This window comes from Phaseolus vulgaris, chromosome 10 (genome assembly GCF_000499845.2).
Source record: "Phaseolus vulgaris cultivar G19833 chromosome 10, P. vulgaris v2.0, whole genome shotgun sequence".
Taxonomy (NCBI): Eukaryota; Viridiplantae; Streptophyta; class Magnoliopsida; order Fabales; family Fabaceae; genus Phaseolus; species Phaseolus vulgaris.
Window position 1 is genome coordinate 31547808 of NC_023750.2, and position 72089 is coordinate 31619896.

Sequence of the window (72089 nt, forward strand, 5' to 3'; positions counted from 1 at the left end):
GCATATATAACTTCATAAAATTCAGCAACCAAAGCAGTTTTAACGTTAAGAAACACAAAGAAAGCTCAAATAAACTCCCCCATACTCACAAGAAAAATACATCCACAAGAGGCAAGACCTGAATAACCCCTAGTAGCCCCATTAGTGTTAATTTTAACCCAGCCTGGTGAAGGAAACTCCCATATAACAGGAAGAGGACGAAGAACTTTACCAGTACGAGTATTAATACCAATAAACTTAATCACACTGAAATCCATCACATCATTCTTCATTGAAGCTTTAGACGACTTTCCCACTAGACAAGTTAAATCTTTAATAACTGAAATAACCCTAGAAACCTCAATTTTATCCTGAAAACGAGCATAATTCCCCATATGTTGTACTGGCCAGACCTCGGACATCGGCATCGGAGAGGTTGACATCAGGCGATGATATCAAACCTAGATGGTTTGATGTATTAATGGGACACATAAGTTGGGCCCCAGAAATAATACAAGTTCACACCCAGATATCAGAAGGACCTAAGTCACGAGAGGATTCATGCATGTGGTGTGTATAGCACGCTCAGGTCTAGCACAAGTAAATAATCCTTGGAGGTGCTAAGGCCCGTTAGGGTTAGGGTTTCCAAGGATAGACTGCATGCATGGCACGTGAGTACTTAGGGCACCCATAGAACAGATGGCCCCACAGCGCTGGTACATGAGTTGGTACCCTGGCGACCATACTGTTAAAGATTTTGCACTCCAAAAGAGGCAAGTCTTGTGTTGCACTAAGATTATGCAACCCGTCACAAGATGGCTCACCAGTAACCCTAATTCAACTAAAGGAAAGATCCTCGTGGGACAGGGAGTTGACCTAGATACAACCTATATAAAGGGTGGTAAGAACCCTAGACAGGTACGTCGTTTCTAAGACTAAGACTGCTTTACATACTTTACTGTTTCTTAGCCCAAGACTGACTTGATCGTCGGAGTGCAATCAACAGGTAGGGCCCCCTCTATTTCAACGAAGCCACTCTCAGCTACACAAGGAGAGAGCGGAAGCCACAAGGAGATAAGATGAGCCATCATCTGCCTTTGAAGTCAACGATAGCTAAGTCAACCGGCGAGCACATTTGGCACCCACCGTGGGGCCCGATAAAACTAGGTCACATTCACAATCGTGTTAAGAGCCATCTAGCGACATGAGGAACACGAGGCAAGGTGCATCTGCACTAGAAGGAGGAGACAACGTCTTCATGCAACAACTCATGGAGAACATTCGCACTCTCCAGCAGGTTGTAGCGGCGTCCAAGGCTGACCAGGACAGGATTCTGGCTGAGGTTCAAGCCGAACAGGCAGCTAGCCAGAACCGTTACCAGAACAACTTGGCAGCGTCGCACAGAAACAATGAGAAACTACGCAGAGCCAACGAAGAACTGCGTAGAGATCTGCAATGCATGGGTGAGCGTACAACTAAGGAACGAACCCCACCCATACCAGTTAGGGCTCGCCCCATGCCTTTTTTGCAAGCGATCATGGATACTGTGATACCAGCCAGCTTCATAGGTCCAAAGAGTGCTTCACAAGCGTAGAGGACCCAGAAGCCCATATCACGGCTTTCCACACCCAGATGATGGTTTCAGGAGGCACCGACGCTATGCACTGTAAGTTGTTTATGAGTACGTTCTCAGGCACAGTGTTGGACTGGTTCATCAGTCTCCCTAATGGACATATCACCTCTTTCTACCAGTTCTCAACATTATTCAGAGAATAATACATCGTCAACCAGACTCCCCTCCTGTCTCTTACGATCTCTTTGACGTAAAGCAGTACCAGGGAGAGCCTTTGAAGGATTTCTTGAATAGGTTTGGGGCATTTGTGGTAAAGTTGCACACCAAAGATGAAGATATGACGGTACATGCCTTCATACAAGGGGTACTTCCAGGGCCTTTCAGTGATTCGCTGATAAGGTGCCACCCAAAGACATTCAGCGAGATCCGCCACAGATTTGTCGCCCACATTGTTGCAGAGGAAGAGGTCACAGAGAAGCGCAGAAGCATCGGCCCAGTCCGAACTCGGGGAACTGGTCGTCCTTAGCCCCTAAGGGTGCATAAGGCCATGATAAAGAAGAAAGCCCTGGGGAAACTGCCACCATATGAAGGATGGAAGCCTCAAACCAGGGCACGGGCGAAGGAGAACGCCCCCGCCAGACTCAATTTTCGGATGGACCTCAAAGAGCTAATCACCATCCCAAACGTTGCAGACAAACTGAAGTCTCCATCGAAGACCGACAATAGGCTAGGGCACTTGGTGCGAGTTCCATCAACCCTTTGGCCACGGCCTACACAACTGTTTGGCGTTGGGATTCCAATTAGATGAACTGGTAAGGAATGGTTTCTTGAAGGAATACCTACAAGAACCGCAGGGGGGCCCGACATCAACAGCCCCAACAAGAGATCAGGGGCACGAGGTGCCCATACATGGAGAGATCAACACAATCTCTAGAGGATTCTCAAGAGGAGGGTGTACCGCTTCCCAACCAAAAAATATGCCAGAAGAGTGATGGCAGGAAGCGCAAAATTCGAACCAAACACCTGAGCCCGACCTCATCTTCACCAAGACCGACTTGCAGGATGTGGTCTCACACGACAATGACCCAGTGGTGATCTCAGTGGTGACGGTGGACAGAAAGGTACACCGCGTCCTTGTCAACCAAGGAAGCTCGACCGACGTAATGTTCTGGTCGACCTTCAACAAACTGGAGTTGTCTCCTGACCAGTTGAGACCTTACGATGGTTGTCTGTATGGTTTCGCGGGAGACCAGGTAGAAGTGCGGTGACACGTAGAGTTGAGGACAACCTTCACTGATGGCACAGCTTCTCGCACTGCTAACATTAGGTACCTTGTTGTTAATGCTCCCTTAGTCTATAACATACTTTTGGGCAGGCCTACTTTGAACAGGATTAGAGCAGTAGTCTCTTCGAGGCATATGAAGATGAAGTTGCCTTCCCTTGAAGGAACAATTATCACCATGAAGTCTTATCAAAAGGAGGTCAAAAGGTGCTATGAGAACAACCCCAAAATAAATAGAGGAGTGTGCGCAGTCACCACCTAACCTTCAAGGGAAGAAGGGGTCACTCGTGTCGAGATCACCCAGGAAAGACGACCCGAGCCCGCAGAAGAAGTGTTGGAGAGGGAGTTCAGGGGCAAGAAGTTCAAGCTTGGCAAGTATTTGGGCCAAGAAGCATAGGACCAGATTGTCGAGGTCATAACATGGCACCTGGATGCCTTCGCATGGTCTGCCTCAGACATGCCTTGCATTGACCCCGATTTCTTGTGTCATCACCTCACCATGGACCCACAGGTCCGACCTATCCGCCAGAGAAGGAGAAAGTTCAATGATGATAGGCGTCAGGTCATCAGGGAAGAAACGCATAAGCTGCTGAGTGTTGGCCACATCAGGGAGATTCAATACCCAGAGTGGCTGGCGAACATAGTATTGGTCAAGAAGGTCAACGGGAAGTTGAGGATGTGCGTGGACTTCACAGATCTTAACAAAACCTTCCCGAAGGACTCCTACCCGCTGCCCAGCATTGACGCCCTGGTAGATAGTGCCTCGGGATGTAGAATTCTTAGCTTCCTGGATGCTTTCTCTGGATATAACCAGATCCGGATGCATCCCAGGTGAACAAATATTTGAGATCCATTAGATCCAAGATGAGCATAAGCTTAAGCTAGCCACCTTAGAGTTTAGTGATTATGCCATGAAATGGTGGCATGGTGTTGTAAAGGACATTATCTATCACAAGGGTCCTCCCGTGGACTCTTGGAACGCTTTAAAGGATCACATGCGCGCTAGGTTTGTGCCCCCACATTTTAGGAAAGACCTCATGTTGAGACTCCAACGGTTTCAACAAGGCACGCTAAATGTGGATGAATATTATAAAGAGCTAGAAACGCTTGTGCTTAAAACTGAATTAGAGGAAAGTGAGGAAGCTATGATTGCTAGGTTTGTGAGTGGTCTAAGGAAGTATATTCAAGATATTGTTGAGTTACAAGAGTATTCATCATTAGGTTCTTTAGTTCATCTTGCAATGAAGGTGGAAGCCCAACTTGCTAAGAAAAATTCTTTCAAAAATATTCCCAATGATGGTTACTACAACAAGTCTTGGAGGAACAAAAAGTCTTTTGCTAAATTTCCTTCCAAAGATTCTTCTTTCAAACCCAAGGAACCTAAGCCATCTACTTCTAGGCCTAAATCACCCACTAGAACGTCTAATACCAAATGTTTTAAATGTATGGGTTATGGTCACATAGCTGCTAATTGCCCTTCTAAACGAAGTATGTACATGCATGAAGGCATTGTAGTGAGTGAGCATGATTCGGATTCTCCTAAGCATTCATTGCATTCTAGTGCATCTAGTGGGGAAGGGAGTGAATGTCCACTTGAAGGGGATTTGTTAGTTGTGAGAAGACTTCTTGGCCAAGTTTCACAACCTTTTGATGAAAGTCAAAGGGAAAATATTTTCCATACAAGATGTCTTATTCAAAACAACATTTGCTCTTTGATAGTGGATGAGGGTAGTTGTGCTAATGTGGCTACTACAAGAGTAGTAGATAAGCTTGGATTGCCTACTATCTCTCATACAAAGCCCTACAAATTGCAATGGCTTAGTGAAGTAGGAGAAATTGTTGTGAATAAACAAGTCCTCATCCATTTCTCTATTGGAAAATACAAAGATGAGGTATTATGTGATGTTGTGCCCATGGAAGCTACTCATGTTCTTTTGGGAAGGCCTTGGCAATTTGATAGAAAAGTTTTACATGATGGCTTTACCAACAAACTTTCTTTTGATTTCCATGGTCACAAGGTTACTTTAAAATCTCTCTCTCCTAGAGAAGTCCATGAGGACCAAATTATAATGAAGAAAAAGAGGGAGAGTGAAAAAGATAAAAAAGATAAGAGTTCTAAGCCTACACTCCTTGTGTCTAGGCATGAAATTGAAAGGGAAATAGTGGCTCATCATCCTCTTTTCTTAGCCATCCCTAGAACTCTTAAAGTAGAATCACTTGTTGATAGTCCCCATTGCTTGGAAAATTTGGTAGAAGAGTTTCAAGATGTGTTTCAAGATCCTCCAAAAGGACTTCCACCTTTGAGAGGGATTGAGCACCAAATTGATTTGATACCGGGCTCTTCTTTACCAAACCGTCCAGCATATAGGACCAATCCAAGTGAAACCAAGGAAATTCGCCAACAAGTTGAGGCTTTGATTGAGAAAGGGTGGGTTCAAGATAGCATGAGTCCTTGTGCTATGCCTATCATCTTAGTGCCTAAAAAAGATGGCACATGGCGAATGTGTTCGGATTGTAGGGCCATCAATAACATAACAATTAAGTATAGGCATCCCATACCTAGACTAGATGATTTGTTGGATGAATTACATGGTTCAAAAATCTTTTCAAAGATTGATCTTAAAAGCGGCTACAATCAAATCCGTATCAAACCGGGTGATGAATGGAAGACGGCTTTTAAGACCAACTTTGGTTTATTGAGTGGTTAGTTATGCCCTTTGGTCTAACTAATGCACCAAGTACCTTCATGCGCCTCATGCATCATGTTCTTAGACCTTTCATTGGTAAGTTTGTTGTTGTTTACTTTGATGACATTCTCATTTATAGCTTATCTTTGGAGGACCATAGGTTGCATGTTAGGCAAGTTTTAGAAACCCTTAGGAAAGAACATTTGTATGCTAATCTTGTTAAATGTATGTTTGCTCTTGATCATATAGAATTCCTAGGGTTTGTTGTGAGTTGCAAAGGGGTCCATGTGGACAAAACAAAGGTGATGGCCATTCAAAATTGGCCTACACCGAAAACCTTGAATGAAGTCTGAAGTTTCCATGGACTTGCTTCTTTCTATAGAAGATTTGTCCCAAACTTTGGTACCATTGCCGCACCTCTCAATGACATAGTGAAAAAGGATTGTGTCTTTCAATGGGGAGAAGCACAACAAAAAGCTTTTGAGACTTTGAAAGAAAAATTGACTAATGCTCCCATCTTGGCCCTTCCTAATTTCACTAAGACATTTGAGATTGAGTGTGGTGCTTCAAGCATAGGTATTGGGGCTGTTCCCCTTCAAGAGGGCCACCCCATAGCCTATTTTAGTGAGAAATTGAAGGGAAGTCATCTCAATTATTCCACTTATGATAAAGAATTATATGCACTTGTTAGAGCTTTGTTTACTTGGCAACACTATCTTTTTCCCAAAGAGTTTGTGATACATAGTGATCATGAATCTCTTAAGTATTTGAAAAGCCAAAACAAGCTTAACAAGAGGCATGCTAAGTGGGTGGAATTCATTGAGAAATTTCCTTATGTGATCAAACACAAGCAAGGCAAAGTAAACATTGTGGCGGATGCACTTTCTAGAAGATACACTTTGCTAAATCTTTTAAGCTCTCAATATCTTGGTTTTGATCACATTAAGGAACTTTAAAAAAGATGACCTTGATTTTTCTCTTATCTATCAAGAGTGTCTTAAAGGAGGACACAAAGACTTTTTTATACAAGATGGCTTTCTTTTTAAAGGAAAACGTCTTTGTGTTCCTCAATGCTCTATTAGATTATCTCTTGTTAGAGAAGCTCATGAGGGGGGTTTAATGGGTCACTTTGGGGTTGCTAAAACTTTGGATGTGTTGCATGAACATTTCTTTTGGCCTCATATGCATAAACATGTTCATAGTTTGTGTGATAAATGCATAGCTTGCCGCAAAGCTAAGTCTAAGACGCATCCCCATGGTTTATATACTCCTCTTCCTATCCCTTCAATGCCTTGGGTTGATATATCTATGGATTTCATCTTAGGATTACCCAAGACATCAAAGGGAAAGGACTCCATTTTTGTGGTAGTGGATCGTTTTTCAAAGATGGCTCACTTTATTCCTTGCCACAAAGTGGATGATGCAAGCCATATTGCAAACCTCTTCTTCCAAGAAGTGGTTCGTTTGCATGGGATCCCTAGATCTATAGTGTCCGATAGAGATCCCAAGTTCTTGAGTCACTTTTGGAAGACCTTGTGGGGCAAGCTTGGAACTAAGCTTTTTATTTTCTACCACTTGCCACCCACAAACTGATGGTCAAACCGAGGTGGTGAATAGAACTTTGGGACAACTATTGAGATGTTTTATTTTGGGGAATCCTAGAGTATGGGAGAATTTACTACCCCATGTTGAGTTTGCATATAATCGTGTAGTAAATTCTACCACCTCACATTCTCCTTTTGAGGTTGTCTATGAGTTTAACCCCTTAACACCTCTTGATCTTCTTCCTATTCCCCTTCTTGGAGATGTCTTGTGCAAAGATGGGGATGAAAAAGCTTCTTTTGTGAAAACTTTGCATAAAGACATCAAGAAGAGAATTGAGAAGAAGGTTGGCAAGTATGCTGAACTTGCCAATAAAAGGAGAAAAGCATTGTTGTTTGATGAGGGCGATTGGGTTTGGCTTCATTTGAGGAAGGATCGTTTTCCTACTCAAAGGAAGTCCAAACTAATGCCTCGTGGGGATGGACCTTTCCAAGTCCTCAAAAGGATTAATGACAATGCTTATGAGTTAGATATGCCTGATACATTCTTAGGTAGTCATACTTTTAATGTCAGCGATCTAACTCCTTTTTCTGTAGGTCTCCAGAATTCGTGGTCGAATTCTCTCCAACTCGGGGAGTATGATGGAGATCAAGCTCAAGTGGACATGGAGGCCAATCATCAAGAGCAAGAAGAGGTTGAGGCTCAAGTGGAAGACGCCCATGGAGGTCAAAGCCCACCTCAAAGGCTTAGAAGAAGCATGTTCAAAGCTTTAGGAGCTAATGAACGTTTATTTTCTCTTTTTGTAATTTCTTTGTTTGAAGGTGCTTAGAGGGAAACATTAGAAACCTCTTTTGTTAAAGAATATTTAGGTCTTTAGATTAAGAGTCTTAGGGGGGGTGCGTTAGTAGATAGGTGTAGGAGTAACTAGGGAGGTGCCAAAGTGAGAGAGAAGGTCACACCTTCTTCATGACCATAGTTGGGGCCACTTTCATTAGTTTTTGGGGGGAATTTTGAATTTAATTTGCCTTGCATTTCAGCACCTCTAGGCTATAAATTAAGGTGCTGCCCTTGTACATTTCAGATTTGAATTTTGATTAGAGAAACTATACTCAATTTTTGAGAGAGCAATTAGAGAGCTTTGTGCCTTCCTCACTTAGTCTTATCTTGAGAGTTCTATGGTTACCTCAAGTGGCGGCTTGCACACTCATCTTGGAGTCACCATCCTCTAAGTGGCGTAATCATCCAACCATTCCTCCATCTTCATGAGCTTTCTCTTCTCCTTCCTTCCTTCTCTTTTTATGTTCATGTCTTAGTTTGCTTCCTTTGATTTTTCAGTTCGGCATTTTCAGTTCTTATGAGTTTTGCTTCGGTTCATTTGCTTCTTTGCTGTTCTTCATTGTTTCTTCTTCATTTCTAGTCTTTTTGTTCGGTGCAATTCTATTTTTGTGCTGTTTGTTCGGTGCCTTTGCTTTTTCACTCCATTTGTTCGGTTCAATTTGACAATACATGGAACTTCCATATGAGTTTGGGTTTTGGTACTAGTTTTGGTGAGTTCTTGATTATAGAACCTTGATCCAATTCTATCTTAAAGTGCCTATCTCATATCCAACTCAAGATGATTCCTAAGAATGTCAAGAATCATTCATAGTGTGCTATTGGAATCATATCACCAGGGACAAATGCAATACAGTGTTCATGACGGAGCTCTCCTGTTACTATTATAAAGTGATGCCCTTTGGGCTGAAGAATGTAGGGGCAACCTACCAGAGGTTGATGGATAGAGTGATCGCGCCCATGATAGGGCGAAATGTTCAAGCGTATGTGGACGACATGGTAGTCACCTCCCAGGTGAAGGATCAGCACATGATTTGGAGGAGCTATTTACCACGATAGCCAAGTACAGATTAAAGTTGAACCTCGATAAGTGTGTGTTTGGGGTAGAGGCAGACAAGTTCTTATGGTTCTTACTCACTGAGCGTGGGATAGAGGCGAACCTTGAGAAGAGCGTTGCTATCATAACCATGCACAGCCCGATCTCAGTAAAGGAGGTGGAGCAGTTGACAGGGCGGATGACCGCTTTGTCCAAATTCGTGTCAGCAGTAGGAGATAAGGGGCATCCCTATTTCCAGTTCCTAAAGAGAAATAGCAGGTTCGTATGGACCAAGGAGTGTGAGGAGTCATTCCTCAACTTAAAGGAATACCTAGCCAACTCACAAGTATTGTGCAAGCCACAGCTAGGTACCCCACTTCGCTTGTAATTCGTAGCCACAGATCGGGCGATCAGTTCGGTCCTCGTTCAAGAGCAGGATCAGGCGCAGAAGCCAATATATTTTGTGAGCAAAGTTTTGCAAGGGCCTGAGGTGAAATACCAGGCCATAGAGAAGACAACCCTGGCAGTGGTGTTTTCAGCGCGGAGGCTTCGCCACTACTTCCAGAGCTTCACCGTAATAGTAATGAAAGACCTTCCCATTCGCAAGGTCTTATAGAAACCCGATGTGGCGGGACCAATGGTGCACTAGGAGGTTGAGCTATCAGAGTTTAATGTGCAATACGAACCAAGAGGACCTATCAAAGATCAGGTTTTTGCTGACTTCGTAGTAGAACTCTCCTCGGCAGCCACGCACCAAGAGGAAGCAGGTTTCAGATGGGTTCTCTCCATAGATGGATCCTCCAACCAACAGGGTAGTGGGGCTGGGGTCATCCTGGAAGGACCAAATGGGTTATTGATCGAGCAGACTCTGCGGTTTGCTTTCAAGGCCAGTAACAACCAGGCGGAGTACGAGGCCCTGATAGCTGGAATGCTGCTGGCCAAAGAGATGGGTGCGAAGAGTTTCCTGGCAAAGAGTGACTCCCTGTTAGTAACGGGGCAGGTTCGGGAGAACACCAGGCCAAGGACCCTCAGATGGTCGCATACCTACAGTATGTCCAGATTCTAAAGGGGACTTTTGCGGTGTTCGAGTTAGTACATGTTCCCCGAGAACAAAATGCCCGAGCTGACTTGCTAGCAAAGCTTGCTAGTTCAGGCAACGGGGGCAGACAGAGGACAGTCATACATGAGACTTTGAGGACACCTCGAACCACCACAGGCAGCATAGCAGTAGTCCAACAAGAAGTCCAGCAAATAAGCACCTCAGAAGGCGTGAAGAGGAGTCACCAATCATTGACACAAGAAACGCTGAAAACACCCAGAATTGGCGCGTACGCATTATCAAGGGAAGAGTCGTTGCACGTTTGCCTAGTTGAAGGAGGCGAAACCTGGATGACACCCTACCGACGCTACTTGGCTTACGGGATACTCTCGCTGGAGCCCACAGAGGCCAGAGTAGTCAAGAAAAATTCAAACAAATACACCCGGATCGACGGGGATTTGTTCAGACATGGGTATACTCATCCTACCCTGATATGTGTAAGTGGTGAGCAGTGCACGCGCATCATGGAAGAACTTTATGAAGGGATATGCGGGAGTCACATCGGTGGCCGAGCTGTCTCATCGAAGGTCGTTCGCGCAGGATACTACTGGTCAACCATGAGGGAGGACTGCACGAGGTATGCCCAGTGGTGCAAACACTGCCAACAGCATGCAGACTGGCATAAAGCACCCCTAGAGGAGTTGCGATCGATCCACAGCCCATGGTCGTTTCACACTTGAGGGATCGACATTCTGGGACCATTTCCTCTAGCAGTTCAACAGATGAAGTACCTTGTGGTTACCATTGAGTACTTTACAAAGTGGATAGAGGCTGAGCCAGTTGTGCAAATCACAGCCTACAAGGTCCAGCACTTTGTGAGGAAGAACATAGTATGCCGTTTTGGAGTCCCAAAACATTTGGTATCCGATAATGACACCCAGTTTGTAAGCCAACAGTTAGGCAAGTTGTGCACAGAGCTTGGAATAAAGCAAGTGTTTGCATCAGTCGAACACCCCCAGACAAACGGCAGGTCGAGTTTGCCAACCGAGTTCTGCTCAGAGGTTTGAAGAGAAGGTTGGAAAAAGGCAAAGGGACCTGGGCATAAGAGGTTCCTAGAATGTGTGGCCTTACCACACCACTCCCTAGTCCACTACCAAGGAAACACCCTTTAGCTTGGTGTATGGTACCGACGTGATGATTCCTGTAGAAATCCAGGAGAGCTCAGCATATTTCCAGAACTTCGTGGTTGAAGAATCCAACAAAGAAAAAAGGTAAACCTGGACCTACTGGATGAAATCAGATAGGAGGCTTGCATCAAGGTTGAAGCCCTGAAGAGAAAGGTGGAGTACAAGTACAACTCCAAGTTGAGACCTCGGTAGTTCTAGGTCGCCGACTTGGTAATGGGAAAAGCCCACCCCTACCAGTTAGAGAACAAGTTATCTCCCTAGTGGACTTGTCCATTCCATGTGACAGAGGTGCTTGGGAACAGAGCATACAAGCTCGAGACCCTAGAAGGTGGGGCGATTCCTCAAACTTGGAACGGAGCAAATTTAAAGGTTTATTTCAGTTAATTGTTTCATTGTACACAGTTTAAGGGACACTCTTTTTCCCTTATCAGGGTTTTTTAACGAGGTCACTCAATAAAATTTCAGTTAAAAGATATATCTTTGCAAATGTGTTGTATAGTGAAATAAAAGCGAACCTCTCCCTTGGTTTAGAAACAGTATGGTTCTTAGTGAGCCTCCCTCTTGTGTGAGAACGCCAAGGTCGAGAACAGTATGGTTCCTAGTTAAAATCCTCCCTCGCCTCTACACAGCAAGGACGAGGTCAGCAAAAGCGAACCTCTCTCTTGGATTAGAAACACCAAGATTGGGAATAGTATGGTTCTTAGTGAGCCTCCCTCTTGTGTGGGAACGTCAAGGTCGAAAACAGTATGGTTCCCAATGAAAATCCTCCCTCGCCTCTACACGGCAAGGACGAGGTCAGCAAAAGAGAACCTCTCCCTTTGGTTAGAAACACCAAGATTGGGAATAGTATGATTCTTAATGAGCCTCCCTCTTGTGTGGGAACGCCAAGGTCGAGAACAATATGGCCCCCAGTTAAAATCCACCCTTGCCTCTATGCGGCAAGGCTGAGGTCAGTCAAAGAGAAACCTCTCCCTTGTCTTTTAAGACAAGGTCAGTGCGGTTCCCAGTTATATATTTCCCTTACCCCTATGTGGTAATGTCGAGACCAACTAAAGTGAACCTCTACTTTATATTGTAGGACAAGGTCGAGAACAGTACGGTTCCCAGTTAAATGTGTCCCTTGCCCTCATGTGCCAAGGTCGAGATCAGTAAGGCAAACCTCTCCCTGGTCTTTACAGGCCCAGGTCAACGGTAGCATGGTTTGAAGACAAGACATCTCCTTTGTCCTTACGCGACAAGGTTGAGAACAGCGAGTAAGTACACTCCCTATCTTTATGCGACAGAAGGGTAAGACCAAGTAAGAGCTTAAGCAAGCATCGTCTCTACCTTAACATGATGAAAAGGGTAGGGTCAAGCAAATGGTAAAGAAGCGTGCTACTTAAGTCAGAAAGGCCCTAAGGCGTTGTTAGACTAATTCGACACAAGCAAGCAGCTAACAACAAACACAATGGAGCAGATTAAGAGAAAGGCAGACTTTTATAAATAGAAATATATTTACAAGTTATCAATTGTTCACTGCCAGATAAATACAAGAGAAATCATCGCAGGCTAAGCATCCACCAACTGCCCATCCTCGACCTTCTTCGCCAACCCAGTCTGGGAGAGATTCACCCTAGGATGCACACAGGCAACCTAGGCCATGGCGTCTTCGAACCCGGCGGCGTAGGCCTCAGCGACGTCATTGGTAAGCTCCTCCTTGGTCTGTTGGAAAAGCTCGTCCTTACGGGTCAACTCCTCCTTCAGCTTGGCAAGTTGCTCATTCAGTTGGGATGATTTCTCCTTGAATTCCTCCTCAAGCTTGGTAGATTTCTCCTTCAACTGAGCCACCTCTTTCTTTAGGCTAACCACTTCAGCTCGAAGGCCCAAGACCTTGGCATGAAACCCAAAAGCTTTCCGGGACTTCTCGAACAAAAGTTTCTTGGTTGCTAGCTCAGATTTGCGAAGATTCGACGCCTCCAAGTAAGGGCAGTCTCGCGGTGTTTGAGCTCCTTGATCTGAAGGGCGTCCTGGCTGGCTACCTCCTTCAGTATCTGCATCTTAGTCAGGGTGAGGCTGGATGCAACGAGGATATCCCCAAGACACTTTAATGCGTGCTCTAGTAGGGGGTCCTCTTCCATGTCCTTCATCCTCTCCTGATCTTGGAAGGAGCGCAAGGCTGTTGGAGGAAGACAGACAGATCAGCAGGAGGCGCGCCGCGATCACCCCCAGAGGCACTCTCCCCCCTACCCTCCTACACCACAAGGTCACGAGGGGAAGAGGCACTAGGAGGGTGCTCCCTGTAGGATGGGGCGCGATCATCTAAGCCTGAAGCCGCAGGAACTGCAGCATCAGCTTTCATCTTCCTCTTGAAGACGAGGTCTAAGCAGGTGTCCTCGTCTTTAGAGGCAGCGGCCTCAGTTACCCCCTTTTGCCTTTGGTCTACGCGGGTTGGGGCAGAAGGGCCTGGAGCAGAAGTGGCAGGGGTTAGGGCATCAGTGGCAAAGGGGCCAGGAACAACCCTGAGTTGAAGAGTTGTAGCAGCAAACTGCCTCCTCTTCTTAGCATTGAGCACCATCTCTGCATAAGAAGACAATAACACATAAGAACCAGCAAAACACACAAGTAAAGAAATGCATAAACAAAGGCAGGGGGAAGGGGGATACCGATATAGCCCTTAAAGGACCCGGGGCTGTACTCGAGCTTGAACAACTCAGCGGTGCTAAACACCACTCCCAGTTTTGAGAAGAACTCGCACACTTCTCGGTCTTACGGGGTCAAGTCCTCGGGCACCTAGGCTTCTTAAGCCCTGGTTCTTGCACCTAGTAAAGTGGGAACCCGTCCAACAGGGTGGGGTCAAATTTACTACACCGAATCATGAAGAACATCCCTTTGAAGCCCTTGTACGATTGCTGGAAGAGGGACAACAAAACTCTTCCAGCGAACCCATTGAAGCTCATCCACAACTTCTTCCCTGGACTCTTGGCCTCGAAGAAGTACAAGAAAACGTCCACCGATGGTGTATGGCCAAAGTTGTTGCAGAGAATGGAAAAGGCTTTGACGAAGGTCCAGCTGGTGGGATGTAGTTGGGCAGGGGCCACGTTGACCTCGGTGAGAAGGACACGCTTGAACCCAGTGAGTGGTAGGCGAAGTTTGAGCCTTTTGAAGACCGTGGAGTACATGAAGAAGAAGGGGTCCTCTGGGTCCGCAGACTCATCGATGCACACCGGTTCACCTTCCCTGTAGGGCAGGACCTTCACGAACTTGTCGTGCTCCTTCACGAAAATGCACAATTTCTCGCTGGACTCGCCCTCCTTATATGCCTTTATATCCTTGAAGGAGGTGATTTTGGAGGTTTCGGCTAGAAGGCTGTCAGGAGCCCAACGGTATAGAGATTTGTAGTTGATGGGAGGAGGTGGGTTTGGAGTAATTTTCGTTTGAGCCATCTTGAGAAGAAAAGCTAAAGAAGGAGATGGAAAAAGGAAGAAAAGTGATGGATTTTGTGTCTCCTTTCTTGCGGTTCTTGAAGGTGATTTGCGAAAGCTCCATGGATTGATGGTGGAACAAGGCTCTCCTAAGAGTGATGTTAGCCTTGGAGGTGCATGAGAAGTATGATTTGAGAGAGGTGAGGTCTACTCTTCTTGGAGGTGAAAGTTCGGAAGATTAAAAGCCTAATTCCTAAGAGGTTTAGGCAAAGAGTGAGAATGGCTCAAATTTTGGCAGCAATTCACTCATGTATTAATCTTGTATTTACATGACCCAAACTCCTCTATATATAGCAAGAGTGGACTGAAAATGAAAAGAGAATTGGAGGAAAATTCAAATGTTGGCACATGGGAAGGTGGCTCCTAAATTCAGCACATGAGAGGTAGGTTCTAGAATTCTTCCATGTGCTAGGAATTCTAGAACCTTACGCTCCACTTAGGCTAAATGTGGGTTGAACCTAAGTTTAATTAGGAGTAGGAAACTCTAATTAAACTTAGGTTAACATTTTAGGTACCACTTTGCATGTTTCAACAAAAATAAAAAAGAATTAAACTATGCTACTTTTGACAAAAATGTAAAAACTATTCTACACTAGAGTTTATGACATGTAGAATGCGTCCTCTTGACCCCTCTTTGACCATAACTCTAGTGGTTGCCTTAATTTGATATTTTGGTGGCCTTTCAATGGATTGGTGTCGGGGCCTCTTCCATCAAAAAGGGCAGAGTTTAGAGAAAGGGTTTGGTGCGCTTCCGAATTTTATTAAAAACAGAGAAATGCAAAAACAAAAGGCATAAACCATAAAGTGCAGAAAACATAAACAGTCCCAGAACAGTTAATGCATGTTATTAGCATCGAAATCATAAAGCAAAGTTAATAATGGAGTAAAGGGCATACCTTGTAGTGATCGTGCTTCGGGAAGTTGAAGTAAGCGAGGGGAGAGGGCACAACGTTCTAAGAAATAGGGTTCTAGAAGAAATGAAATGCTTAAGTGAAGTAATGGAACAATGAAAGGAGCGTAAAATTCGAAGGGTTTAAGGTATCATAGAAGCGCAAGCGACAACGAGCCTCGATCGTTGATCTAGCCACGTGTACGCTGGTGAAAAAAGTATGGTGAGACGTCACCTCAGCACACTGTGCACGTCCTATCACTCGTTCGCCACGTAGGTCGTCATGGGCGATCACTTAGCCTCTTCGCTGGAAACAAGTTACAGCTCGAGCCTAGTGGGCTTGTGTACTGGCCAGACCTCGGACATCGGCATTGGAGAGGTCGACATCAGCCGGTGACATCGGACCTCGGTGGTTCGATGTATTAATGGGCCACATAAGCTGGGCCCCAAAAATAATACGAGTTCACATCCAGATATCAGAAGGACCTAAGTCACGAGAGGATTCATGCATGTGGTGTGTATAGCACGCTCAGGTCTAGCACAAGTAAATAATCATTGGTGGTGCTAAGGATAGACTGCATGCATGGCATGTGAGTACTTAGGGCACCCATAGAACAAATGGCCCCCCAATGTTGGTACTGAGTTGGTACCCTGGCGGGCATACTGTTAAAGATTTTGCACTCCAGAAGAGGCAAGTCTTGTGCCGTGGCTGCGCTAAGCTTGTGCAACGCGTCACATGATGTCTCACCAGTAACCCTAATTCCACTAAAGGAAATATCCTTGTGGGACAGGGAGTTGACCTAGATACAACCTATATAAAGGGTGGTAAGAACCCTAGACAGGTACGCCATTTCTAAGACTGAGACTGCTTTACAAATTTTACTATTTCTTAGCCCAGGACTGACTTGATCGTCGGAGTGCAATCAACTGGTAGGACCCCCTTTGTTTCAACGAAGCTACTCTCAGCTACCCAAGGAGAGAGCGGAAGCCACCAAGAGATAGGAGGAGCCACCATCTGCCTTTGAAGTCAACAGCAGCTGAGTCAACCGGCGAGAACATATGTCATAGCATCCAAATAGAAAAAGTTATCACAGCAAGTTTAATCAATTTAACCAAAGGACTACCATCACTCTTAATAAAAGAAAGAAGATCATCCTTATTAGAGAAATGAGAAGTAGGAAAAATATTCAAACCCAACTCCAAATATACAAAGCATTAGGGCATTCAAAAAATAAATGATGAATAGATTCCTCATGTTTTTCACAAAGCGTACACATAGAACAAATATGGAGACCTTTATTTTGAATATGTTGATCTGTAGGAAGCCGCCCATGAAAAACTTTCCAAAGAACAAGAGTTTTGGAAGGTGGGATATCTGAAGACCAAATAAATTTACCCCAACCACAAGGAACTCTTGGTTCCAAGAAAAAAGTCATAGTCGATTTAAGAGTGAATCGACCAGACTCATCTAGAATCCAATTAGGAACATCCTGATCCGCCCTAACCATGATATGACTAAAAAGATGAGGCATCTGCTGTAAAGACAACGAAATATTCCATATACATTCAATATATTTATTATTATTATTATTATTATTATTATTATTATTATTATTATTATTATTATTATTATTATTATTATTATTATTATTATTATTATTATTATTATTATTATTATTATTATTATTATTATATTATTATTATTATTATTATTTATTATTATTATTATTATTTATTATTATTATTATTATTATTATTATTATTATTATTATTATTATTATTATTATTATTATTATTATTATTATTATTATTATTATTATTATTATTATTATTATTATTATTATTATTATTATTATTATTATTATTTTTTTTTTATTATTATTATTATTATTATTATTATTATTATTATTATTATTATTATTATTATTATTATTATTATTATTATTATTATTATTATTATTATTATTATTATTATTATTATAATAATTTGTATACTTTAACATAAATTTTCTTGTTAAGTTGTTTGATTTCCTTCACACATTTGATATGTAAGTTTGTTGATTCTTCCATCAAAATTTGTCAATTCTCCTTGAGAGTGATCCTATCAACTTCACACCCTAAATATCTTTTTTAAGTTGATTTTAATTTTTTTTTTTCGTATTTGTTATCGTTAGAATATAAACATATATAATTTTTAACTTTTTAATAATATTAAATAATTAATTTTATTAGTTTATTATTTAATATATTTATTATTAGATTTTGAATAACATATTTTTTAGTATAATATTCTAATTTAAAAGATGAAAAAATAGTAAATCTCTAATAAAAAATTATAATTAAAATTAAAAATCGCAAAAGTCAATCCAATCAAACTGCACAAATTGGTTTGATTTAGTTCGGATTTTTTCTTTCAAATTGAAACCACAGATTTTATATTTGTTTTAAATGTATTTTGAACAAAAAATCGAATTAAATTGTACTATAAATACCCTTATAACTTATCATTGTTATATTAATAAAATAAAAAAAATTGAAGGTATTGTGGTTCAATTTGGTTTAGATTAATTTTAAACATTCAAACCACAAACTGAATGAACCAGTCAATTTTTAGAAAAAAAAATCTCAAAAATTTAGATTTATTTTACTATATTATTTGAATCAGCTTTCGATTTTTTAAATCGATTCCGAACTGAACACCCCAAATTTGAGTTGTCCGTGTATAATTTGAGTTCTCCATCAAGAGACTTAATTTCTAATTTGTTTGATAAGATTTTCCTACAAATTTTCTCTTCTCTTCATTTTTGTTTCACATAAACACCATGACTATTTGTTTGATTCAAAACTTTCACCATTTCACTACAACTTAAGCCTGCTATATTAGAAATCTACAAGTGTAAAAAATCTTTAAATTTTTATTTGTTTTTGTGTTGATTAAGTATGAGCCCTTGATGATATATTGATTGTCTTGGCCTTAAATGATCATATATAATAATATATGCTCTTGTTTGAATGTGATTTTTTTTTTTATATATAATTTCAATTATTTATTTGGTTTCATCTTGGTGTTTAGCAAAAAAATAATTTGTTGTGTATTTTTATCTTTGTAGTGAAACTTACACTTTGAGTTCTTTTCTATGTTGTTATCAAACATTGGTCTCTCCATCAACTTAATGTTAATAATGCATTGTTGGTATTCTTAGTATGTAGTCCCATTCTCCATTATAATGCATTCTTGGAATGCATAACTTTTTTTTAATTTATAAAACAGTCATTGTATTTATTTTTTCTTCCTATTTTATATTCTATAAGTATTTCTTGATAAGCTTATGCAAAACATGTGCATTGTCTATGAAACAAACTTGAAAATTCTTAAACGTCACTAGGCCTTTGGCCCAATTTAAATATAAATAAGGCGGTTTCTTTTTGCAGTCCAAGAATTTTCTTTTGCACCTCCACAAATATGAAAATTTCTACTTTACCTTTTTTTATGAAAAGTTACTTATGGATAATGTAGTCTAGAAGTAAATTTTTGCATGAAAAAAAATTTAGGTTGTATAATCCAAAATTTATTTTTGACTTTCAAATTACACAATTTGAAAGTTTTTTTTTTATTTAAATTGTGTAATCTAGAAGTCATTTATTGCATGGAATTTGTATCTGTATAAGCAAAGAGGGCCTAAATAGTATCTGGGACTAGTTGTACAATTGCTGACGTGTCGGTGATCTTCTTATACATCCCTTTGAATCTCTTTCTGCAAATGCTGATGCTCGGTTGGAATTGACCTGTAAAAGGTACTCCGACGAAATAAGTACTTTATGTAAAGAGTGTATATATGTAATTGAAAAAATCATCATTATACCTCCCAGAGGGTTTATTTATAGTGTTGACTACGGGCACTTGTTGTGATGGGCTGAACATCAGTTATTCACTGATATGCATCGTGATCCCTGATTTGTAGGGAATATATTGGTACATAAGTATGTTGGGATATTTGAAGAATATGTGTACCATCTTTCAATTAATCAGTATTTAGCTGAGTTGTCGAAGATGTTTCCTGCATATTTTGGAATATGATTGTAACTCATTAAGTGTTATTATAACTGTCATCAGTGTCATTTCTTGTGTATCTTGAAGTGTTCTTTGACTTGGTCGGTCGATCACCAGATCCGAGACTAGCTCGTTCGGTACCAACTAGGACAAAAATATTCAAATTATATAATTTGGAAGTTATTTTTTATTAAAAAAAAAATTGAACGATATAATTTTCTTTTTTGAGTCCATCACAACCACATAAATAAGGGTGACTGCAATGAAATGTGGGCCGTGACAGAAAGAAAGAAGAGAGTTTTATCTTTTAACCACCTCCATGGAGTAAACATGGAAACTGTGAGAGTGCAGAAAGAAATGTTCATAAATAAAGGTACTGTCCGTCTTTGTTTTGGGAGAATAATTTTTTGTTGGGTTCACTTTGGGCTTCTTTCGGCATCTTACACTGTGGCTTTTCCTCCAATGGGTCAGAATGAAAATAAAGGGATTGAAACGATTTTTAGTGTAATTGATTTCCCTTTTATTATGTCTTAAAATGGTGTAATTGTGGGTAGAATAATTCTTGTAATATAATTATCTTGTTTATTTTACTATGATTTTAATTATAAAATCAGTTTATAAGATGAAATTTATATTTATTCTTATATATTATAATGCTATAATATTTTTAATTAATATAGATATTTTAAGAAATTAGATACCATTTACAACTTAAAAATGAGATGTGATAAAGAGAGTTAATTGAATTTTGATATAAGTTACGGGCTTCTCTGTAATGTTCAAAGAATTCAAAGATCATGATTTTCTTTCTTTAAAGGCACTCACTTTTGCAACTGTCATTTCAAATTTTATTTTGTATAAAAGAACTTCATATTTAATGGAGAGCTAACAATTTCAAATTTTAAAACTTAAACTTTAAAGCAACATGAGAAAATTCAAAAAGAAAAAAAAATACAATGTGGGGAAAAGAAAATCAAAGGAACAAAGGAGTGAATGTGCACTTTGTAACAAAGTACTTCCTCTCTCCTGTTTCAAACTGTTTTTCATTTAAGATTTTGTATAAAGATTAAAACAAATTATAGAATATTCCTAATTTTTTTAAAAAGAGTAGTGTACTGTTTCAGCTCACTAAGAAAAAGACAAAAAGTCAGCAAGAAAAAATAATATACTCTTAATTTTTCAATACAATAATTTAGAAAATAAAATTATATTCTCAAACTACCACAAAAAAATTATTAAATATCAACTAATTAAAAACAAAAAATAAATAATTATTATATTGACTAAGTTAAATATTATTTTATAAATTGAAAAATTATTAATATTTAAAATAGTTTCTATTATTAATAAAAAATTATAAAAAAAATTAAATTAATATTTAATATTAGTTATTAAGATTTTGTCTACTAATTATTTTAGATTTTAAAGTAATAAGAAGTACTTTAAAGATTAATTTAGAAAATAGTTAAAATCTTAATAAATTTAAAAAATATTTTATAAATTTTATTAATAATAAAAATGAATTTAAATATCAATAATTTTTTAATTTATAAAATATCATCCAACTTAGTTAATATAATGAATAATTATTTTTTATTTCTAAATAAGTTCATTAAAAAAAATAGTGTTATTTATGAAATTTTAAATGTGTGTTAAGAGATGAAATAGAAAGAAAGAGTGAATATGAATGAAATGTGAAAATAAATGAGTTGTTTTGTTTTACTTTTAGTAGTGACTACTACCTTTTGTTTAGACCTACATCCAAACTTTGATTCTTGTCTTCCACATACTACTATATAGAAAATCTATATTTCTCCTATGTATGTATGCATTAATCACACCAACTTGTATCACTAGATCTGTTTCATTGCAATGCTAAAAGAGTAGTACATTTTGTTTTGACATGGTTACCTTTGAATCTAGTTAAATGCTGATTTATGAATCATATACTATTAGGTTAGTTTGTCTCATTCATGAAGGTCCTTGGAAGATCCATTAGAATATGTCCAACCCTAGATTATGTCGGCTTGTGACCTAAACTTATAGACATGCCAATATACGTCTGTTGTGCATGATCTCCTGGCCACAAAAACCCTGCAAAGATATATATATATATATCTGGGTAGATTCATGCCTCAAAACTTTTTCATTTCTTTTTGTTCTTTTGCTCAATTTAATAATATCTAAGTACTTTTCTTTTAAATCAATTATGCATGTCGGTTCCTAATTCTGTACTTCATATATACGAATAGATATGGCAGGAGACAATGAAATCGAATGCAAAGGTGCCCATTGCTCACTGTTCTTCTGCTCTTCTAAATTCAGATCAATTATTTAAGCTAAAATAATGGTTTACCATACTCACAACGGTGACCGAGAATTAGAGTTCAAAGAAAGTTTTAAAATTAATTACGGGTGATAAGAATTAAGGTTCAAATCAAATCACTAATATTAGAGATGCCACATCATATAATATTATATAAATATAATATCATATAAGACAGTGAGTTCAAATCTTAATTTATAAACTGAATTTTTAAAATTGAGTTAGATTTCTATTTTAAGATAGGTATTGTTATTTAGAATTTATTCTAACGAGAGTTTGTTGGGTTTATTATATCATCTGTTGTCGGATCGTTATCGGACTACCCATAAAGATATATAATCTTATGCACAAGTTGATAAATCTCGACGTGAAAAAATGTAACAACATTTCATAATATATAAGTGCATTCAAATCTTACCTTATAAACTAATTTTATAAAATTGAGTTAGACTTAAAGTTTAATTCTTAATAATTACTATTTTAAAACATATAATAATTTTTTATATACACCATTGCAATTAAATAAAAATGTGTGGCTTTTTTCATCAACTTTTACATTACTTTTACTTAATCTTTTGGATCATAAGAAGTAAAATGAATTTTTCTTGACTGTCGAACTTAGTGTTCCGTGTAGTGATTTTTGAAAGTTAGAAAATAGTTTATGTAATGAATTATCTTAAAGTATATAAATGAAAGATAAATCTTATTTTATAAGTCAGTTACCTAAACTTAAATTTAATTTTTATTTATTTATTTATTTTGGACAAAACTTTGGTTTTAATCAATGTTGTAAAATTTGAACAAAAATCAAATGCTCTAAATTATAATATAGATTTCTTTCCATATATTCTTGAAATGATTTTGAGAGTTTTCCTATTAAAGATATAGAGGTTTCTATTTCAGTAAAAATATCTAAAAAAAACACTTATTCATTACTAAAATATCAATAATTCAAATTTAAAATTAGTTAAAATATATAATTTAAACTATATCCTGTAATTTGACGAAAATCCGATATCAATTAAATAGATCATCAAATTATAATATATGTTAAAAAATATTTTTAAAATTAACAATGTTAAATTAAATTTAAAATCAACTTTTTAAAATGATAGGTTAAGAATATCAACCTATTTGCATAAATTAATTTTTCTAACCTCCCAAAAGTTAACTAAATATGTGGGGATATCCATGCATGTGAGGGAGAGGGAGAGGGGAGGGAAACATAATTACACATGTATAAATATATATTGCAAAGTGATAATTATGTTGTTATAACAACCAAAACTATCCATCATCACTACACATTATGCAGCTATAATAACTACCAACACTACCCTACTAATAAGAGAAAGTAAAATAGTTTAACCCACTTCAATGAATAAAATTAAACTATACTTAATTATTAATTGTCTTCATATCTTCTACATTGTTTTCATAAAACAACTAACTCTTAATACATCTCCTCCATATTCTTTTTTTCTTCCTTTTTATATCTTAGTTATGATTTACTCTTCTTATGTCTTGCTGATGTATAAAAGCTATTATATATTAATATTAATATTTTTATTAAATAAAAAATAATGTTTTACATCATTTAGAAATTGAAGTTAAAAATTTAAATATAACTTTCTCTTTTTCTTTCTTTTCACGTAATTGTCATAAATTATTTCTATCAAATACAAATAGACTTTTTCTCAGTCTCCAAATCCACTTGAACAATAAAATTACCCATCCAAACAAGATATTAACCTTCCAACACAGTTTTTAAGAATAAAACTTAAAAGTAATTTCTTTAATTTGAAATACTTTAAATGTTAAAAAAAAGTATAAATGGTTCTCTAAAACTTTATTAACAACTTGATTATCAATTTTCATATGAAAATTGATAATCAATTAATAAATATATATATATATATATATAAACTTAGCTTTCTAAAATTACCACTCTTTTATCTGTGGATGGTGTTTTAATATTTGGATATTAGTGATGGTAATTGCATGCACATGCAAACAAATTGTTTGAGAGGTTGATATGTGATGATTGATGAGAAACATTATGGAACTTGGTCAGAGGCGTGCAAAAATCTCATTGGTTCATCACTTTATGCTACTATGCTACACTGTTCATATTCTGTTAGATTATATGTCATTCATTCTCACTCTTTTATGTATAAATTTCATATAAGGCTGCAAACCAACCCCTTTCAAAAAAGCTATAATTCATGTGTAAAAGATAAAGATATAGGATATCTTTTGGATGACTTTTATTATAAAAAAAATTAAGAAAAACATGATTTCAATTTTCTGATAAGTTGAAATTTAATTTGTATGTAAAAAATGGAGAAGTTATAGAAGAGAATTTTTATAAATTAATTTATATATAAATTAATATTAATTTTTTTATATATAATTCAGTCAAATGGTGCCTTTTTAATACCTAAATAATATAACTTTAAAGGAAGTGTGAATAAAAACGAATATATAACTACAGTTTATTATAATAATAATAATTCACTAAAAAAATGGTAGATTAATTATGGAAGATTTTGTCAGCTAGCTAATAGAAGGATGCAATTTGTGTTGGTCAAAATCAGGATAAGTGGATGTAAACACAAGTTGCGTGAGCTAATCCCTACGTTTGTCAAACGCTCAGTGAAAGTGAAAGGAAAAATAAAAAAGTAACTCAAGTTTTGCATCGGCTTGGTGGATACTAACACTACAAGAAAATCATCAAATAGAAACCAATTTTTAGAAACCAAAATAATTAGTTGCAATAGTAACTAAATTAGAGACCATTTTAGAAACTAAAACAAAAATTAGTTTTTATTATTGTTAAATAGTTTCTAAATTGGTATCTAATTAGCAACCAAGGTTTTAACTACCATTTATTTAGTTTCTAAATTTGGTCTCTAAAACCTTGGTTGCTAATTACATACCAATTTAGAAACTATTTAACAATAATAGAACCTAATTTAGAAACCAATTTTTGTTTTAGTTTCTAAAATGGTCTCTAATTTAGTTATTATTGCAACTAATTATTTTGGTCTCTAAAAATTGGTTTCTATTTCATGATTTTCTTGTAGTGTAATATTGTGTCAGTTTTTGTGTCGGCTTGGACGACTCAAAGTTATTAAGGTTTTGTGTCGAGTTGGCCAACGCAAATATTGTGTAAGATTTTTCGCAATAAACCCTTTCGAGTGTTCATTTTCCCCAAATCAGAAGAAACTAAACACGTCGTGCTCAGTTTCTCCCTTCTTCTCCACGTCGCTCCTTCTTCCACTTCACTCTGCACTCCACTCCACATCACGTTTTCTCCTCCATGTTCTGTTTCTCCCTTCCTCTCAGTGTCGCTCCCTCCGCTTTACTCCACACGCCACTCCCCGTCACGTGTTCTCCCCTCTCCACGACGCTCGAATGGATTTTCTCTCCTCTATGTGGCGCTCTGTTGGTGTTTCTCTTTAGTGGCTGACGTCATCCTTTTTTATTAGTTTCCTTGTTCTTCATTTGTTCCTTTCATTTTTTATTTCTTCATTTCTACAGTGTTTTAGAGGCATTTTATCTTCACATTTATGAGCTGGTTCGTTACTCTGCCTTCGCGGTCTCAATTCAGTCTTGCTAAGACTATAAGCTGTGAAAAGTAAGCTTGGTTTAAAATTAAATTCAATTTTCAGTTTTGATTTGCGTTTCGGATTTTCAATTTGGGACTACCCATGTTTATTATTGTTGGTTGCTTGATTTATCATTGTTGAATGCGCTAGTTTTGTTTATTATTATGGTGAACTTGAACTAAAAAGATGCAATCCATTTAATTAAGGTGTAAGTATTGGACCTTCTATTATTGGTTTGAATGAATGGAATGCTGTATTTGAAACAAATTGGTTATGTAGAATGGACCTCCTAATGCCTAAAATTGTTTTTTTTTTTTCACTTATGCATCAGTCAAGCCCACACAAACCTTAAGTTCATTTTTATTAATGGAGGAAGAGGACATCCACCCTCACATTTGAAGTTCTTCCTTCTAGTCTTCTCAAAATTAAAAGAAGACATAAAATAAAGATGAGGCCCAAGCCCAAAGCCCAAGCCCAAGCCCAAGAAGGCCAAAGCCCAAAGAGCCCAAGTCCATCCCATGAGGGGCAAGGCCAAGCTTTGAAATACTCTTGTATAATTTTAGGAGGTGTGGTTATTAAATAAAGGAGTGTGAAAATGTAAAATAAAGTCACATTACCCATGTGACTTAGGAGAGTGGTGTAGGTGTAGTTTTTGGGAGGTGTCATAGTAGAAAAAGGTCACACCTCCCATGTGACTTGTTTTTGGTGGGAATTTCAAATGAGTTTATTTGAAATTTCCCACCTATTTTTCAGCACCTTAGGCTATAAATAGAGGTGCTTCCTTTGTAAAATTCAGATTGGAATTAATATAAGAAAACTCTACTCAAATTTTGAGTGAACTTTGGAGAGCTTTGAGCCTTCTTCTCTAGTCTTATCTTGATGGATCAATCGAGTCCTCAAGTGGCGGCATCACTCTCATCTAGGAGCATTCCACACTTCTAGTGGCGAGATCATCCATCCTCCTTCCATCTTCATGAGCATTTCTTCTCTCCTTCCTTTCTCCTCTTTCTATTGTTTGTGTTAGCTTGTGTTCTTGAGTTTTGGTTAGATGTTCTTGCTGTTTTTATGAGTTTTTGGTTCGGCAGTTTTATAATTCTGTCCATTCATCTTGTTCCTTTGCTTTGCTTGCTCATTTGTTTGGTTCAATTTGACTAAAATTGGTTCATCCAAATGAGTTTGGGATTTGGTACTAGTTTTTGGTGAGTTCTTGTCTTAGAACAAATGATCCAACTCTAAGAAAAGTGCCTCTATAATGTCCAACTCAAGGTGATTCCTAAGAAGGTCAAGAACCTTTCTCTATATGGCTAGTGGAATCACATCACCTTAAGTTCATTTTTAAATCTATTTTTGCATCCCATTTTGCATTGACGTTAAGTTTTTATTTTTATTTTTTTATTCGCCTAACTTTGCATCGATTTAGCTGACGTAATGCTTTTTTATTTTTTAAAAATATCACTCTTTTGTTGGTCTAGTAGGCGAAATTGCCCCCATTTTTTGTCGACTGTAGAGTGGGCTTAGCCCATGATATTTGTGTCACGTTCAAAGGCAATGTAAATTCATTTTGCTTCCATAGTTTTAGCATCTGCTACTTACCGATGTACATCCGATGATTAATTATCGGTTTTCTTCTCTTTGCGTCTCTTTTTGGTTGACGTTAATTCAAGTTTTTCTTGTAGTGATTATTATTATTATTATTATTATTATTATTATTATTATTATTATTATATATAATCAATGAACAATCGACATATACATTTTTTTAGGATAAAATAAATTTTCTTTTTTGCCTTATTTATTTTTTGTTATAGTTATTCACTTTTTTTCTTCTTCTTTTAGTATTTTTGATTTTTGGTAGTTAATTGTTTTATACTAAATGGGTATCTGTTTTTCATAATATGTGTGTTTCCTCCATAATAAGTATATTTTTTTTTCTTGTTCATGAATATGATTCATTATAATGTGGATATCCTGTTATAATTTTTTTCAAGTTTTCCAATATCCACAACTTCATGATGGATGAAAGCTCTATACATTGGATGCACATTCTTGGTTTTCAGTGACTGAGTCTACTCTCCTCTTCATCATATAACATTATTGTGTATTTAGAGCAAGAGTTTGAAAACTAAGAGCGAATAGTGAGAGCAACAATGGTGAAAGTTAATTTTAGTTTCCACATTTGTAAAATTTGAATAACCTTTCTGATATTTTTGTAATTAAAATGACATTTTACAATGTTTAAATCATTCCAAAATAGTCAGTGTTTTTTTTTTCTGGTTCACGGGTTGTAAAACGAGACAAGTTGACCTGTGCCACAATAGAAGACGACTTAAATGCATAATGCTTCAATGTCTTGTTGTTTGTCTACTATCAACATGAGTTATGTTTAAATGTCTTTTATAAAGAAGAAAAAATGTTTGGTTTAATGGTTAACACTTTGATGTGAATGTCTAACTGAGAATCAAGTATATGACCTAAAAGTACTAAATGAATTTGTGTGTGTGTTTGATGAACTATGCTATTAGGAAACCATAACCACTAGTTACTACTGAAACTAACACTTCAGATGTTGTAGATCTTTATGAAAAATGGGAGTGGTCAAATAATCTCTCTGTAATGTTCATAAAGACCAACTTTTCTACTGAAATATGAGGTTTTATTGACCAAAATTACAATGTTAGAGATTTACGAAAGGCTATTGATGAGAAATTTACCAGATTCGAAAAATCCCTTGCCAACACCTTTAAAATACAAATTTTATCCATAAAACACATTGGAAGGAAGTGAGTGATCATATCATGTGCATAAGGAAATTGTGCCTCAACTAAAAGACTTGCAGATTACCATGTCTGATTATGTTCTAGTACAATGTACTTTGCCTCATCAATATGCCCCCCTCAAAATTTCTTACAACAACATAAGCATAAGTGGTCTATTAATGAATTATAGACCATGTGTGTTCAAGAAGAGGAAATGTTGCTAATGGAAGCAAGTAACTTGAACCATTCTCTTAAGAATAAAAAGAATCAAATCAACTAGAAGAGAAAGATTCCTACTCAGCCAAATATAAATAAAGAGTAAGTCTTTCATCTGTATAAAAGAAGACACACATGAAGAAAAATTGTAAAAAGTTTAAGAGATGGTTAGAGAAGAAAGATATTTCATTTACTTTTGTTTTTTATGAATCTAATATGACTAGTATTAACAATAACACATAGTGGATTGGTTATGGATCTACAATTAATGTTTGTAATATTTTGCAATGTATAAACTTAAGGAAATCAATGAAAAGTGAACAATGCATTTATTCATAAAGTAAGATAGTCTCACATATGGAGGTTGTTAGGACATGCAATTTAGTTTTAAGCAATGATTTTATTTTGTGATTAGAAACAACCTTTCATGTTCTTAGTATTAATAAGAACTTGATTTTCATTTCCAACTTCAACCTTTGGCTTTTTTCTTTTAATTTTATGGATTTTAGTTTTACTTTATTGAATAAATCAAAATTTATTGGTTATTGTGAACTATGTAATGGCCTTTACTCTATTAATTTACAAAAAACGTTGTTTATAATTGTATGCATGTTTTTGTTAGGTGAAAACTATCTGTTATAAATGGGGATTCCTCTATGTTGTGTTACCGAAGATTGGTACATATCTCCATTAAGAGAATTAAATGATTAGTAAATGAAGGAATACTTAGTACTTTATATTTTATAATTTTTAGACTTGTGTGGATTGCATTAAAGGTAAGCAAACTAACAAGTCCAAAATGGGTGTTAAAAGGAGTTAACACTTACTAGAAAATATTCATACAAATATTTTTTTTGTTCATGTATGAATGCAAGTAGTCTAAGATACATAATCACCTGTATAGATGATTACTCGTGGTATGTGTATCTTTATTTACTTTAGTTTAAGGATGAAGCATTGGATTCCATTAAAGTATTTAAGGCTAAAGTAGAGCTGCAATGCGTAAAACAAATTAAGATTGTGAAATATGATAAATGTGGAGAGTATTTTGTTAGATAACAAAGAATGGACAAGCACCTAAACCATTTGGTAAATTACTTCAAGACCCTAAGATTATTTTCCCGTACATTTTGCTTGGTTCTCCATATCATAATGGTATGGTAGAAAAAAGAAATCAAACCTTAATGGGTTATAGTAAGAAGCATGAAGAGTAATACAAAGCATCCTAAATTCTTATGTATTGAAGAACTTAAGATGGTTGTGTATTTAGTAAATTGAGTTCCAACCAATGTTATTTTAAAGACACCTTTTGGGTTATTCAAAGGTTGGAAACCCAGTTTAGGAATGCTTTTATGAAGTAAGAATTTATAACTCACAAGAGAAGAAACTAGACCTTATGACTATTAGTAGGTATTGTTAGAATGGTTAGCCGAAAACAAGAGGGACTAAATTTTTTTCAAAAGATTTTCGCAAAATTAGAAGTCAGATTGAAAATTATGATAAAATCAATTGATTAGTTATTCTGTTTTCAACCGATTATAAAGGTGATTAATAGGAAATCATAAAATATATCAACTAGTTTTATATTTATCCAATCAATTGAAATATAGTGAATATTCGATATGTTGAGAATTAAAGCAATAAAGAGGGGGATAAAGAGAATCACACAAATCTTTTATATTGGTTCACGATTACCAGAAGAGCTACATTCAGTCCCCAACCTAACCAGTTGAGAGTTCACTAAAAACATAAGGTAACAAATTTATACAATCAAATGACTAGTTCTTGAACCCTACAAGAACCTTTAGACATACACACAAAACAATCCATTGCAGATTAAAAAAAAAAACTCTATTTGAATCTGCCTAACACCATGGAAAAAATGTAGAAAAAGGATGAAAAACACCTAAGAAACAAAAGATAACACAAGCATTGTAAAATCTCATATGCACCTTCTTTTCACTATAAGAATGATCCAATAATTTCAAAGAATTTCTCTAAGATTTAAAAAACAAGTCTTTTTGTCTTTCTGATTTTTAATTCGTTACAAGTAATATATAGATAAACTCTTTTTATAAGTTTTCTATGAAAAACAAAAACGGTTTGATGAAAGGCTGGTGTTGCTGCTGTGTGTGGGTGGGATCTGGGTAGATTAAAATGTGATCCACTCTTTTGTTGAATCTAAAAACTGATGTGAATTGAAACCTTTTTGAAATTAGATGTTTTTCCAACTAAGTGAAAAACAACCTGTTGTTTTGTCGAATCAACCGGTTGTTTTGCTCTTAGAGGTTTTGAAAAAGGTTGAAAGCTGTTTGACTTGGTTGACTTAACTGTCAAACCAAATGAATCGGTTGTTTTGTGTTTTCAACCGATTGTTTCTTTGAAAATCCTAAAGAATTCAGTTTTGAATGGTGAATCTGTCTAAAATGTTTTCTAACTGAATACGCTCCTTCATTAAATGTTTTAACCAATCTTTGGAAAATATAAATAGTTTGTTATATGTTTCTGAAAAGTAAGAAACATTTTTGAGAAATTCAGTTTGACATATTTGATCTCAAGTTTTCAAGATTCACATCAAGCTTTGGATTTTCAAGTGAGAGTGGAATAAGATTGCAATTGTATTCTTTTCAGTTGTACTTTGATCAGGTGTAATCCTTTTCTCAATCTTATGTATTTTTGTTGTTGTATTGCCAAGGAGTGTTGTGTGTTCTTGAGGTGTTCAAGATCAATACTCTTGGTGTGGTTTGCCAAAGGTAGTGTGTTTCTTGAGGGGTTCAAGGTCACTACTTTGGTGTGTGGTGTTTGTAATCTGGTTTGATTGCTTAGTGGATTACCCAGTGGTTTCTGGGAACTGGATGTAGCTCTTGTTGTAAGAGTGAACTAGTATAAACTGCTTGTGTGCATTTCTCTTTCTCTGGTCTCTTTTAAATTCTGTTTTTAAGTTGTTTAAGTTTTGACTTGTATAAACAACCGATTGAATCGAAGAAACAACTGGTTGTTTTTCTGTGTTTCACTTTAAAACAGATTGTGTTATTGGCTAACTTGATTCCTCTTCTGGATTTCTTCACTGAGTTTCATTAAACCTTCAAATTTTTTTGAAAATCTCTTATAAACAATTCACCCCCCTCTTGTTTAAGGCCATATATTCTAACAATTGGCATCAAGAGCTAAGTTCTTGTAGTTACTCAAGTTTTCGATCCTAAATCTTTTTTCTATGGCTGAAAAACTACCTTTTGGGGAAGGTGCCTCAATTAAAAAGTCACCTTTGTTTTGTGGTTTGAACTATCAGTTTTGGAAGTTTAAAATGAAAATCTTTGTTGAATCTCTTGATAAAGGAATTTGAGATGCAATTGAAAATGACCCTATTCCTAAATTTGAAAAGGAAGGTGCTTCTATTGAAAAACTTTGGTCCCAATGGACTGATGCTGAAAATAAAAAGGCCAAGTTTGATTGCATTGCCAAGAATATCATAACCTCTGCTTTGAACTCTGATGAATTTTTCAGGATCTCACAATGTGCATCGGCTAAGGAAATGTGGGATACTCTAGAGGTCACCCATGAAGGGACAAATGATATGAAAAGGGAAAGGAAACATACTCTAATACAAGAGTATGAGATGTTCAGAATGCTCAAAGGAGAATCAATTTCTGAAGTACAAAAGAGATTCACCCACACCGTCAATCATCTAATGAGTCTTGGAAAAATCTTTGACAAGGAGGAGTTGAACATCAAGATTCTAAAGTGTCTTGATAGATCTTGGCAACCAAAAGTTACTGTCATTTCTGAGTCTAAAGATTTGACATCCTTAACTACAGCCTCCCTGTTTGGAAAGCTTAGAGAACATGAGTTGGAGATGAATAGACTCAATGTTCAAGAAAGTGAAGACAAGCATGTAAGGAACATAGCCTTGAAAGTTGCCAAGAACAAAAATAAACAAGACTCAAGTGATGAAAGTGAGGGAGAAACTCTTAGTTTGTTATCCAAAAAGTTCAGCAAATTCTTGAAAAGAAACCGCAACAAAGAATCCAACAAAGAAAGGTATGAAAACAAGAAAACTAGTGATTTTAATCATAACAATTATACTTGTTTTGGTTGTGGAGAACAGGGGCATATGAAAGCTGAATGCCCAAATAAAGAAGGCAAGGAAAAGAAGTCTAGCAAGAAAGGGAAATAAAAAAAGGCCTACATTGCTTGGGATGAAAATGAAGTCTCCTCATCAAGCTTCTCATCAAGTGAAGATGAAAAAGCCAATCTTTGTTTGATGGGAAAGGGAGAAGATGATTTAAGTAGTGTATGTTCATGTGCCTCTTTAAAGGCTGAAAACTATAGTCAATTGCTTCAAGCTTTTAAAGAAACTCATGAGGAAGCTAACCGATTGGCTCTATTGAACAACCTGTTGAAGGGTTGAACAACTGGCTTGAAAATAGAGTCAAGACACTTGAAGAATAATTGGAAAATTAAAAAACTGATCTTGAAAATCATGAATTGCATTGCAGGAATTCTTCTTACTTGTGTTACTCAAAAGCTTGTGAAAATTGTGAAATTCTTGAAAATAAAGTCCATTATCTTATTAAAACTATGGATAAACTTTCAAAGGGTAAATCTAACTTTGAAACTGTCTTGGCATCCTAAAAATTTGTTTTTGGAAAATCTGGTTTGGGGTTTAATCCTCAAAGCAAGAAAAATGGGATTTCAAAGCTTTTTTCAAAAGTGCCAGAAAAACAACCGATTGAAAAATCGAAACAATCGGTTGTTACATGTTTTTATTGCATGAAGAGAGGTCACTCTGTTAGATTCTGCAATATTAGGAAATATTTTGTTCCTAAAGGTGTTATGAGATGGATTCCCAAGAATTCTGAGGTTCCTCATAGTTAATGTCAAAGGACCCACATTCACAAGGGGACCAAATCTTGTTGCTTAAATTTCTCTTTTGTAGGTGAAAAAGACTTTGAAAACTCATTTTGCTTGCTCTGTGGATTAAAACCTAGAGTTTCTTTTCCAAAAACACAATTTTGAGATGCCAAGACATTCTCAAAGTTGGATTTACCCTTTGAAAGCTTATCCACAGTTTTCACAAGGTAGTGAACCTTCTTTTCAAGAGATTCACAATTTTCACAAACAAGAGAGTCACACTTGCAAGAAGAGTTCTTGTAAAACATTTCTAGATTTTCAAAATCAGTTTTTGAATTCTCCAACTCTTTTTCCAGTGCCTTGACTCTGTTTTCAAGCCAGTTATTCAACCCTTTCAATCGATTGTTTAAGAGTGCCAAACGATTAGTTTCCTCATGTGTTTCTTTAAAAGCTTGAAGAAGTTGACTATAATTTTCAACATTTAAAGAAGTGCAAGAACTTACACTACTTGCATCATCCTCTTCCTTGGCCATCAAACACAGATTAGCTTCTTCATCTTCACTTGATGAGGAGCTAGATGAAGAGACATCATTTTCATCCCAAGCAATGTAGGCTCTTTTTGATTTTGCTTTCTTTTCCTTCTTGCTTGACTTCTTCTCTTTATTTGGGCATTCAACCTTTATGTGCCCCTGCTCTCCACAACCATAACAAGTATAATTGTTAGCATTAAAATCACTAGTTTTCTTGTTGCCATACCTTTCTTTATTGGAGTCTTTGTTGTGGTTCTTCTTCAAGAATTTGTTGAACATTTTGGACAGCAAACTAAGACTTTCTCCTTCACTGTCATCACTTGAAACTTGATTGTTCTTGTGCTTGGCAGTTTTCAAGGCAATATTTCTTACATGCTTATCTTCACTTTCTTGAATGTTGGGTCTATTCATCTCCAACTCATGCTCCCTAAGCTTTCCAAACAAGGAGGTTGTAGTCAAAGATGTCAAGTCCCTTGATTCTGAGATAGCCGTGACTTTAGGTTGGCAAAATCTATTAAGACATTTGAGAATCTTGATATTCAACTCTTCTTTGTCAAAGACCTTTCCAAGACTCATGAGGTGATTGACAATGTGAGTGAACCGTTTTTGCACATCCGCAATTGATTCTCCCTTGAGCATTCTAAACATCTCATACTCTTAGATTAGAGTATGTTTCCTTACCCTCTTTACATCGTTCATTCCTTCATGAGTTACCTCTAGAGTATCCTTAGAAGATCCGCATTGAGAGACCTTGAAAAACTCATCAGAATTTAAGGCAGAGGTGATAATATTTTTTCCAATGCAATCAAACTTTGCTTTTTTGTTTTCTGCATCAATCCATTGGGACCAAGGCTTTTCAATAGAAACACCATCCTTTTCAAGCTTAGGAATAAAAGGGTCATTTTCAATTGCATCACATATTCCTTTATCAAGAGATTCAACAAAGATCTTCATATGTATCTTCCAAAAATTGGTAATTCAAACCACAGAACAAAGGTGGTCTGTTAATTGATGCACCCTCCCCAAAGGGTAATTTTTTAGCCATAAGAAAAAGATTTTTAGGATCAAACTTGAGTATTTTTCAAGTGCCAAGCTCTTGATGCCAATTGTTAGAATATATGGCCTTAAACAAGAGAGGGGTGAATTTTTTATAAAATATTTTCGCAAATTTGAAGGTATAATGAAGGCCAATGAAGAATCACAGACAAGGAAACTATGGAAAACAATGCACAAAGCTGTTTTAGTTGATTTCCAAAAAATCAACCGGTTGTTTTTGCGATTGAACCGGTTGTTTTTATCAACAGTTAATAAAAACAACTTAAAACAGATATACATGAGATCAGGGAAAGAGAGAGCGATTGAACCGGTTGTTTTTATCAACAGTTAATAAAAACAACTTAAAACAGATATACATGAGATCAGGGAAAGAGAGAATCACACAAACAAATTTATACTAGTTCACTCTTACACCAAGAGCTACATCCAGTCCCCAGAAAACCATTGGGTATCTACTATGCAATCAAAATCCAGATTACAAACACACCACCAAAGAAGTGACCTTGAACACCTCAAGACACACACTTCCTTTGGCAAACACACCACAAAATTCAGAACAACCTCTGATTCTGCTTACAATCTAATATTTAGAAATACAAGAGATACATAAAGGATTACACCTGATGAAGATCAAATCAAAAGATTACAACAATCCTATTCCACTTCTTTGAGAAAACCCAAAAGCTTGAATGCAAATCTTGAAAACTCAAATCTGTTTTCACACTTTCACAAATGTCTCAAAACTGTTATCAAACATTTAAGAGAGTATAACAACCTCTTATAAATACTCCAAAAGTTGTTAAAAACATTTAAAGCAGGAGCCTATTCAGTTAGAGAACATTTAAAGTTGATTTACAAACATAACAAAAATTCTGTTATGGATTTTCAACAAACAATCGGTTGGATTCTTGAAACAACTGATTGAATTGGTTTGACAGCAAAGTCAACCAAGTCAAACAGCTTCAAACCCTTTTCAAAAACCTCTAAGTGATAAACAATCGATTGAAACGACAAAACAACAGGTTGTTTTTTCCACTTCTTCATAAAACAATCCTTTTCAAAAAGGTTTTAATTCCAAACTGTTTTAGATTCAAACAAAAAGTGGATTACACAATATTCTACCCAAAACCCACCCACACACACAATAACTCCAACTTTCCATCAAACACCATGGATTTAGAGACATCAAAGCTTCAAGATCATCCTTGATCAACAGGAAGGTGTTACCATTCATATTCAGAAAATGCTGAAGCTTTTGATGCTTTAAGAGTTTTCTAACATCTCACATATTTTTCTCTTTCAGCCAGTTGAAGCTGTTCAACTTTGGTGTATTGATTATTTTTCTGCCCATCTCATGTAGAAAAAAATCAATCCATTCATTATCACCAAAGAACCAAGCTTCAATGTCACCACCTATTTTGAGAAGAACCTTTAAAGGCTTTAGACTTATTTCTTCGTGGAGATGTGGACATTTTGTGTAGTGTTTCATATATGAAAGGATAGAATGAAAATGCCTAGTATCTGATGCAAATGAAGTGTAAACATGTTATATGCATGCATAAGAAGGTGATTAATTGATTAGGTAAGCGGTTTCTAGACAGAGACAAAAGAAAAAAAACTTATTGCGGTTTTGAAAATTAAAGAGGTCAATTCTAAATATGACAAATTATCAAGGTGTGAAGTCTTTTATTTAATTAATCATAAATAAACTCATAAAAATATCTTATGCAATTGAAATTTATTATACAACTCAAACATGTCATCCTAAACAACTCATAAATAAACATATTAACAAGTATCATTGATTGTCTATAACATATCTAAAATGTGTCGTATTGTCAGACAAAGAGTAAACAAGTTATGCCTGGAAATTATGTTTGTTATATATAAGAAATTGTATAGTGTTAATTACAAAGAGAAATTATGTTTGTTCTATATAGATTATAGTCTTAATTAACTTAAAAAGTGGGTGAAAAATATGTAATGCTTCACTATTTTTAAATCTTTTGATATACTAAATAAAAAATTTATATCAATTACTTTACCTAGGTAAAAAAAATATTTTTTTTTTGTGTCATGATATATGTCAATTTTTACTTGACATATAAAGTCCAAATAATGAACCTTAAAGATCCACTTTTTATATTACAAATACTTGATTAAGTTGTTTATTCAAGTGCATTTTATTATGTTCGAAATTATATTTCTTTCTCTATGCATTCATTAATATATACCAGAGATTTCACATGGCAAAATTATTGTATCATAGGGTTTTAGCGGGTATGATGGGCCAATATCATCAAAAGGTAATAAGTTGGAAATTTATTGGCGGCATGCCGTTCAACTCTTAAAGGATCAATCTTTAACATTCAATATCTTTCACCTACTAAATTAAAGTTTTGTGTTCAACAATAATCTATTTTTCAACAACTAGATTAGATCTTAGCATTGGATTAGAATTTTATGCTTTTCCTTTTCCCAATGTTATTTATAGGACAACTTGATGCCAAGCTTAAGGTTTCTCATGTTACCTTCACTTTTTGCATTAACTGTTTTTTTATATATAAAAACAATATACTTTTTATAAAGATAAAAATAATTATTTATTAAAGATCTCACATTAATTATAAAAATAAAAATATTTTATAATATATAATTCATTTTATAAAAAAATTTATAAAATTAAATTACGTTAAATTTATTTTTTAATATAATATTAAAATTATTTAAAAATAAAAAATTTATTAATCTTATTACACCATCTCTTATCCAACATCTGTTATCCAACTATTATCAACTCATTCACAAATATATAATTGGCATGTATTATCATACCACTCACAAAAATATATATATATATATATATTAAGTTATATTAACAAATAGAAATAATACTACAATTCTCCAATTTCCCCAAGAAAGATCGTGCACAAACAACAAAGAAGGTTAGATGATAATGCACGTGCTAAGTTCAAGTCACAAATTAAAGCCAATATTGTGGCATTGAAGACAGGCCCATTGCACGTGTGTTTTAAATTTTAGAGAATTAAAAATATTTTTTATTGGGACCAAAATGAAAGTTGTTTGATTTTCATGATTAAAAACAGTTTTAAATTCAATTATAATCCTCTTATTATTTTTTTACAAATTAAAAGAGTGAAATAGATGTTACATAAAAGTTAATGAAAGTTAATTGGGGCTTAGGAATAGATGATGGAATAAAATACCTAAGTTTTGTCGTATAGCGCGGGAATTGGCACTGGGAGTTGCAAAGAGCACAGATCTCAAAGGCAAAGGTCAATGGTCAATACTCAATTTAATTAGAAACGAAAATGACACTCTTCTTTCTTCATGTGAATTAGTATGTATTTATTTGTTAATCATATTAATTAATCATTTGTGAGATTATAGTTACATTTAGGTGTGTTTTAATTTTGTAGGTCCCTAACACCCACTCAATAACCTGCCAGCTATATATAGCTTTTCTTTTGGAGGATTCTGCCATATTACATTTTCTACATTCAAGTTTCCACAACAAGAGAAATTCATCTTCACAACATTATCAATCTCACCAAAAATTTATAGTACAAAAAAATTCATTACTTATCAATAAACAGTTCTAAAATTTAGTAAAATTATCTTATTTATATAATCTCTCTTGCTATTTTCTCTTTATCCTATCTTTTCCTTCTTTTTATGTAAAGTATTGGATATAAATAAATTTCTTTTTCAAAAGCAAAATAATTATGGGACCATTAAACTATCAGTATTTCATATAAAAGAAGACACTATATATATTCAACTTAAAATGTTAAGATATTAAGTTTGTAAGTTTTTTCTAAGTAAGAAAGGAGTTGAAGGACTAGTTTGAGTTGGTATGAACAGTGAGGAACTAAGTGGTTGTACTATAGTGGCTAAAGTTTGATTTGTGACTTTAACAGAAAATTGAAGGTGATGATAAATGTTGGATACTCTAAAATAATGGAAAAGGAAAGGAGTTTCAGTTGAGGAAAACACTGTAAAAGTAAAAAATAAAAATAACTAATGTTTAAACAATAAATAATTGCATGGACAGTAATAATATGTTGAGCAAGTTCCAGGTTATTGCTTCCTGCTATTGATTATTTAAAAAACAAGATCAATGGCTAAAATTGAAGGGTGATTCATGCATCCGAAACTTGAGAAGAACATGGTGGAAGACACTGTCTTGTTTTTTATGCAACTAAGAGAGAGAAATCTTAGCTGGAGTGTTTGTACTTTGACATAAAAAAGAGGAGGCACTCATATCTTATTAGTTTTCATTTTTATGTTTTTTTATTATCAAGCTTCCACCCACTATCACTGATTCCAAATGGCCCAAAACCCTTCTTTTGTAGTTTTCTTCCTCACACCAGTAAAATATCACTGAATAATATTTTCATCATAAATTTAAAATAAAGAAACAAATCTCTCTCTTTATTCCCCTTCTTCCAATCCCAATTCTCCTTTATATATAAAGCCTTCTTCCAAAAACCTTCTTCATCAACACTAACACAACCCCATCATCACTTGCTGTTTAATTCTCAGCAGCAAATACCCTATTGGATTTGGAGCTTATTAGATCAATCCCTTTCAAAACCTTCCTCATCTAAAGTAAAAAGAAGCAATTTTTCTCATGGCCTCTTCTTCTTCTCTTGCAATATCCCCAAGGAAGCTACGCTATGATCTGTATTCCTATTCATACAAAGAAGATTCCAACACCCCATTAGTGATAAATGTACTGGCATCACTCATTGAGAGGAGCATGGCTAGGACTCAGAGGATTGTGAAGAACTGTTCAAGTGCTTTGTCCAAAGCTATCAGCACAAACATCTTTGATTGTAGGGAGATTCCTGATATGACCATTCAATCTTATCTAGAGAGAATTTTCAGGTACACTAGAGCAGGACCATCAGTGTATGTTGTGGCCTATGTCTATATTGACCGGTTCTGCCAAAACAATCCTGGGTTTAGGATCAATGCCAGAAATGTGCACAGACTTCTGATAACAACTATTATGGTGGCTTCTAAGTATGTGGAAGATATGTAAGTTCTCTTCTCCCTCTTTGGTTTCTCTATTTGTTTTTTGTTCATGTCTGGGGTTTAACAAATTTTGATGAAATATTACTCATTTTCTTTTTCTAAATATACTTAATAACAGATTCTCTGAAGAAGAATTTTAAAAGACATGAAAATGCTATCAATTGTTACTTTTTCTGTAAATAAAATCTATGGCACCCCGGAAACTTACTGATATTGAAAAACTCTGCCTCTAGAGCCTTTGATGTGTCCATACAAACTCATTCAACTGTTAATCCAAAAATTAATTGTACCAGAAACTTTAGATTTATGTGTGTACTATAGTAACCCTTTTTGAACATCAATTTTAAAAAAAATTCTGGATAATAATTTGGTAAGGGGTTTGTTAAATTGAGACAAAGCTTGTTTCTTTTCAATCTCAATCAGTGAGAGTACTACTGGCTAACAGCCTAGGAAGTGGACATTTTGTTAGGTCACCTAGTTTAGGTGGATGTTGTTGTTAATGCATCATAATTTGTCTTTTTATTTGTTTTTTTTTTATTTCTTGGATTTGAAACAGTGCATCATGTGATAGATACTAATGTGGCTTCTTCTTATTTGACAGGAATTTCAGAAATTCATACTTTGCAAGAGTTGGAGGATTGACAACAAATGAATTGAATGAGCTGGAGCTTGAATTTCTTTTCATGATGGGTTTCAAATTGCATGTGAATGTGAGTGTATTTGAGAGCTATTGCTGCCATTTGGAGAGGGAAGTGAGCATTGGAGGAGGTTACCACATTGAGAGGACCCTAAGGTGTGCTGAAGAGATCAAAGCAAGGCATACAGAGGAAAGGGGTTACACACAAATCACACGTGTAATGCTGTAGAATGCTTAGAGAGTTTTGCTGTTATAATTTTATTTTTATATTTTTCCTGCAAATCAAGAAAGGCAGTTTATGTGCATAGATGAGTGTAAATTTATATATTTGTTTGGGGATTGAAACTTTAGAACATAGGTAAGGCAGATAAGAGTCATGTACAAATTTGTCTTGTTTTACCACAAGGAAACAGTGAGTTTTAATTATATCAAGAGATTTGGGATTTTATTTGATGATCTGAGGATTTTCTAGATTTATTCTGTCTTTAACTAAGCATATTTTCAACCCTTTGTTCTTGATTTGTTACTCGTCTATGCTTTTCTAGATAGAAATTTGAAAATATAAGTGTCAATATCTTGAACTTGTTCACACTCAAATTATATTCCACAGCACAATTTGAAATATAAAGAGAAACAAAAGGGTATATGATATGTGACTTTGATAAAAATATGTGTTTAGGTCTTGTTCAATCGAACTCAAATATTATTATGTGTAAACTAGATCTAAGGATAAAATCAATTGACAAAAGCTAAAGTGGAGTTTACAGTAAAAAGGTGTGGGGCTGAGTGCTTTCAAATCACGTAAATCACAGCATGATGGAAGCAAAGAAAGAAGGGAAATTTGATGAAGTCAAAATTTGTTCATCTCTTTAATTTGTTCCTTTTTTTTTCACTTTTCACTCTTTAATGAGTTTTGATGGTGAAAGACGAGCGAAATTTTGATAGCATATTATACAGTGTTCTAACAAACTTCCTTAATCTATAAGTAAATCAAGTGGGTGGTAACACTGAGCTATGTGGAGCACCGTAGCAACACAACAAATAAAAATCGCTATGGAAAATGAGGTTTTTTTCACATCTTAATATAATACCTCGAGATAGAAAGTGGTTAGACTAAGAGATCGAAGATAGAGGTTATATACAAAAATACTAATCATGCAAAATTGTGGAGATATTGTACGCCAAGTTAATAGTTTAATTTCAAAAGTAAGATTAGTTAATGAATATGTTTAATTAGTGTAAAACGATAAAATCACTATAATGATAATTTTTAAATTATCGTCTTATATCTTTTATGATTGTAATAAAAGATACATGATGATGTTGTATCCCCATTATATGTATAAAAGGATGTGATTTTTGTCACCTCGTCACACTGTTCATCTTCTCTTTTCTCTTTATTATCATTCATCTGTTGATCTGCGTGTCACTATTTTGGTCTCTCTCGATCCTTGTTCATCACAATAACTATTATTGTCGGTTTGTCGTCCGCTTAAAATGTTGCAGTCATTACTCTCGTCTTTCTCCATGTTATTGTTCTCATCTTTCTCCAAATTGTTCATGTTTGTCACCACTGCTAAGTTGTGTTCACCATTGGCATGAAACAATGACATTGATTGACTTTCGAAAAATAGGTTATCAAGACAACTCATTATCATGGCACATCAAGCATCCTAAGTTTTTTATGTCAAAGATACATTAGAACATTGGTCTTTGTTCTGCATGAAATAAAAACAAGTGAAGGTTAACGAAGATGAATTTTGTAATGTTGATATTGGTGACACCCGCTCATTTACATCGATGATGATCAATAAAGATGACAGTAATGTAGTTGATAATATACATGCAACTCGTAAAGACCACAATGAGGGAATATCTCACCTATTACGATGGTTTTAATTATAATCATTGTCTAATTTTTACTTGTAATAAGCACCTTCTGAACCTCTATACAGCCTACTACAATGCTTTTGTTCAACACCATCATCGTATATGCAACATATGACAACCATTTTTAATGAGAACCGTCATTATAGATGCATATATGATGACAATTTTTAAAAGAATCATCGTTAAAATCAACATGTATGATGTAACATCCCAAAAGTATATCTAACTATTATAATACAAATTCTACAGGTTTCTATACAAGCTTATAGTATTTTAAAAGGTTCCTAATACATGATTAGGACTTGTATAAATACAATATTTACAATATAAGTTTCAAAACAATATCCTAAAACTCTATAAACCCTCCGTCACTTGTATGATCATCTTCTTGTATACGTAGTACCGTCATCATAATTCACAATACAACAAGAAAAACAAGGGTAAACTAATGAAAAGAAATTTCATAACATACTTAATTCATGCAAAAAGAATCAATCAGACTAATCATTTATAAACATTTCAATACCAATTCTATCATTCATATAGACCACACATGGATCTATTTCCAATCACAGACATTGGATTTCATTTCAATTCGTAACACTTTGATTTCATTTCAATCACACTGACTACACATGAATCCATCGTCTTCCGGAATCCATACATCAAGGATCAAGATAAGTTCAAACATTCAATACCAAGTGTCTACAACGAGACCCGATGTGTATGAACTCCCTGATTAGCTTCTCTCCACCTGATATCTTAGTTTGTATGACTTAGATCATCAGTGAAGTAGGAGGATCTCTATTAAACATAGGCTTTTCATACTTAATGTACCATCAAACAACAACTCATACATTATCCCAAATGTATGACATAAATTTCATACAATTTTCACCATTCATATATGATACATATCATTCAATCACATAACATTTAAAAATTCATAACATTCAAGAATCTTTCCAACATCAAAACAGTATTTGACTTCAAAACTATCAAAATCTAATATGTACATGTTCACACAACATAAAATCAAACAATTTTATCAAATAACACCCCTACAAGAGAAATTGAAACTTGGGACCACGTCCTCTCCACAATTTGGATAAGCTTCAAGGACCTAATGCAAGTTATCCAAACAAAACAAAAATTCAATATATAATAGAATAAGTTGAGAGGATTATTGTTCTCAACTGACCCCACCAAGATTGATGACTAAATCATAGAGAAAAACAGAGAATAAGAGATCTTTAGAGTAAAAATGAACTTACTATGTTTGAAAATCTGTTGAGGTAGAAATGTATCCTGACTCCTCAGCTACAAGATGGCGTGATTGGATTTTGGAATAAATGAGGTATGAGAGAGAAATTGAAGAGAAAAGGGAAAGAGAAAGGATAAAGGGGAGGAGGGGTCTAGTTCCTTGTTTTTACGGGGGGTTACATATGATGATGATCTGAACCATCATCAGAAGATTTAAGTATGATTTTTTTAGAGGTAGAGTTGTGAAATTATAAATCCTTATAACGATATCCAAATCGTATTAAAAGTGACATTATTTTATTGTCAATCTTCCTAAACTAACTTCATTAGTTTTTTTACCACATCATGTAAGATAATTTTCACATGATTTTATTTCTTGAAAGAAATTAAATTGATATTTATGTAATATCTAATGAAAAAAGTTTAGTATGGAGATTACTTAGTGGTGACTTTGCGAAATATAATTTTGATGGTGTCGAAGAGATACTTTAAGACTTGATGTTTGTAGAAGTATTTTGAGTAGAAATATTGAAAAGTATATAAAATGCTTCTTTTTGTTTATTAGGTTATTTTAGCTTTGAAAAGTGAGTTTTAAGAGGCATTTTGACTATCAAATTAATGGTTTCTAAAGGTTGTTGTTAATGTCTTTATAAACATTTCATTATGCCTTGATCTATAAGGGGAAGGTGGAACTCTTCTTTGACTTTGTGTAGGATTATAAATTTTCTTGCTTTATTTACAAGGAGGGAAAATTGATAGATTAGTGAATTTTGAATTGATATTAGGATTGATTTTTTTAATCAGCAAAAGATAAATAAATATAAATGGAACACAAAGGGATGTTCCAACCCTTATACATTAAGGATACCAAACAACTCCTCTAATGACCCTACAGTGAAAGCAAACTTGTCAAAAAGCAAAAAGATCCACCACCCTCACAAAATAGAGCCATGCGAAACAAGAAACGCTAAACGGCTCCACAACATAGGAGAATTGTACCTCTCATACAAGAAAACCAAATAACCAAAGCATCCAAAAGAAAAAGAGCTCACACCTGCCGAGCCAAGCAATTGGAAAATAAGACTGACCTCTCAAACCACACAAAAATCAACATTTTGTTGTCATATTAATATAGGTAGTTGGGATTTGGACCCAATCTGAAAAAGAGAATGACACCCTTGGAACCTTATTTTTAACCAATCCCATGATTGTACTTGAACCAGAGAGAATATTTCACTTGCATCCACTTTTGCTTGGTTAAACACTCTCATTCCTGTGTTTCCAAATGCACCAAATGATGAAAACCTGCACTCCTTTCCACAACTTATTACCTTCAGAGCACAATGGTTTACAGAACTAACCTCGATCCACCTGTTGCATGAATTCGAAACAACATTCGTATTTGGACATGATATCAAAAGGTGGAAAGTTGTTTCCTCCTCACTCCCACTTAAAACACATAGTAAATATGCACAATAATTGATTTTTTTTGTTTGTTTGATAGGTTTGTTGAAGATGGATGAAGTTTCTTCTCTACCTAGTCTTAGTGTGTGTTTGATGTAGAAAATAACTAGTTTGCTTTGAAGATTGTAATGTGTTTTAGATGATCTTGTATTTAGGCTAGTGTGTGTTTAAGGTTGCCTTTTGCTACATGACCTATCCTAGATGCCTAATCAAGGTGGTAAGATCAAGCACATGAAGTGATAAAATGTTTTTCAAAAAGCTTTTTAAAGTTTTCTAAAAAATCAGGATACTGCACAAAAATAAATTTTTTTCTCTGTAAAAGAATAGGTTTATTTTTTGTTCTGTTGAAAGGTTTTTCTTAAGTTGGTTAGGGTTTCAATTAGTTATTTCAGTTAAGCTGAGCTGACAGTTTTCCTGAAAAACAGTCTGTTTGTTTTTAAATAAACCTGTTGTTTTTATAATAGCTTTTTAACTGTTTTTTGAAAAGTTGTTAGAAACTGTTTTCTATAAATTGAAAGGTCTTTCTCACATTAAATTTTTTTGAGCAATCACGGTTTTAACCGAGATTAAACATTTTCTGTGTGAGAAGAAGGATTGAAAAGAGTTTTTGAAAGGTTTTTTAAAGGGATCTTCAAGTGTGTTTATTTTAGGAAAACCTTGATCTTGGTGAAGGTGTTGGTGCAGTTCTTCAGCAATTCAACTACTGGTTTTGAGTTCTTGTATCTTCTTTCAGGTGTTATCTTTCCTTTATTCTTTCTTGTAAAATGTGTAAGTGTTAGTCACTCTTTGATAGGGTTTCTTGGAGTGCAAGGTGTGCTGAAATAGGGTTTTTCCAGCTTTGTTTGTATTGTTTTTGTATGTTTCAAGAACTGTTATGTTGTAATTGTTTGGAATTGGTTTTTAGTGTATTTTACCTTGGAGTGAGGTGAAACTAGATGTAGCTCTTTATGAGTGAACCAGTATAAACCGTGCTTGCATAAATCTTCTCATCCCTGCACTCGTTTCTGGTTTTTTGTTTAATCTGTCAAGAACAAAATCTGTTCATTTGAAATTAAACCTATTAATTCTGGGCTTAATAAAAACTGTTCTTCTTGATCTGGAAAAGTTCTCTAATCATAAACAAAGCTTTTGAATATAAGTTTGTAATTGGTTTAAGGGCGAATAGTTTTTTTCATTAAATCCTTGATAAAGATTCATTGTCGTTGAAGCTTTGTGTTGAATAAATTTGATTGTTCTTTTGGTATATTCTATGTTCTTCAAAACTGTTAAAAGTGAACCAATCTGATTTTGCTATCTTTCACTGTTTGATCTCAATCCTAATCTAGATAAGTTCTGTTTGTGTTAAAGTGTTTTGAATAATCAATCTGTTCATTCTAAAATCAATTTGTTCTTTTTCCTCTGATATATTGTACAACAGATTGTATTTGCAAAAATTTTATAACTTCAATTCACTCCTCCCTCTTGAACTTAGACATTAATAAACCCAACAAGATTGTCATTTGTATTAAGGGGAGTTTTATTTAAAAATGGAATTAACATGTTGGAATATAAGTTTTCTTGACTTTTGCATAAGTTTAGTAGGTCCTCCCATATAATATACGAATCTTTATTTATTGATTGTCTTTTTTTTTATATAAGTTTTCTCATTAATGGATAACTTGATATCAAGTTTATTAAAATGTCTGAAATTCAGAATTCATTTATTCATTCATAATAATGATAACGAGAATAACCTTTTAAAAACAAATTTAAAACAAAACATGTTAGTCTAACTACTAATTCAATTAAAAATTAGTCAAAATTTTGACTAAAATAGTACACTTTGATATTTATTTTCTATATTAGTATATTTTGTCAAATATTTATAAATATTTCTTTTAAGATAATATTTTTTATTTTAAAATTATCTTTCCAGTAAAAGAAAAAAATAATAATATCAAGTTTTGAATAAAAAAAAAACTCTAAAGTGTTAGATTAAATCGTGTTATTTGGATAATTAGTTGACTTATTATCCTGTTTTGACAAATATATAACACAATATCCTATTAGAAGAAAAAAAAATTCTAAATATGCTATTTTAATAAAAGTTACAAAATTAATCACTTAAATACTAATTCACGGATGAATAAAGGGAGAAAGGAAGGAAGATCGAACCGAAGAATATTTAGTCAATAAAAATATTATATCATAATTAAATTATATATTAAAAGTCATTTTTTTTCAAATATTTTAGAAGGTTTTATTAATGAATTTTTAGCTTATTCGTCTTCTTACTATAGTTTAATCTCCTTAATAGATTGCTGGATTCTTCACTGCATTAATTATAGTATTATTAAAAAAGAAACTTGTAACACTGAAAATAATAACGACTTTATAATATTTAAAAATAATTTGATCATATAATAATACTCACATGACGCAAAGAGTATGATTTTATACTTTAATCCAAATTAAGCTCCAATCTTTTGTTTCAAATTGGATTATAGGGAGATCAATTAATTAATTATGTGAATGATGAGAATAATAATGTTATTGCAGAAAATAATTTTAAATTTAATTGAAAATGTTGATACTGGGATATTAATTACACGTATTTAAGATTATTATTAATTAGTTTCGAAAATTAAAGTTTGGAAAGTTTTTTCATTAAAATGTTTTATCAATGTATATTCATAAATCAAAATTTAGCGGAAATTCAAACATGATATGGGTCTTATTTCAGATTTGATAAATTTATATACTTGTATTTTTGTAATATTATTTAATACACTTTAACGACAAGAGGAAACTGCTTGTGGAAAATAATATTAAATTAAACCTCACAAATTTTTTTATTAAACCTAAATGATTTAATCCCTTTTTTTCTTGATTTTGCAAAATCATGCATGCCCTTTTTGGAAAAGTGAAATAAAATTTGATTCTGAATTGATGAATGATTTAAAATAAAGAAGCAACATATTTTATATGCATGTGGAATGTTGCTCCAAGTAACTAACAACAAATGATGGAGCAGAGCACCTAAAGACTGGTGTTGTTTTATTTCAGTAAGATGATTACATTAGAAGAAAGCAAGGAGAGAGAAATGATAATTAAAAGAAAGTTGAAAAAGAACTAAAGTGTAAAGCATATGATATTATACTAAAAAAGCTTCATGCTCTTGATGAAGTTGACCATCCAAAGCTGCCATGTGTCTTTATGTACAAATCAATATAATTAACAACATGGCCCTTTTCTGTGTGTGTGGATGATGATGCATTACCAACTCTGAAGACAACTTCAACATCGGTTCATGAAAATGGACAAAGCATCCATTTTAGAGTAATTAAAGGAAATTCAATCTCTCATCTTCCTTTCTTTCTGCCTACTTTCAGAAGGAAAGAAGAAAAGTAATTGACATAACGCCAATTATTAGGCTTTAGATAGATAACTCTGCCTCCTATACCTGTCTTGTAATAGTTCCCATTTGGATCTATTACTACATTTTTCATTGCGTCAAGACTACAATAAGTTCTCAATTTATGTAATGTTAATAAAAAAAATTAATTAAATTTATACAATTCATTTATATGATGTGATTCAGTTTTTTTTTTTTTGCATGTTTAAATGATACTAAATGGTATGCATATTTCATGTTAATTAAAGTAAACATTTTTTTTTGTTTTATAGACTTTTTTGAATTGGGTTAAAATTAGGGATGGTAGAGCGGGTCGAGCCCGATGGATGATTCCGCCAATTCATCGTCACTTTGGTGGGATAGATTAACTTTTTGAACCCGTCAACCCGCATTGGTTCAACTCGTCTATCTCGCAAATCCAACGAGCCAAAGGTTGGATGGGGTGGGTTAACTTCTTTATGTTTGACACTTTTAAAGAGAAACATCATGTGTTTTGAAATTAAAATTGGTGGTATTCAATGTTTTATATATAACTTTATTTACATTAATTACTTTATAAGTCATTTGATTCATTGAAGTATTGTTGATGTTTACTTTATTTTGTTAGGCATTAAATCTTCTTTTATTAAAATATCAAAGTTTGATTCAATTTTATTACTCTTCCTTGCATTTTATTGTCCAAAAAGTGATATTAATGACTAGAACCAAGGAAATAGATCCAAAACTAACAAAAAAAAATTGAAAAATTGTTAGGTCAACCCGCCAATCAACCCTCTGGTAAGGTGAGTTACTATTTTCAGTCCGTATCACCTTGGCGGAGCAATAGTGGGTCAAGCCAAAATGGGTTTGGTTGGCCGTTTTACCACCCCTAATTAAAACTCACATATCTCAATTGAGCCCAACTATATATCTTCAAATGTATTGAGTGAATTATGCCACCCATTATTATATCATATTCACCACTTTAAGTGTGAAGAAAGTTCTCTAAAGTATTTTATTCAATCATTCAATATGCTTAGTATTTATTTCAACTTAAAGTATATTTTAGATAACATCACTTAGATTCAATTATCATATATGAAATCTTGATCTTGTCTATTTTGAAGTTTGAAAAAGTTTTATTCTTAAAAGATGTCTTGAAGGTTAATGAATATGTATTTAAATTGTCCTTAATGTTGACTTTTAAGCAATGTGAGACCATTGATCATATAAAAGTTCATTTTTGGAATCGTTATTTCATTCACACACACGACATCAATAGTCTCACATTTCTTAAAAGTCAAGATCAAGAATAATTTAAATACATATTCCTCCTTTAACCTTCTAAGTTGTCTTTTAAAAAGAAAATTTTGATGAAGCTTTGAGTTCCAAAGCAGACAATACTTTTGATGCGGTGATTGACTCTAACAATGTTATCTCAAAAAACTTAGGACCGAAACATTATTAAAGATCAAACACATGTTTAACTACCTTAACCTTTAAAAAAACTTTAATTTTTTACTTATTAAACTAAAAGCAAAATATGTCAATATTTATTGTATGGAATCAACTATTTACGAAAAAGGAATTTAGATTGGTGGTTGTTATCTCACAAAAAAAAGTAATTATGTACAACATAATCTTATTTAAAATAAATTATTTACAATTTCTTTGCATTAATTGTTTGAAAAATACCAATCACTACACAAAAGCAGTTCTTTTGTGTTGGTAAAAAACAAACAAAAATAAGAAAAGGCCAACGCCAAATCAACATTTTCGTGGGCTTAGCATCCCACAAATAGTCAACATAAAACCAATGGAAGCAAAGAGGCTTGCATCGTTGTTGAAGGCCCACACAAATAGTCTATACACATCATCAATTATAATATAAATAATTATGAAATTTTATATGGATCACGTTATAAATTATAAAAGAAATAAATTTTAATTATTTTATACATTTGAGTATTTTTTTTAATTTATAATTATTAAAAAACATTGTTTTATTGATTATTCAAAATATTTTTTATTTTCGTTTAATTATTTTGTTGTTGTTTGATTTTGTTGTTAACATGATGATGTTACCGTTATTTTTATATTCTCATCTCCAACTTGTTGATGAACTTGTATTATCTTTCTCAAATCTCTTTAATTTGCTAATTAACTTGCTGTTAAAGAAGAAAAGAACAAGTTGATCAACTAGTTGAAAAATAGTGAAAATGAAAAATTAAAAGTAGAAAAAGTAGGTTAACTAATGAGTTGGTGAGAAAAAGACAAAAATAAATCATCCTTATAAAAATAAATGATAAAGTATTTAAACAAAAATAAAATATTTTAAATATTTAACATAGGAATTTTTTAATAAAAATATTATTAAGAATATTTAAATTTATAAAAAAATTAAGAAAAAAATCATGAAATTAGAATGAAAGTGGTGGAGGGTTGGATGGTGGAAACCATAAGGGACATGCTCTAACCTACTTATTATATTTTGATGCGACAATGGAACCACAGACAAAACAGTTCGTGGACCTTAATATTTAATCCAACCATGCATCGCCCATATCTTAATCTTTTTGGGTTATATGTTTCCACGTACCCACCCAAATCCATGTCAATGGAACAATGAATATGGCTACACAAAAAAAAAAATAAACACAAAACAAAGTGGGTGGATAGAATCATAGAACCATCATAAGAAAACATATAAGAAATTTTATATGTGTGCCCTGTCTTCCATGCATGCCAGATCTTGATGATTCTTTACATTTGTCTGATTTTGAAAATATATATAATTAATTGACATTGTAATGCACATTTTAATTTTAATTTTCACTGTACTTTTTGAATTTTTTTAGTTAAATAATTCTTTGTAACAATTAATAATTGATGTGTTGTTATAGAAATATAGATACGAATGTGTTACAATAAACTTATTAAATAAAAATTAATTTTAAAAATAATATTTTTTAATTTTTAAAATAGTATATAAATAAATTTTTGATAACTAATTAGATATTAATTTAAAAATTATTTATTAATAATAAAAATTATTTTAAATACTAATAATATTTTTAATTTTTAAGTAAGTGTACTGTACGGTCCTCGGGCGTTGACCAAAGTCAACGTGATGGGATCCCGAGAGAGGGATCCACTAGAAAGTACTGCAGGGCAGGAAGGAGTTTTCTCCAAGGACCACGGTCTCGGGCCTTGACTGGCTTCGGGCGTTGCCCGGGCTTAGCATAATAAAGGCGCTCGGGGAGTTTGGCAGGCCAGGAAGGTGTTCCCTCCTGATACCCATGGGTAGGGATAACCGTGGAGGAGGCGGCACAATAGGAGGCGACACGGTAGGGGCGTGGAGGCCTCGGGGCTCGGCACCCCAGACAGTAATAATAGATAAAGAAATGTGGTTTTCAAGCCACACCCCCAGTACCAGAAGGGAGAGACCCAACTCAAGTAGGATCTGTGCATGAGGTGTAGGGACGCGACAGTACTCACCACCGCTGGAAAGCCACTAGGACAGAGACGACCCAGGAGGGGGTCACGTCCTAGAGGGTGATCTGCATGCATGACACGCGAGGAAGGTAGGAAACTCCCAGGGCGAGTGACTCAAAGAATGGGCGCATGAGTTGGCACCCATGCAGTCACCCCTGCGCGAGTTGCACTTCGACATGGCAATCTTACACATTGAGAATGCCCTAAGACTGGGAACGGTGTTGCTAAGGAGTTCCCACAGAATGCGTAAGTCTTAGGCTGACACGTGGACAGGAACACCGGGAAGGTATATAAAGTTTTACGATAAACACTATAAGGTGTATTTTCACACATTTATGCACAAGTTAACTCATTTGGGAGGAGCTAGCATTTCAGTTACACATTTCTTTGGACATTGATCTTACGGTGTTCTACGACAAGAAGTGTTTGGTGTTTCCTGTCCAATAGCTGACTTGATCGCCGGAGTACAAACGGTCGCGAGGACGCCATTTGCCTCTCTGTTTCAGGTACTCACGACGGAGGAAAGAGAACGTTGGAACAGAAACGAAGGGGTTCTTGAAGCGCAGTTCGTAGAGACGCACGAAGGTGGTCAAAGTCAACCGGTCGGATCAGTAAGTATCTAAGTTAATTTAATGATTAATAATGTTTTCTTTTAAATTATTTTTTATTTATAAAAAAATTTGATTTCTAATATTAGGAGTTAATATATAAGAATAAGAATCCATTCAATAAATATAAAACATTAAATTTGGTAAACAATTTATAATTTTGTTTTTAAAAGTTTAAACGATGAAAAAATAAATAATAAAAATACTTAAATCATTACTAGAAAATAATTAAATAAAAATTAATTTTTAAAAATAAAGTTAATTATTCTATTAATTAAATTAGATATTATTTTATAGATTAAAAATTTATTAGTATTTAAATCATATTTAATTAGTTAATTGATATTTAATCAACTAAGGTTTTAGTATATAAAGTATCTTATAGTTAAAATCTTGATAGCTAATTAAATATAAATTTTAAAATAATTTATAAATTTTATTAATAATAAAAAATATTTTATATATAAATAAATTTTTTAATTTTTAAAATAATATCTAATTTAATCATTGATTAATTATTTTTTATCTCTAAAGTTATTTTTTATTTAATATTTTTTTATAAAATAAATATTTTTTAAAAATCAAAATTTTACTTAGTTGGATATAACGAGATAATTTTTATGTTATAAATTAATAAAAAAATTCGTTAAGACTCGTTCCGAAAATTGAAAGAAATTATTATTTTTAAAGAACCAAATTGATCCAACTTTAAAAATAAAAGAATCAAATGGATTTTGGTAAATGTTTTCGTCGGTTGACTCAGTCGTCGTTGACTTCAAAGGCTGATGGTGACTCCTCCTATTTCTGGTGGTTTCTGCTCTCTCCTTGGATGATCGAGAGTGGCTCCGTTGAAACCGAGGAGGCTCTACCTGTTGATTGCACTCCGACGATCAACTCAGTACTGGGCTAAGAAACAAAGAATGTAAAGCAGTTTCGGTCTTAGAAACAACGTACCTTTCTAAGGTTCTTACCACCCTTTTTTATAGGCTATATCTAGGTCAACTCCCTATCCCATGAAGATCTTTCCTTGAGTGGAATTAGAGTTGCTGGCGAGGCATCTTGTGACGCGTTGCACAATCTTAGCGCAGCTGCTGCATAGGACTTTCGTCTTCTGGAGTGCAAAATCTTAACAGTATGGCCGTCGGGCTACCAACTTGATTTGAGTTGGATTGACACTAAACAAGATACACAACATTTAAGGAGGCTTAAGGACAATTCAATGGAGAATAATGCCATCCAAATGAAAAGCCAAACTCATATGAACAATGAGTGTCATGTCCTTAACACAAACCTATGGAGGAATTGAAAGGAAAACAAGAACAACTTCAAGAACATGAATAGAACACAATTGAAAACATGTAATTACTCAAATTGGACAAAATTGAATACAAAATTAATTCTACCGAATGAATCGAACAAAGAAACATAATGCACCGATTAAAAGAAGCCAAAGATCATCATGAACCGAATAGAAGCTAGAAACAACACATGACACAAAATAATCGGTGAAAAGATGAAGAACACTTGAAGAACTCTAACTATCGAATGAAAACAACAAGGAGATGAAAGGAATGTGACTTAGATGGTTGAAAACCAGCTGGAATGGAGTTGGAGAATGATCACGCCTCTTGGTGATGAAGTTCCAAGGTGAGTGAAGGAATGCCGCCACTTGTAGCTCTCCAATAGCACACAAGATGAGACTATGGTAAGGAGATCAAAATCTCACAAATGCTCTCTCAAATTGAGTAGAGTTTCTCTTTATCAATTATCCAAATCTGCATTTTACAAGAGCATGGCCCTCTATTTATAGGGTGAGGGTGGTGAATTTGAAAAGACAGAAACACACACCAAAGAATTCAAAATTGGCGCAAAAAACAAGTCACATGGGAGGTGTGACTTGCATCCCTATTTTAGCACCTCCTAAAACTATGTCTACACCTCCTTTTAATGACATATGGAAAGTGTGACTTACATTTGTATATCAACACCCCTAATATCTATAACTACACCCTCCTCTTAAGTTCTACTAACTACACAAAAGAAAATTACAAATAGAGACATCCAATGATGCTCATTTATTTAATGTTTGGCCTTGCCCCTCATGGGTTGGACTTGGGCTTCTTGGGCTTTGGCCTTCTTGAGCTTGGGCTTTGGGCTTGAGCCTCATCTTTTGAAAATACTAATAAGAAGAACTTTAAATGCTTTGGCCCCTTGTTCATTCTTCCTATTAACAACATCTTTTTGATTCTTATAAAAAAGGAAAGTTAAAAATGTTAAAAGCATATTTTAAAATCTGGAATAGAGAGGTCTTCGAGAACTTTAATCAAGAAGGGGACGAGTCGCAAAAGAAAATTCAAGATCTGGATGCAAGAGACGATGAAAACGAGTTGGACGATGTTGGGAGGGAGGAAAGAAGATTGTTACTAGCACAACAAAGTCAAAGTTTTTTTAAACAAGAAGCTATTTTGTATCAAAAAGCCTATCAAAAGTGGTTAAAACAAAATGATTTAAATTCAAAGTTTTTCATTCAGCAGCTAAGTGGAGAAGAGCGAGAAACAGGATTAATGGTGATGCAAAACTAGCTTGTTTTGGCTTCTTCTTTGTTGTAGTTTTGTATGTTGCGGAAGAATGGACTTGAAAATGACATCAATGGCTGAATGAAAGTGTGGAGAAGATGAAATGAAAAGGGGAAGTAGAGGCTTAGAAGAGGTGTGGCCAACTTCTAAGAAGATTCAAGGAAAACACTAATAGAAGTGCAAACTTGAGAGTAAGAATTTGAAGACAAATGAGCTAGCAACTTGGGCAACATTTCATTATCAATTCAAATCTCATTTACTAGGGGGCTAGCACTTGTATTTATAGTGCTATGGGCAACCAAGGTGCAATCTTTAACCTTAAAAAGTCTCCACTCATAGAAGGACAAGTGACTCTCTCTAATTGGAGCAAATCCTCTCAAATTAGAGGTTGACAAGTGTCCTCCTCTAACTGGAGAGAATCCTCTCCATTCCCATGAAGACAAATGTTCTTTTGGCATTGTTGGGAATCCTCTCCATTAAGGAGATGACATGTGGACCTTCATGCCTTCCTTGCCACTCCATGCTTTCTATTTGCACTCTAGTAATTTATTTGTGCATCCTAGATGGTCTAGAGTTGAAATGGGTCCAAAGAGACATAATTGTAACTATAGCTAGACTCTTTCTTTTTCTATTTACACCTTACTCTAATTGGTGCAATACATGGCCCATGAAAATGGCCCAAGACAATGGCCGAACTACCAGCCCAAAATAAAGCCTATACTACTTTCTACAATGTTTATAAAAATAAAAAAATGGAGGAGCAAACAACAATTAATTCTCCTTGAGATGAGAGTCTTTTGAGTTCCTTTTTCTGCTTCCAATCTTCTTAGCCAAATGTTTTGAGGCTGGATGGTTTTCATCTAATGGGGTCTTCGAGAATGGTATTTGGTGTGAAGACAATGAAGTGGTTAAAAATAAGGTCTGAGATTTTTTCAAAGCCAGATTTGACAGGGATTTTGGGCCACAAGTCAAATTGGATAATGCAGATTTCAATAGAATTTCTAGTGATGATAACTTGATGCTGATAGGTGTTTTTTCTGAAGAGAAAGTTAAGGAGGCAGTGTGGAGTTGTGGCAGCTCGAAAAGTCCTGGCCTAGATGGTTTCAATTTTGTCTTTATAAAATTTTGTTGGGATTGTTTAAAGGATGATTGTTAGAATATATGGCCTTAAACAAGAGGGGGGTGAATTGTTTAAGAGAGGTTTTTGTAAACTTTTCAATGTTTAACAAAATTCTTTGTATGAATCCAGAACAAAAATCAGGTTAGCCAAGAACATAAGCACTAAAACAGCAAAGCAATAAAAAAACAATCGGTTGTTTATTTGAAACAATCGGTTGTTTATACCAGAAAAGCTTAAAGCAAAATTTAAATGAGTTTAGGGTAAGAGAGAGATACACCAACAATTTATACTGGTTCACTCTTAAGCCAAGAGCTACATCCAGTCCCCAGAAAACCACTGGGTAATCCACTAAGTAATCAAACGAGATTACATCACACAAACCACCAAAGTAGTGACCTTGAACCCTTCAAGAAACACACTCCCTTTGGAAAAACACACTAAGAGTATTGATCTTGACCACCTCAAATGCACACAACACTCCTTGGCAACACAACACCAGAAATACAGTAGGTTGAGAAGGGATTACACTTGTTTAGAGTACAAACTAAAATCAATACAATTGCAATCCTATTCCACTCTCTTTGAAAACCCAAAGCTTGATGTGAATGTTCAAATCTTGAAATCAACTTTGTCACAACTGAAAAACTCAAACCTGTTTCTCTCTCTTCTTTGAAAACATAAACAAACCATTTATATTTTTCAAAGATTGGTCAAAACAATTAATGAAGGAGCGTATTCAATTGAAAATCATTTAAAGCACATTCAACAACCAAAACAGAATTTTGTTAGGATTTTCAAAGAAACAATCGGTTGAAACCACGAAACAACCGATTGTTTGGTTTGGCAGTTAAGTCAACCAAACTAAAACAGTTTTCAACCTTTTCAAAAACTCCTAAAAGTAAAACAACCGGTTGATTCAACAAAACAACAGGTGTTTTTTCACTTAGTTGGAAAAACACTTTATTTTCTAAAAGGTTTTAATTCACATCAGTTTTAGATTCAACAAAGGAGTGGATCACATTCTATTCTACCCAGATCCCTCCCCAAACACAACAGCAACACAAGCCTTGCATCAAACACATAGGATTTGGATTCTTCAAAGCACTTGATTAATCAATAATGATATCCTCTAGACAGTGAAAGACTTTGCTAATAGAGGAAAATGGCCTAGGGGGTCAAATGCGCCATTCATCTGTCTCATTCCTAAATAAGAAAATCCTCAACAATTGAGTGAGTTCATACTTGATGGAAGAGGCCCCAACACCAATCCTTTGAAAGGTCACCTAAATATCAAAATAAGACAAACTAGAGTTATGGTCAAAGAGGGGCCAAAAGGACATATTTTACATGTCATAAACTCTAGTGTAGAATAGTTTTTAAAGTAGCATAGTTTAATTTCTTTTGTAATTGTGTTGAAACATACAAAGAGGCACCTAGAAGGCTAAATCCAGCCCACACATAGACACCATGGACCGTAAGTTCTAGGCCTTTCCACACATGGAAGGATTCTAGAACTTACCTCCACATGTGTGCTCTCATTTAGGCGCTAACTTCATTTCATTTTGTGCACATTTTCCTTTCATTTGACTCTTCATTTCCGGGCTCCTAGTCCTATATAAGGAGAGCTTGGGTGCTGAAATTGTAAGATTATTTTGAGTAATGAAATGCTGCCAAAATGTGTCATTCTTACTCCTTGCCTAAAATCTCTTAGGATTTAGGTCTTAATCTTCCAAAACTGCACCTCAAAGAGAGTTGACCGAACCTCTCTCACTTTCACACTCTTCATGCACCTCTAAGGCTTGCACAACTCTTAGGAGAGCCTTATTCCACCTCAGTCCATGGATGCTTCCGCTAATTCCACATCAAAAATGCAAAGATGAAGAGCTCAAGCTATCAATACCAATCTCGTTGGTGGGGTGTATCTATAAGATTATTTCTAAGATTTTGTCTACAAGGCAGAAAAAGGTGTTGAATAAAGTCATTGATCTTAAACAATCTACTTCCTCGAAGGAAAGGGTTTATTGGATAGGGTATTAGTAGCTAATGAAGTGATATAATCCAAAAAGACAAACAGATAACCAAGGACTCAAGAGACAATTCACACGGTGAGCAGTCATCTCAACAATCAAGTCAAGGTCCCACCAAAGATCCGACAGACCTTACCAAAAGAAGAACGGGGCATACACCAGAACATCAAGTGTTCTTTCTTCTGGTTTTCTTAAAAATAAAAACATGTTGTAAATAATTTGGGCCCACTTTGGGGGTCCAAATAGTAGAATAGGCTAGAGTAGGTTCATTTAACATAATACGGGGTGTATTTATCATTTTAGCTTGTGCCTAGTCCATTAGGGTTAGAATGTAGCCCTAACTTCTAGAAGCTATGCCTAAGGGATAATTTTGACCATGGTCAACACCCTAGGCAACCCCTCCCCTTCCTTTTCTACCCTTCACTCATCTTGCCCTCCAAGTCACTCCTTCCTATATAAAGGGTGTTGTTATCGCTGATTGACTGCGTCACCGGTTGACCTTAGGTTGAACGCTGCCTCCTAGATTTTTCTCCTCTGGAACTGGGATCACGTCTCTTTGTTGTGCTAGAATAAGGCTCTGTTGGGACAGAAGGCACCCTACCTATTGATTACACTCCGACGATCAAGTCAATTAGGGCTCACAAAAAAATAGCAGTTTAGTCAAGTGTGCAAAAACAACATACCTTTACCTGGAGGCCTATTCTCCTTTTATCACCGCTCATGCAACATGCCACTATTCTCCCTGGAGATTAGCGAATCTTAACAAAAAATAATTATACTAAACTTTTATCTGTAACAGAAAACTACCTGCCACGGGCACAAACGATCTTCAGGTGCTATCAGCATGCCCACCTTCTGGTACCCAAGCATCTCCTTATCTTGCTAGGGTTAATAGCAACTAGCCACATGTAAAAGATATGCAACAAAAACATGCTACAGATACGTAACAGAGAAAATATTGCCACATATTAACAATAATAAAAAAAATATATCTACCACACAAATATATCTTTTAAACGGGTGTATCAATGAAATTACTTTGTATACCCACCACGCGTTCTGGGCCAACCTGACCAGGGCCATTGGCACAGGTTTACCTAGGCCCAAACACCGAGCAGGTCTCTCGCGGTGCAAAAAGAACCGAACAGGTCTCTCGTGGCGCAAAAAGAACCGAGCATACGAAAGTACTACTGAGAACTATGTACTGGTCAGTACAGGTGCCTTCCTCCATGTATTTACACATTGAAATTTTAAGTAAAGAAACTCTGCTTGAGTGAATTAAGAGTCTGAGTACTCCTTTTTATCTGGGTCTTATCTTGGGTGGGTAGTATCCTAAGTGGTGACTCTGGGTCTTATCTTCAGTGAGTGACATCTCAAGTGGCGTGAATTCCCTTTCTAATCCATAAGTTATTTTCATCCCTTCATCTTTTTCCTTCTTTATTTGTGCCATTATCCATTTCCATTTCATGTTCTTTAATGTTCCTTGCATCAACTCACATTATGAAATGCTAGAGGAGGTGAAGAGGAAAAAGGCTAGCTGTGTCTTTTTTAAGGTGGATTACGAGAAGGTGTACGACTCGGTGCACAGGGATTTCCTCTACTACATGCTGGACAAAATTGGGTTTTGAGAGAAATGGATTTCCTGGATTAGATCTTGTTTGGCATTCACAACGGTGTCTGTTCTTGTAAACGGAAGCTCGACTAAGGAGTTTTCTCCGAAGAAAGGAGCGAGGAAAGGTGATCCTTTAGCACCATTCTTGTTTCTTATTGCAACTGAAGGACTAGACGGGGTTTCAAGAAAAGCGTCTGAGAAAAACTTGTTAGAGGATCTTTTATCTATTCTGTTGTTCTTTTTATCCTTGATCACGATGCCTACCATGGTTGTGAAGAAGATTGTGACCCTCCAAAGGAACTTTTTATGGGGTTGGGCATTCGAGTGGAGGAAAATTGTCTGGATCGCTTGGGATAAGGTGTGCGAGCCTCAGGATGCAGGAGGCCTTGGCATTCACAATATTAGGTTGTTTAATATGGCTTTGTTGGGAAAATGGATTTGGCGTCTGAGTCAGACTAAGGGAGGGCTCTGGAAGGATATCCTAGAGTCTAAATATGGTGGGCAGAGAAGTCTTAAAGAGCAACGACTACTCAACTCAGATTCACTCTGGTGGAGAGATCTAAAGGAGGTCTAGAAGAAAGAAGTTTGGAGATCGTCCTTTGAAGATCGTTTCAGGTGGGAATTTGGTCATGGGAAGGATTTACTTTTCTAGGAAGATAATTCGTTGGGTTCTGGCAGTTTAAAAAGTCTTTTCCCATGGTTGTTTCAATATCGAAAAATGCTAAGACTTCTTTTTAAGGGGCTTGGGTTAATAATGTTTCGGTGTGAGATTTGTCTTAGAGAAGAGGTCTTTTCGCTTGGGAATTGAAACAGGTTACTTAGCTTCTTGAGGTTGTACACCTTTCGATTCCCTCAATTAATTTTGAGGATAAATGGGTTTGGGAGGATGGTGATAGCGTTGAATATTCAAACAACTTTGTGTAGGATTTTTTAAAGGGTTTGTTAGAAGGGGATTCTTCAAGTTTGTATAACTATTTTTGGAAGATTAAGGCTTTAGCCTCAGTTTACATCACTGCATGGAGGGTCCTGGAGAACAAGATCGCTACCAAGATCAATCAGACAAGATGCAAGGTTGCGGTGGATAATACAGTTTGTTGCTTTTGAAGGGAGAAAGAGGAGACTACAATTCATTTGTTCTTTGAATGTATAGTTGCTTGGCTAGTGTGGAATCTTTGTTATGCTTGGGCAGGGTTGAAGTCGGTTGATCATCTTGAGCCTACTTCACATTTCTTGCACTTTAACTTGATTGGCGCTCCTACTGTTGTCAACTTAGCTTTTGGAAATATTTGGATTGCTTTGGTTAGGGAGGTTTGGCTTCTTATGAATAAACATATTTTCAAAGGAGGAGTGATTGATCATTTTGAAATTTTCTCTTTTGTTCAAAGGTATGGTCTAGGGTTACTACCAAAGTTCCTTTTGCTTTTTTCCTTTTCTAATTGTTGTCTTGATCATTGGTTTGTATGTTTTCAATTAAAAACAAATGATTAGTGGTAGGTTTGGTTGGTGTTTCCTTCTATTGTTTGTGAGGGACTGATGTTGTTGTCTAGATTATTGTGAGCTTTCTGTCCAAGATGTATAAGAGTTGAATCACCCCTGAAGTGGTTCATATTTATTTATTTTTTCTTGCTAATAAAAAAAATTCATTATATTAGAGATCATTTTATAAACTAAAAAATTATTGGTATCTAACCATTAGCTATCAAAGTTTTAGTTACTAACTACTTTATATTCTAAATTAGTCTCTATTAGTTTTTTAAAGACTAATTTAAAATCTAAAATATTAGTACCTAAAATCTTGGTAGATAATTTAGATACCAATTTAGAAACTACTTTATAATTTTTGTTAATAATAGAAACTACTTTAGATACTAATAATTTTTAATATCTTAAATATTATCTAACTTATTCAATATAGTGATTAATTTTATTTTTTTAAAATTAAGTTGTTATTTAATAATTTTTTTTATAGTGTTGAGAAAAAAATCTTAAATGATTTATACAATTCTGCACTTTAGAAGGTCATCATCCACCCGAACCATTTTTAGATGATTTTGCATAGAAAATAATATTTACAAGAACTGTTTTTAAATATATGGAGGTACATATATCATTTTTTAATTGTATTACAAGTGAGATTTAGGTTGAAACATATTGAGAATGAAACGACTAGTCTCTTTTTATATAAATATAAATGCATCAATGTATCTTTCAAATACTTCGTTTAATTTAATTAACATGCTAGAAACACAAAAGTACAATGAATGAATTGATAATTTGGTACATACGCAGGTTTTAATAATTTCTAACACCCCTCCAAAAATTTAGTTTGTTTGCACGTTACAAATATCATTTTACTACTTAAGTTGTTGATTTTGTTTTACAAAACATTTCATGTTAGACATCACTATGCAACTTGACATCTCAGTTAGACTGACACCTCAAGTAACAACAATCATCTGTCATCACATGAAAAAAGTATTATTAAAAAAAGAAAAAAAATACTAAAAAATATGGGGAGACTAGACCAAAATGCATATATTAACAAAAACGATACATAGGTAGACTATATCTATTCATAAAGAATTCTAAGAACAAACTAGATGGAAGCCTATTATACCAATGAAATGATTCTCTATGAATAAATCCTAAATTAGACAACTTATCAGCACACACATTCTCTTCATGGAAAATATGAGTAATCTTAAACCTATTTTTCCCACATCAATTAAGACAAGTGTTCCATTGATTACAAAACATCCACGGAACATTAGTTCTAGTAGTAAACGTAACACAAACCAGGAAAAATCACATTCAAGTCATACACTAGTAAGTTTCATCTTTTGAGCTTCCTCCAAAGCATGCATGACTCCAAAAAACTCAGCAACCATAGCAGTCCGAAATTCAAGAAACGCAGAGAAAGCACCAATGAACTCTCTCATACTCCCATGAAAAATACCTCCACAAGTAGTAAGACCAGGATATCCCCCTAGTAGCCCCATCAGTGTTAATTTTAACCCAGCCTGGTGAAAGGAACTTCCATCACTAGTGCAAAATGTATAAACAAGTGCGGTTTATTTAGTGCGACTTTGTGCTCAAACCCTTTCGTAAAAAACGCAGTGGAATTTTTATAATTAAGTTTATTTACAAGGGCGACTATTTGTACAGCCGCTCTTATAAATCAAAACGCTTTAATTTACGAGGGTGGCTATTTTCGTAAATCAAAATGCTTGATTTACAAATGCGGCTTTACGAATAGCCGCCTTCTTAAAACCTTTTTAATCCTAATTCAAAAATGCGTCACTTACATTTTGATACTCTCCTTTCTCTCGCGTTTCGTTTCTCTTATGTGCTTTCTCCATTAACTGTGCTTCCTCCATTAACTGTACTTCCTCTTTTCTTCCTCTCTTCTTTGCATTGTCTTCGTGCCATCAGTAAACATTGTCTTCCTCTCTTCTTCTTCCCCATTGATTTTTGTATGTTTTGTCTTATGTCATTGCTAAGGTCATGCTTGGGAAGGTTTTTGTTTGCGTTGTTTGTTGTGCCTTCCTCGTCGCTGTTGTCGCCTTGCTCCATCATATATTTTCATTTCATTGGAGAATTTTTATTTGCGTTTTGTGAACTTCCATTGGGATGAAATACGAAGATGTATAATATGGATGCACCAAGAGATCAAAATAAATGCTAAAATAATGACCATGTTCTTCGGAAATGATCAAAGTTGAGAACATTGATTAGAAACCCAATCAATGGCAAAAAAGAAAAGAAACCTTAAACGCCTCTCGTAATTGCGATTTATAAATGCTGCTATGTAAATAGCCACATTTATAAATCGAATTTATGAATGCGGCTATATATATAGCCGCCTTCTTATCTCTTCCATTTACAAATGCATGCTCATCAAATGTGGTTATATAGCCGCCCTTATAAATGTAAAATAGCCACACTCATTTTGCTTTTCTGCACCAGTGCATCTAACATGAAGAGGACAAAGAACTTTACCAATACGAGTATTAATACCAAATAACTTAATCACATCGAAATCCAACATATCATTCTTCATTGAAGCTTTAGAAGAATTTCTCACTAGACAAGTTAAATCTTTTATTACCAAAATAGCCCTAGAAACATCAATCTTATTATGAAATCTAGCATAATTCCTCATACGTCATATCATCCAAATAGAAAAAGTTATTACAGTAAGCTTAATCAATTTAACCAAATGACTACCATCACTCTCAATTAAAGAAAGAAGATCATCCTTATTAGAGAAATGAGAAGTAAGAAATTTTTTTTGAACCTAACTACAAATATGCAAAGCATTAGAATATTAAAAAAATAAATGTTGAATAGATATCTCATGTTTTTCACAAAGCGTACACATAGAACATATATGCAAACATTTATTCTGAATAAGCTGATCCCACTCATGAAAACTTTCCAGAGTACTAGAGTTTTAGAAGACATAATATATGAAGACCAAATGAATTTACCCCAACCACAGGAAACACCTGGTTCCAAGAAAAAAAGTCCTAACCGATTTAAAAGTGAAACAACTGAACTCATTTAGAATCCAATTAGGAATATCTTGTTCCTGCCTAATGACTTAACTTGTTGATTTGACTTTATCTCTCATTCACCTTTTTCTTTCTTTCTAAAATAAGTTTTCAGTTTTTGGTTTAATGTAAAACTCGAATTTTAAAGTCAAGATTGAGAGCATATGCAGGCAAAGATGACGGGGAGTATGAGAATTTCTTATAAGTAGGGTAAATACTTTTAAAATAGTCACACTTTAATTAGCTATGAAAAATAATTAATTAAAATACTGGTCATAAAAACTATTACTAATATACTTATGAATCGTTACAATAAATTTCTCATATAAACCTCTAAATCAAGAGCTAATTCTCTCAAAAATCTGTTAAAATATATTTCTTCACTCTTCTTTGAAATTGTAACATCAAAGTTTAAAAGATTTCAAATTATTGTACCTCATTTTAAAAATCAAAATCTATTAAAAATATATTGTCATTTAGGTGATGTATGGTATTGGATTAAGATTTTAAAACATTTTAATAAAAATAATCTTCAAATATTCCGTAAAAGATTTTAAATGATATATAAACGAGAGAAAAAGAAAAGGGGCTCACATCACTCTTACATTCAATATTATAATCAATTAACTTTTATAGTTTCATTCAAACGTTTGAATGATTGTCTAAGTATACAAATCACAAGAACTAAATCTTTGTTCTAAGTATGACACAAGAACTAAATCTTTGTTCTAAGTATGACACGTAGGTTCCTTGCCACCTCATTCTCATCTTGTCCTTTGGAAAGTTTTTCATGGGCGGCTTCCTACAGATCAATATATTCAAAATAAAGGTCCGCATATTTGTTCTATGTGTACGCTTTGCGAAAAACACGAAGAATCTATTCAACATTTATTTTTTGAATGTGCTAATGTTTTGCCTATTTGGAGTTGGGTTCAACACATTTTTCTTACTTATGATTTCTCTAATAAGGAAGATCTTCTTTCTTTTATTAAGAGTGATGGTAGTCCGTTGGTTAAATTGGTTAAGCTAGCTGTGATAATTTTTTCTATTTGGATGATATGGCGTATGAGGAATTATGCTTGTTTTCAGGATAAGATTGAGGTTTCTAGGGCTATTTTGGTTATTAAAGATTTAACTTGTCTAGTGGGTAATTCGTCTAAAGCTTCAATGAAGAATAATATGTTCGATTTCAATGTGCTCAAGTTTTTTGGTATTAACACTCGTCCTTTTCCTGTTAGATGGGAGTTTCCTTCACCAGGTTGGGTTAAAATTAACACTGATGGGGCTGCTAGGGCTTATCCATGTCTTGTCGCTTGTGGAAGTATTTTCCGTGGGAGTATGAGGGAGTTTATTGGAGCTTTCTCTGCATTTCTTGACGTTCAGACTGCTTTGGTTGCTGAATTTTATGCAGTTATATATGCTTTGGAGGAAGCTCAAAAGTTGGGTCTTACTAATGTCTGGCTAGAATGTGACTCTGCTTTGGTTTGTGCTGCGTTTACTGCTAGGACAAATGTTCCTTGGATGTTTCGTAATCGATGGAATACTTGTCTTAATTACTGTGGAAAAATCAGGTTTAGGGTTTCTCATATTTTTCGTGAAGGGAATGTCTGTGCTGATAAGTTGGCTAATTTAGAATTTATTCATAGAGAATCCTTTCATTGGTATAATGGACTTCCTTCTAGTCTGTTCTTAGAATTCTTTATTAATAGGTATAGTCTACCTATGTATCGTTTTTGTTAACATATGGATTTTGTTAGTCCCCCCATATTTTTGTATTTTTTTTTTAATAATACTTTTTTCATGTGATGACAAATGATTGTTGTTACCTGAGGTGTCAGCCTAGCTGAGATGTCAAGTAGCATAGTGATGCCTAACATGAAATTTTTTTATACATAAAAAAATAAATAGAAATTTGTGTCCCTAAATATCCGCAGCTAAAATTTGTTAGGAATAGATAACACACTCATTAGCACTAGATGTTAAAACTATATTAAATTTAAATCTATATAACCTAGTGAATTAATCTATTTTATTTCTTTAAAATTTGATTTTATTATGTCCTGCCTTTTTATCTATATTTATTTATTACAATTTTTAAGATTAATTTTTATTTAAATTATTTAGTTGGCCTTGTATTTTAAAGTGAAATTTTATTTTTAAAATATAATTTATTTGAGTTTATATTTTTAGGATAAAATTTTAATAATTATATTTAAACTATATATAATAAATTTTAAGAAAATATCTACCACATGTAAGATAATCTTACAGAAATTTTGAATGAGCAGCAGGGTACTTAGTAGTATGTCCATTCTAATATGTTATTATCTATAGTGTTAGTATTTTCTTTCATAAATTACTAAAAATTCATTATTTTTTTCCTTATATTTTAAAAAATTCAATTTAATATTTTATTATCACGGATTTAAAAATGGTGATTTCATTAATTAAAATTGAATTCTATAAAGAAATTAAATGTATTGATTTGTAAGAACTTATGTAAATAATATATTTGAATAAAAAAATTATTTTAAATATTTTTTTATAAAAAATAAATGAATAAAATTGAATGGAACATTATTTGAAGGAGATACTAGATGTCTCCAAGACAAAACTACACTTGAAGCCAACATCAGACCATCACAAAAGGAAATCCTAGATATATCAAAAGCATACTATGTATGAGATGGTTTTTACAGATGATCCTTTCTTATTGTCCAAAAAATACAAGCAAAATTAGTTCAACTTCATCATGCCCAAACAAAACACAAACTCATTCCTGAGCACTAGCTAGATACGTAGGTAGACGCATGGTACCAGATTCCCACACGTCCTCGCTTAGCCCAACATGAAACATGCAGTTTTAGAAGCAAGCCATGATACCCATAGAACTGGACAAAAACTCGCATTTGTTGCTTTTCTGAGTAGCAACACTTACAAACCCCTACTGCAAGATTCCTATCAGATTGAACCAGTTCTGAATCTGTAGAGCGTCCATTCATTCCTACACAAAAAGCATAAAACATTTCCCAACATATTCCAAATTAATCTATTTTTTTGTTCCAAGATATAACCCCAACATATACCAAAGATTAGGCCCACAAGCATAGCATAAAGATCAAATCCAAAAGTTCCACACATAAAGTTGAATCCAAAGTTACAAACCACATATGGCATAAATCAAGCACAAAAGTCAGAGGAACCTACACAAATTATATACATAGACAGTCTCAATATAAAGAAGAACTAGCAGAGTATTAAAGTGAGTGTATAGGTGGGTTCAAGCAGAGGCAGCAAAAACAAATTCTATCCCTCCACTATTTCTATCTCTTCACTTCAAATAGTGGCAGCTTTTATCTACCTCTATAATTATACTCTCGTCCTCTTCTTCCTCTTCCCCCTCCATTATTACATTACACTTATTTTTCTCTCTCTCATTATTTAAGCAATGCATTTGAGTTTAATTAGAATAATTATCCAAGTCTTAAACCACTTGGAAAGGAACACTCTCTAATAATCTTTGTGATGGTCAACCTTTATCAAAAGCGTCAAATTAGTTCATACGAATCTTCAAATTCCAAACCACAAGCCCTTCAATTGTTACGAATTCAAAACTTCAACACTTATTTACCCTCAAGACTCTGCAACTCTTGCTTATATTTCTTAGTTGTCATATTGTTGTTCACCCACCATGTATCTCATCTTTCTCAATGCATATAATTGTTAGATGATGTATATAACGTCTACTCCATTACATCATGTGTATTGCATTAGACGGTGTAGACGATTGCATTAGACGGATTGTATGCTGTCTAATGTTATATTCTGGTTTACTTTTTACATGTTCTGTTATTTTTTTGAGATTTTCTGGTTTCTCCTCTCAGTTTATATACTAGAGGATTGTTTATTTAACAATGTGAGTTTTCTAATGCATTACTTATTTTTTTCTCATCATTTCACTACTCATAATTAGTCTAAAACTCGATGATGAAAACTTTCTTATCTAGAAACAGCAAGTCATGGCTACGGTTCGCGGCCTACAACTATCCAAGTTTCTTAACAATATTGATATTCCACCTCACTTCCTCACCACCAACGATGTTGCTCACAATCTTGTCAATACCTATTTTCTTCGCTGCGTATAACAAGATCAATTAATTATTGCATGGTTGTTGGCCTCCATGATAACACCCCTCTTGAAAAATATGGTTGATCTTGATTGCACTGCTCGTATATTGGATTGTTTGATGACACATTTTGCTTATCATACTCATGCCAAGATTAAGAAAATTTTGCTTCAACTCAAAACAACCAAGAAAGATAAATCCATCAGTCTTTATCTTCTTTAAATCAAGAAAGTTGTCGACTCACTTGTTGTTGTGGGCGCTCTTATCTCTGCAGAAGATCACACAGAATAAATTCTTGATGGCTTACCTGATCAGTACGATAATTTCGTCACCTCTATCATTTCGCATCATGACCCTTACACTATTGATGAGATAGAAGCTTTATTACTTGTGCAAAAAGAAAGGTTTGAAAGCATAAACTCTCTAATAAACAACTTATTCAAGCTAACACCATATATGTTATTTCCTTTCTCGTCTACCGTATATGAACCCTTTGAATATTCATTTCGCGGAGCGTACACTACTGTTGAAGACTCTTTATGGTATCATGACAGTGGAGCTTCGCATCATATCACAAATGATCCTAGCATCTACTCCTCTAAGCAAGCATACCATGGTTTTGATTGTCATGATTGGTAATGGGTCAAGTATAGAAATTCAACACATTGGTTCTACTAATTTGATTATTATGCATACTCAAACTAAACATGTTTTAAAAGATTTATTGGATGTTATTCATAATACAAAAAAATCTAATTAATATGTCTAAATTTGTCCATATGATCATTTTTATTTTGAATTTCATCCCTTAACAGGATACCTTAAGATAGGTCCTTGTGCTCACCATTTCAATTTCTCAACATCACAATCTTCTTGACCAATTTTATCTTTAAATTATTTCAAAAAGGTCACGTTATGCTTAGTCAACAATCATTTTTTGTTTTTCACGAGGGTTCATTGACCTCAACAACTTTTTGTGTGCATCTATGTATGGGAGAACATTATCAATATTGTTTAATATATAGAAATGTGTTTGGAGAACTTCATGTTGATCTTTTTGAACCACCCTTAAACCTTGTGTGCCTTTACCTTCATTTCTTCCTTCATACTGAGACTTTGGAATGCCTATAACATCTACTTCTGACATATATGTTGTACAAAATTCAATTGCTTCCTCAGTAATGTATCTCTCAACAATAAATATTTATGGATGATATGGATTCTTCACATACACTTTTAATATCATCATGCATCGCTGAACTGGGTACATCCATTGTAAAAACATAAGACCACATATTCTAATTTCCATCACTCAATAAACTATTAGATGAACCATGATGTCAAACAAAGAAGGAGGAAAATACATCTCTATGTACACAAGATAATGACAATTTCATTTTCTAAGTCATCCAACCTATTAGGATCAATTATTTTCTATAAGACTAGTGATGACTTGTCTCACATTTCTTGGTACGGATAACCACTAGGAGAAGGTCCTGCATGAGAACATGACAATCATGAGATTTTAAGCCTAGAAGTTTCAAATCTTCCATTGACACAAGGATCTTAATATTTGAATAGTACCCTTGTGGTACTTTAACTCCCTGTAGGCACTCACAAAAACTTATGTTTTCAAATTTTGACAAAGTATGACATGTTGGAGGCAAGTGTATTTGTTTACACTAAGATTATTGTTGTAATTCCAAATTAACACCCATCTCAACCAAATCTTAACGAGAATTTATATCATCCTTTGTCTTTTCTTTAATGTTTAGCAATGTGTCAACTATATTATCACAAATATTATTTTTCACATGCATTACATCTATGCAATGTCTAACATCTAACATCTAACTTGGACCAATATGGTAGTTCAAAGAATATCAATTTCTTCTTCCATATGTTTTTCACACCGTTATGCTTTTGTGTTTTCCCAAAAGTCACTTCAACATGACACACTTGATTGTACACTTGCTCACCAATTAAGGGTGGAGGTGCATTTTTGTCCTCCTCACATCCGTTGAAAACCTTTTTAAACCTACGATAAAGGTGATTAAGTTTAAAAAACCTTCGATATCCATTGTAAGATGTCTTCCTCCCATGTTTTAGTTAACGATAACTTGTGTTCTCTTCACATATCAGGCAAGAATGATGTCCTTTAACACTACAACCGCTCATATTCCCATATGTTGGAAAATCCTTAATGGTGTAAAATAACAATGCGCACAAATTGAATTTCACCTTCTGATATGCATCAAATACCTCAACTTCTTCATCCCATAACAACCTCAAACATTCTATCAACAGACTTATATAAACATCATGTTATTTTTGGGTTGTCTTGGCCATGATATCATCATAAACAACATCATATATTTTTTCTTCATACACAATCAATATGAAAAATTATAAATAATGACCCAAATAAGTCATGAACTATGTTTGCTACTTAAGTTACCGTAAGGGTTCATTCCATCAGCTGGAAGACCAAGTCTAACATTACTTGGATCACTCCCAAACTAAGGATACAAACAATCAATTTTCTTCCATTATGGTGAGTCAGCAGCATGTAACAACCCATCACATTTTCTTCCATTTGTATGTCACATAAGGTTCTTTGCATCATTAACATTGACAAAAAAAATGTTTAAATCATGGTATGATTGGAAGATATCATAATACTTTTACAAGAGGACCCTTTTTCATGTGATCTTCATCATCCTTCACTTTGTATCGTGATACCCCGCATCTTGGAAACTTGTGCAATACTTCAAACTTTTTTCTATACAATATACAATCATTGATATATGCATGTATTTTATAGTACTCCATACCCATCGAATAAGTATTTTCTTCGCCTCATAATGATGAGTTTGTAATGTATTACCTTCTGAAAGTATTTCATGCAAAAACTTAAGCAATTCAGTGAAGCTTTTATCGGTTCACCAATTTCTTTCCTTGATATTAATTAATCTTAATATTGTTGACAAATGTGTGAAACTTGTACAACTAGGATACAAAAAAAAATTTGGAATCATCTTTCAACGAATCATACATGTGTGTTTGCTAGAAAATAACTTGTCCAAGATCATGTACTCCATATGATTCTCAAAATGTATATTAGAATATTGACATTGAGATACGTGTGGTAAGTCTACAACATCACCATGTCTGGTCCACGTTGTATAGCTCTTCAAGAAACTATCACAAAGAACATGTTCTCGCATCAACTGAATTTCTAGTCGTCTCTTATTCAAACAATTAATTAAGGGACAATAATATCTTCCATTTATATCTCTCTCATTTTGTAGAGAAAATTGTAGAAACTTTTCAACATCATTATCATACTCATCACTGACTCGACTTGCATTTATCCA

The 72089-nt window shown here is 34.4% G+C and overlaps 2 protein-coding genes across 2 annotated transcripts; one reads left to right on the top strand and one right to left on the bottom strand.

Moving 5' to 3' along the window:
- Positions 1 to 32651: 32651 nt before the first annotated feature.
- Positions 32652 to 34804, bottom strand: LOC137817909 (uncharacterized). Its single transcript, XM_068621134.1, has 3 exons — positions 34565 to 34804; positions 33590 to 34480; positions 32652 to 32792 (listed from the first exon to the last, which is right to left on the bottom strand). Exons 1-3 carry the CDS (start codon positions 34802 to 34804, stop codon positions 32652 to 32654), a joined length of 1272 nt encoding a protein of 423 aa, XP_068477235.1.
- Positions 34805 to 39199: 4395 nt separating this feature from the next.
- On the top strand, positions 39200 to 41060 carry LOC137819443 (cyclin-U2-1-like). The gene is made up of 2 exons (XM_068623298.1): positions 39200 to 39970; positions 40569 to 41060. The coding sequence occupies exons 1-2, from the start codon at positions 39561 to 39563 to the stop codon at positions 40831 to 40833; spliced, it is 675 nt and encodes a 224-aa protein (XP_068479399.1). The 5' UTR covers positions 39200 to 39560; the 3' UTR covers positions 40834 to 41060.
- The last annotated feature ends 31029 nt before the right edge of the window (positions 41061 to 72089 follow it).

Excerpts from the sequence above, each read along its gene's own strand:
- LOC137819443 (XM_068623298.1), top strand. The coding sequence starts at position 39,561 with ATGGCCTCTTCTTCTTCTCTTGCAATATCCCCAAGGAAGCTACGCTAT. Across the intron at positions 39,971-40,568 it reads TCTAAGTATGTGGAAGATAT|GAATTTCAGAAATTCATACT; the intron begins GTAAGTTCTCTT and ends CTTATTTGACAG.
- LOC137817909 (XM_068621134.1), bottom strand. The coding sequence starts at position 34,804 with ATGAAGATCTTTGTTGAATCTCTTGATAAAGGAATATGTGATGCAATT. Across the intron at positions 34,481-34,564 it reads CTTCTAAGGATACTCTAGAG|GGAGAATCAATTGCGGATGT; the intron begins GTAACTCATGAA and ends AGAATGCTCAAG. Across the intron at positions 32,793-33,589 it reads CTTGCAAGTGTGACTCTCTT|TTTTCAGCCTTTAAAGAGGC; the intron begins GTTTGTGAAAAT and ends AATTGACTATAG.